Source organism: Rhincodon typus, chromosome 32 (assembly GCF_021869965.1).
Source record: "Rhincodon typus isolate 14 chromosome 32, sRhiTyp1.1, whole genome shotgun sequence".
Classification (NCBI taxonomy): Eukaryota; Metazoa; Chordata; class Chondrichthyes; order Orectolobiformes; family Rhincodontidae; genus Rhincodon; species Rhincodon typus.
In genome coordinates, this window is record NC_063363.1 from 5035845 (window position 1) to 5099452 (window position 63608).

At 40.7% G+C, this 63608-nt stretch overlaps 2 protein-coding genes across 3 annotated transcripts in view; both read left to right on the forward strand.

Annotated features, from left to right (window-relative positions):
• Positions 1-3337: 3337 nt before the first annotated feature.
• ube4a (ubiquitination factor E4A (UFD2 homolog, yeast)) lies at positions 3338-58096 on the forward strand. 2 transcript variants are annotated; one of them, XM_048615321.1, is made up of 20 exons: positions 3338-3546; positions 11855-12016; positions 14199-14381; positions 15265-15377; positions 22157-22309; positions 22455-22614; positions 23680-23882; positions 25726-25917; positions 27167-27500; positions 28773-28899; positions 29656-29963; positions 31424-31556; positions 38327-38532; positions 44054-44154; positions 46130-46243; positions 46932-47106; positions 51209-51389; positions 52303-52450; positions 53502-53659; positions 54030-58096. In XM_048615321.1, the coding sequence occupies exons 2-20, from the start codon at positions 11893-11895 to the stop codon at positions 54166-54168; spliced, it is 3252 nt and encodes a 1083-aa protein (XP_048471278.1). In that variant the 5' UTR covers positions 3338-3546; positions 11855-11892; the 3' UTR covers positions 54169-58096. The 2 variants fall into 2 exon arrangements, with proteins under 2 accessions (XP_048471278.1, XP_048471279.1); XM_048615322.1 differs by having other exon boundaries at positions 3339-3546; positions 38327-38511.
• Positions 58097-63293: 5197 nt separating this feature from the next.
• The window catches only part of LOC125486699 (ATP synthase subunit g, mitochondrial-like), a 14866-nt gene continuing 14551 nt past the window's right edge, over positions 63294-63608 (forward strand). Inside the window, exon 1 of the mRNA XM_048615353.1 lies at positions 63294-63537. Within this exon, the coding sequence (XP_048471310.1) occupies positions 63415-63537 (123 nt within the window). The 5' untranslated portion in view covers positions 63294-63414. The remainder of the gene's footprint in view (positions 63538-63608) is intronic.

A 63608-nucleotide genomic window follows, 5' to 3' on the forward strand; every position in this document is an offset into this window, starting at 1 on the left:
CTCTCATTATTTTATAAACTTCTGTCAGGCCGCCTCGCCACCTCCTACACTCCAGTGAAAAAAGTCCCAGCCTATCCAGCCTTTCCTTATATTTCAAACCTTCCGTACCCGGCAACAACCTGGTAAATGTCTTCTGAACCCTCTCCAGCTTGATAATATCTTTCCCATAACTGGGCGACCAGAACTTGACACAGTATTCCAGAAGAGGCCTCACCAATGTCCTGTACAACCTCAACATAACGTCCCAACTCCTATTAACAAAGGACTGAGCAATGAAGGCAAGCGTGCCAAATGCCTTTTTAACCTTGTCTATTGTGACACAAACTTTAAAGAATTATGTACCTGCACCCCTAGGTTCCTCTGTTCTACAATGCTACCTAAGGCCCTATCATTAAATGTATAAGCCCTACCCTTGTTTGTTGTACCAAAATGCAATACCTCGTATTTAACCAGATTGAACTTCATCTGCTGTTTTTCAGCCCATGGACCCATTTGATCAAGATCCCTTTATAATCTTAGAAAACTTTCTTCACTGTCTACAATACCACCAATTTTGGTGTCATCCGCAAACTTACGAACCATGCCTTCTATATTCTCTATATGCTAAACAACCAGAAGGCTGAAGATCATAAAAAAATGAGCAATGTTGGAGAAATACCAGCAGAAGTCTTTGCTTTTTTTGTGTTCGGTTGCTTTTATTGTACCTGAGGGACCTTAGTTTAAAATTCCATTCAAAAGATAATAAAGATATAAAAATAGAGCTAACATTTCAAATCCAATATGATACCAATTCTCCAGCACTTACTGTTTTTATTCCTGTTGAGCATTGCTTGTCCTTGATTTATTTCAAACTTTGACAGACTTGTAACTTGATCCTCTTGTTCTGAACATGTAAAATTGAGAATTAATGATATAACATTTTTTTTAAAATTCACTCATGGGAAATGGGTGTTGCTGGCTGGCCACCGTTTTATTGCCCGTCCCTAGTTGCCTTTGAGAAGGTGGTGGTGAGCTGCCTTCTGGAACTGCTGCAGTCCACATGCTGTAGGTTGACCCACAATACCCTTAGGTAGGGAATTCCAGGATTTTGACCCAGCGACAGTGAAGGAATGGAGATATTTTTCCAAGTCAGAATGGTGAGTGGCTTGGAGGGGAACTTGGAGGTGGTGCTGTTCCCATGTATTTGCTGCCCTTGTCCTTCTAGATGGAAGTGGTTGTAGATTTGGAAGGTGCTGTCTAAGGATTTTTGGTGAATTTCTGCAGTGCATCTTGTAGGTAGTACACACTGCTCTTATTGAGCATCAGTCGTGAAGAGAGTGGATGTTTCCGGATGTGGCACCAATAAAGCGGGCTGCTTTGTCCTGGATGGTATCAAGCTTCTTGAATGTTGTTGGAGCTGAGCTCATCCAGGCAAGTGGAGAGTATTCCATCACATTCCTGACCTGTGCCTTGTAGATGGTGGACAGGTTTTGGGGAGTCAGGAGGCAAGTTACACTCTGCAGTTTTCCTGGCTTCTAACCTGCTCTTTTAGTCACTGTGTTTATGTGATCAGTCCAGTTGAGTTTCTGGTCAATGGTAACCCCAAAGATGTTGATAGTGGGGGATTCAGTGATGGTAACACCATTGATTATCAAGGGGCAGCGGTTAGATTGTCTCTTATTAGAGATTGTCATAGCCTGGCATTTGTGTGGCATGAATGTTACTTGCCACTTGTCAACCTAAGCCTGGATATTGTCCAGATCTTGCTGCATTTGAATATGGACTGAATCAGTATCTGAGAAGTCACAAATGGTGCTGAACATTGTGCAATCTTTGGTGATCATTCCCACTTCTGACCTTATGACGGATGAAAGGTCATTGATGCAGCAGCTGAAGATGATTCAGCCTAGGACACTACCTTGAGAAACTCCTATAGAGATGTCCTGGAGCTGAGATGATTGACCTCCAACACCCCCAACCATCTTCCAATGTGCCAGGTATGTCTCCAATCAGTGGAGAGTTTTTTCCCCTGATACCCATTAATTCCAGTTTTGCTAGGGATCCTTTTTGCCACATTCGGTCAAATGAGGCTTCAATATCAAGTGCTGTCACTCTCACCTCACCTCTGGAGTTCAACTCTTTTGTCCATGTTTGAACCAAGGCTGTAATGAGGTCAGGAGTTGAGTTGCCCTGGTGGGACCCAAACTGGGTGTTGCTGAGCAGGTTCTGCTTGGGAGCACACTTGATGACACCTTCCATCACTTTTACTGATGATCTAGAATAGACTGACGGGCCGGTAATCGGGTGGATTGAATTTGTCCTACTTTTTGTGTACAGGACGTACCTGGGCAATTTTCAACCTTGTCAAGTAGATGCCAGTTTTGTAACTGTATTGGAGCAGCTTGGCTGCGGGAGTGGCAAGTTCTGGAGCACAGGTCTTCAGTACTATTGCCAGAATGTTGGCAGGGCCCGCAGCCTTTGCACTATCTAGTGCCTCCAATTGTTTCTTGATATCACGTGCAGTGAATCGAAATGGCTGAAGACTGGTATCTGTGATACTGGGGACAACTGGTGGAGGCTGAGATGGATCATCCACCACATTCTTCTGGTTGAAGTTTGCTGTGAATGCTTCATCCTTATCTTATAGACCACTGCATTATAGACCACTGGCTTTGACTGAAGTCATAGGTGTCTGATGAGGAAACAGAATTCAAATGTTTTTCTTTATCCCGTGTGAAATGAGGTAAAGATAGGAAACAAGCTAAGAGGTCACAGTCACTCTGTGAAGAATCTATGAATTTACACATAAGCCTGTTCATTCAGTCAGCCATGGAAAGCCATGGACATATTATGACAGCAGATCTCTTGGCAGGAGTCAGCTACAAGCAGGGATCAAATGCAGGGGAGGTTGGGGAAATACTCATGCAAGTTACTGACACAAAAACATAAAGTGCTAGAGAAAATGCATCTAGTCCAATATGACTCTTCCTCTTCATGGACATAGAACCATGGCCTTTCACAGCATGGAAAAAAGGCCTTTCAGCCCATTGGAACTGTACCAGTTGTCAAACACCCATCACACTGGCCCAATTTTCCAGCACTTGCAAATATTTTTAATCAACCTGCTTTCAAATACTCTCTCGAATAAGCCTTCTTAAATCTATTGAGCCCGGGAGAAAAGGGGGACACCTAGCTGAGCTGCCCCAGCACTAACTGTGATGATTTCAGTTCTCCAGCATCCTATAAGTTTTTGTTGTAAAGGTGATGGGCGGGGCCAAGGGAGGGCGGAGCCGAGTTGAGGCGAAGAGAGACAGCGCCTGCGTGAAGTCGTTCAGCAGAAGCGCTACCTGGGTGTCCAGGGAAGGGCACGCCGGCTGCCAGGGCGCGCACGCTGGGAGCCCGGGGAAGGGCACGCCGGCTGCTAGAGCGCGCACGCTGGGAGCCCGGGGAAGGGCACGCCGGCTGCCAGAGCGCGCGCGCGGGGAGCCAGGGGGCGCGCACGCTGGGAGCCCGGGCCTCCCTGACGGACGGACGGAGCCGCCACTTTCAGCAGCAGCGGATCCCCAGGTAAGGGCGGCTCGAGCGGGGACCGTTTCTCCCTTCCATTTCCCCTCAGCCACGGCCACTCGGTCCCCGTGAATGTTTATAAAACATTTAATTTGTCAGTAAAAATCCTTCCCTCAGTGACGGGGAAAATCCCCCACTGGCTTTCCACATCTGGGATCACTGGGCCTGCTCTCCTTCAGTTAGATTATTTATTTAATCACTTATTATTTCTATATGTACTCGTCCGACTTCCCAACTCTTCCCAATCCTCTGAGGTTAGAAACTGGCCCTGTGTTTTGTTCTTTTGATGGAATGTGGTAGCTCATTACTGTGAATATTTTAATATCTGGTATAAATGTTTAATTTTCAAAAAGATTCCCCTCTCTCTTACTCTCTCTGCCCTGTACTGTTTGTTGCTTTGCAGGCCCCTGGTTTCAGGCAGTTTTTACTTCTCTCTCTGAGCTAATTGTCCTGACTCAGGCTTTCTCCACTTGCTGAAAATTCGTTGTTTTTTTTGTATACTAGAAAGTAAAATACATTTTGCCTCAAGAGCTCTCTCTGATTTTCTCTTCACCCTTCTCTTTGTAAAGTTGTTTTCTCAGGTCTGCAGAGTAAGGGAGACCAGTTCACTGACCTCTCGCAGTTTGTTTGTGCTGCTGCCTGAATTAAAACCTATTAAGTTTTTATTGACATACATAACACAGTGTGCAGCTGGAGGAACACAGTAGGCCAGGCAGCATCAGAGGAGCAGGAAAGCTGACGTTTCGGGTCGGGACCCTTCTTCAGAAAATTTCTAGAGGGTCCCGACCTGAAACGTCAGCTTTCCCGTTCCTCTGATGCTGCCTGGCCTGCTGTGTTCCTCCAGCTCCACACTGTGTTATCTCTGACTCCAGCATCGGCAGTTCTTATTATCTCTCAGGATAACAATTAAGTTTGCTGGTTTCTGGAGGGAAGAAGTAGGAGATTCCCATAGCCAGTTCTTATTCTCTGAGTTTTTATTGACAGTTCTTTTAAGTTGGTTGGAAAACTTTTCACGGTCATTGGACTTTTACAACAGCATAAAGAGTTCTCCACCCTCAGCTTTATTAAATCGCTCAGAGTCAGAATATGTTGATCAGAATTATTATAGTTTCTATTCCAATTAGTAAAAGAGGGATGTTGGATTATAAGGTTCCATTGTATAGATTGAGAGGTGATTTGAAAACCGTTTTTAGGATTCTAAAGAGACTGGATAATGTACCTGATGAGCAGCTTTTCTTGTTCAGAAGAGCACAATTGAAAGATAGGGCTGGAGGTCGGAGAGATTAAACTCAGAGTTAATGTGGGGTAGCGTTTTATTTCACTGAGTAAGAAGTTCGCATATAGATTAGACTCCCTTGGAATTCAGCAGAGCAGTTGGTGCTAATTCATTCAGTTACTAATTAGGTAGAGTTCTGAAAATAATATTTTGGAATATAGTATGAGTAATTTGAGGCATGCATGGTAAATGTATTGTGGTTAGAGACAGCAGAAATAACTTTGGACTTCAGTGGGATAGTGAGCTTGTCTAAGTCAGAAGGTTTGTGTCCCTTTTCAGAGACTTAAAATTTAAGATGACAGTCCATTGCTGAGGGTGTACTGGATAGACTTTAGGATGTAACATAAAACTAAAACTTCATCTGCCCCTGCAGAAGGATGTAAAAGATCCTGCAGCGCTATTTGGAAGAAGAGCAAGGAAGTTCTTCCAGTGTTCTGGCCAATGTTTATTGTTTGACAAGCATCACAAAAACAGAATATCTGCGCAATTCACATTGCTGTTGTGGGAGTTTGTTGAGTGCAGATTTGCTGCTGCAGCGGGTTTTCTACATTGGAACTGTGACTCCATTGAAAGTATATCATTGGCTGTAAAGGCTTTGAGACATCCAGAAGTCATTAATAGTGCTTTATAAATGCAAGACTAAGTTTCAGTGCCTCCCATGACTCCCCTCACTTAGCATTATATCTAAATTAGTTATGGGTTGATTAATATCTGATAGTGTATTGGCATTATTGGTCAACCAACTCCATTATTGTAGCTTGAGATTACGAGAATCGTGGAAAGTGAATAAGGTGGAGTTTGGTGGTTTTCTTTGTCTAATAATCCTTACAATCCCATATCCCTATTAAGTGTCATGCACTTGATTTATTGCAAACTTTGAGAGACTTGTAACTCACTCCTTCTGTTCCTTCAAATACAATATTGAGAATTAGTGCTATACCATATGATAGACCACTGGCTTGAATGAGGGCATAGGTCTCACAGATTGGAGAATTTGAATGTTTTTCTCTGTCCTAGTCAAAATGAGATTAAGATGGGACAGGGAGTGGGTAAAGGAACTAAGCTCCATTCATCATCCTGGCACAATTACTTCATATTTCATTGCAGAGTGTTGGGTGGACAGAGAATGGGGTGCCACTCACTTGCCTATGATCTCTATAAGGATAGCACATAGCATGGCAGAATTGCAAATTGATATATGATGCTTCATCTGTGGTTATGAGGGATGTCAATTTTGACTGGGCCAACTATTTAAATCTGTGTAAAAATTGAGTTTCTCAGGCCAAATTTTTAGTCAAGTAGTACGAAGTCAACTTTTATACAAGTGACATGCAGGAGAGGTTAAAATCCCAACTTTCCTCACCGTCTCATTATCACAAAGCAAGGTTGATAACTGTTCATGCCAACCCTGATTGCAAGACTTGTGCAAAAGAACCAAAGCCTGTACAAGTACCATCGGCTGAACAGCCACCTTTGACAGTTTGCTATTTTATGATTCTATCAAGTAGGTTTGCACCATTCCGAATTTGCCTTCAGCGTTTGAGTTTTATGGCCAAAACACGCTTGATATTTACGCAAGGTCAACTGTTACTTGAGAATATAGGGTATTGAGGAATTTTTTAACAACGTCACCTGCCAGTTGAACCACCTCAGCAGAGCTGCTGGATATCCTTCACATCTAGCTCTGATACCTGATTGGATTGTCCCTGACTGTTGGTCAAACAATCTCTTTCCTGCCTCTAAATTTTTTATAAAAAACCAAAAGAACTGCGGATGCTGAAAATCAGGAACAAAAACAAAGTTGCTGGACAAGCTCGGCAGGTCTGGCAGCATCTATGAAGGAAAAAACAGAGTTAACGTTTCGGGTCTGGTGACCCTTCCTCAGAAATGAAATGTTTTATAGCTAATGTACAAATGTATTAGAGCAAAAGGAGGTTGGGCGAAATAACTACCATCTTTAATGTCTCCATGAATTTCTTTGATTCTCGGTTGCTCAGAGTGTGCGTGTGATTCACCTTTACTTCCTAGAACAGGGTTTCCCAAAGTGGGTGTTGGGGCCCCAGTTGATTCCTTGAGCTCCAAGGCAGCAATTGCCCCTATCAAGTTCTAGCAGAGTTGTAACAGTGGTGCTCCAATTCTAACAGGTCTCCACTTTGACAGTCTCACTTGTACTCTTGCAGGTCTCTTTCCTGTGGCACAGTACACGCTTAAGCTAATGGCAATTTTCAAGAATCAGTTGTGGTCACAATGGCAAAAAGTTTGAGAAACATTATCTAGAGGTTCTGTTTCGACTAGCATTCAGTGCCCATTCCCTAGTTACCCTTGACAAGGTAATGGTGAGTTGCCTTCTTGAACCTCTGAGGTCTGTATACTGTAGGTAGATCGGTAATGCCCTTAGGGAGGGATTTCCAGAGTTTTGATTCAGTGACAGTGAAAGAGTGGTGATATATTTCCAAGTCAGGATGGTGAGTGGCTTGGAAGGGAACTTGTGTGGTGTTCCCATGTATCTGCTGTCCTTGTCCTCCTAGATGAAATTGGTTGTGAGTTAGAAGTTGCTGTGTGAGGATCTTTGGTGAATTTCTGCAGTGCATCTTGTAGGTAGTTTTTTTAATTCATTCACAGGACAAGGGTGTTGCTGGCTAGCTTAGCACTTATTGCCCAACCCTAGTTGCCCAGGGGGCAGTTAAGAGTCAACTACATTGCTGTGGGTCTGCAGTCGCATGTAGGCCAGACCAGGTAAGGATAACAATTTTGTTCTCTAAAGGACATTAGTGAACCACATGGGCTTTTCTGACAATTGACAATGGATTCATGGTCATCATGAGACTCCCAAATCTTGCACCATGCTAGTTTTGTGCGAGCATCCTCAGCAATGCCCACATCCAGCGATCAGATAGAAACAAAATTACTAATGACTTCTCTTGTTCAGCATTAGGTGTGACGTGTGGGGACCTGTCATTGTTCGAATATTTATTTTAAGATGCTGAGAGATTGCCAACAACATGCATTATTTCTGCTTCCTGAATATGGGTTGTACACTTTCCCCATTGGGATCCACCTCTCACCTAAATCCAGAAAGCCTTGCTACACGTTGATAGAAAATAGATATAGGGAGCACATTGCTTCTGTTCTCTTGCCATAGCACTAATATGCACTATAACTGACTGTTTTCCCCCTACCTCCACTTTCAGGAATTTAAGGCACATGAGACCTGTTATTGATACAATAGCCTTTTTGTCTGTTTGCACAGATGTAATGTCTGTGTATCTAAATTATTGATGTTAGAAAGGTATAGAATCATCTTTCTGAAAAACAGTAACGTTTGAATTTGCAACACTGCTAAAGCAGCTAAGTAATCTTGGAACTCAATAGAACAAGTGGCGCTGTAGAAATGCAATTTGTTGATGACCAGACCTCAGGCCTACTGTAGCTCTTCACAATGAGACTGAAGTAAAGAATTTATATGACTTTGTCTTCTGCAGTGTCCAAACATAGGATGGGAAGTGGAGATTCAATCATGTTGACATAAATAAATTTGAATAATTGGAACATTGATTGCTGTGTCAGTCGTACACTGTGTAGTATTTGTTCCTGACCTCGCTTTGGTGTCTTGTATTACCACACAAGGTTACTTGTTCTCAGTTTATACCGCATGGTTTCTGTTCAAGCTGCTTTGTTCTGTCGTGCAGAAATACTGTTTGATTAGAGGTATTGCAATGCATAAACAAACTGTACACCGACTCAATTGTTTATTCTGGTTGTACTCCAAATTTGTACAGAAACTAAATTTGCCAAGAATGTGCTTCTAATGTAACATATTTCTTCTAATTCTGGCTATAAGTGTAGAACTTCCCAAAGTGGAGATCCGGACGCCAAATGAGTTCTCGAGTTGAAATGTTGCGGTCACAAGTTCCAAGGCAGTGATGGCTGACGACTCCTTACTTTTGATGTAATAGGTCTCTTCTCCTTCCCACTACTCACTGCTGGGTTGTAAATATTTTTAAACTTTGAAATAGGTTCTCAATGGCAAAATGTTTGGGAAGCACTGTATAAGTTAAATTAACGTGAATTTGTTTAAAACTTTCCTGATTTGAAATTTTAGAGTCTGTATCCAATTTGTCATGTTTCAATGTCCAGTAATCACAGTTAACAGCTTTGTTATTTTAACCTGTTCATGACAAACATGGATCTTTTTCTTTAAAGTAACTTTTTTTTTTATCACTCCAAAGAAGAAAAATCTACAGTGATCAAGGATTAATTTACTTGGTTAATTTGTATGCTGCCTGCTGAACCAGTGCAAACCGGCCAGTTAGCTGTCAGGTTCAATTCCTGGACTGACGTCTTTACTTAAAATGATGAAACTCAGCCAGAATTCTTTCTTGTGATCCATTATATAGTCACAGTTGCTAATAAAAGTATTAAAGTTAACGGACATCAGGAAGGTGATCTTGTCAGTGTCCTCGTGTTTGTTAGCAATCACAGTGGCAGAGATGAGAAAATTGGACTTTTTTTAACAATTCAGTGAATTATGAAATTCAGACTTTCCTGTCTCTAACCAATGTCTTGTGTCCTTCCAGTCTTTAGAATTTTTAATAAATAAATTGAAGCATTTCTCAAAGGTTGAGAAATGCAGTAGAGAATATCACCAACGGTGAGATTTTATGTGGGCACGAGAGATTGACAGATGGGAATGCTTTAACGGAGGTTCTTATTACATACTTTTGGATTTATATAACAATGGTATTTTAGATTTTTATTGGAAAGAAAGATTTGCATTTCTGTGGTGGCATCCATGACTTCAGATAGTTTCAAAGAATTTACAGGCAATTAACTGGTTTGATGTATAGAAATTGTTATTTGGAAAATAGTGTGATCTAGGATGTCAAAAGCTTATGTCCAGAACTGGATGTGCATTTTGTTAAGCTGTACCAGTACAACTACAACACTGACCTCTACCCAACAATGGAGAAAATTGCCAGGTGTGGTCTGTACACAAAATGTAGGTCAAATCCAATTTGGCCAATTACTATACCATCAGTCTACTCTGACATCACCAAAAGATAGAAGATGACAATAACAATTTAATCCAGTGGTACTTGATCATAACTTGCTCAGCAAAACTTAGTTTGAGTTCAGCCAGAACCACTCTGTTCCAATAGTGTTTTGTTTCAAAGATGGACAAGAAGATGATTTCAAAGAATGGGGTGAGAATGATTTTCCTTTACATCAGAGCAGTATTTGACCAAGAGTGACATCAAGGAACCATGATGAAATTAGAATTAGAAGGAAGACAATGAAAGGCTTACATTTATGTAGTACTTTATGCAACCATTAGGCATCCAGTGCTTTACTGCCAATGAAGTACTGTTTGAAATGTAGTCATTGTTGTTATGTAGGACATGTGGCAGCCAATATGCACACACAAACTCTGTCAAACAGCATTCTGTTTGATAACTTGTTTATTTGGTATTGGTTAAAGGATAAGTATTGGGATACTGGTGTCAACTCTCCTGCTGTTCTTTGAAATAGCACAGGGAAATTGCTTACATCTACTCAACCAGGCAGATGGGAACTTCAGTTTAATGTCTGAATTGAAATATTGCAACTCCAACAGTGCAATACTCTTTCAGTACTGCGTTAGAGTGTCAGCTTTGATTTTCGTACCCAAGCCCTATAGTGGGGCTCGAACCCAGCAGCTTGTTACTCAGAGCCACAGGAAATCATTGGATATCAGGGAAAATACTTTTCACAGACTGGAGTCATAACTTAGAACAAAAGAAGATAGTTGTGATTGTGGAAGCCAATAATCTCATTGACAAGATATTATGGCAGGAGGTCATCAGGATGTTGTCTTTTGACTCCACTATTGGACCAAGTTTGGTTACTCCATCAAAGACTTTTGCATTGAGGTCAGAAGTGATGATTTTTGCTTATTTTTACATAGTATTCACTTGTGGTCCCAGCTTTCAGAAGCTGAAGTAGTCTGTGCCCCATTTGTACAGGACCTGGACAGTGTTCAGATTTGGGCTGATAAATGGCAAGTACTAACATTCACTCCATACAATTGTTAAGGAATAACCATCTTCAACAAGAGAAAATTTAATTTACTGCTTCCTAAATGTTTTTCTACTATGACTCCGTTTCAAAGCTTGAAAACTGTTTTAACTCTTTCGAAAGTGATAGGGAAGGAGGAGGAGACTTATGAGAGTAGTTGGAAGGGTGGGGACTGTTTGGCCATTGCTATCTTGGAGCTCATGACCCCAAACGTTTCATCTTGCGACTCCACCTAATGTCCTGATCCCCACTTTGGGATGGCCCTGATTTAATTATCTTCCCTTGCATCTTTTAAAAACTTTCTTTTAAAATTTTCTTGAGAACTGTTTTGTGTAAGCTAATGTCAACAGTAAATGATATTGATACTTAGTCATTTTGAATTATTTAAACTTGGGTTGCTCACAAATGATGGTTCATATTGTATTGCATTTTTTGTGATAATTTATTTTATGTTCTATAACTTGAAATGAACCAAAGCATTATTGTTCAATAGATTGAGAAATATTTTTCGTGCAAAAATATTATAAAAGAATCAATTTCTAAACCTTTGCCCGAATGCACTGATTGGTGGCAGATTTTATGTTTGTATTAATAACCTTTTGGGGAGAAGGGCAAATAACACTTCAGGAAACAAGTGCAATTTTCAGCCAATTGCGGAATGCCTGTAAGTGCATTTTCTTGGCCAGAGTATTCTGTTTGGCTCCCTGTAGTCTGTAGGCAGAGGTGATTATGGATTAGCTGGTAGCAGGTTATTTCAGCAAAGACTTGTTTACTGAAAGCAGAGTAATGTGGATGATTGACTGTAATAGATTATTACTTAGTATTTGAATCTCTCTAGTGAAAGAACGCATTTGTCGAATCTAGAATATTATAGTGCAATTGTGTATACGTATTGTGACATGCTGAAATAGTTTTAAGTATTGGCACTCTCTAGCAGCGTGGGTGATTCATCTGTATTTTATATTGTCTTCCTGTCAGCCTGCTTTGGAGCTGAATGGAGTGGGCTTTGAAGAGAAATGACTGACCAAGAGAACAACAATAACATATCTAGCAACCCCTTTGCAGCTCTCTTCAGTTCTGTGGCTGATGCCAAGCAGTTTGCCTCTGTCCAGAAACAGCAGCTTCCTACAGGGCCACCAGGTAAGCATACTTAAGAGTTTCCAAGGTTGTCTGTTTCCCTTTAACTAAGAGATCATTGACAGCCAGTTTTGCAAACGCTAAATGTCTTCCCTGTGAACCATTGGGCGGCACGGTGGCTCAGTGGTTAGCACTGCTGCCTGTCAGCACCAGGGACCCAGGTTTGATTCCACCCTCAGGCAACTGTCTGTGTGGAGTTTGCACATTCGCTCCATGTCTTTCCGCCGGGTGCTCCGGTTTCCTTCCACAGTCCAAAAGTTTAGGTGGATTGGCTATGCTAAATTGCCCATAGTGTCCAGGGATGTGTAGGTTAGATGCTTTAGTCATGGAAAATGCAAGGTTACAGGGAAAGGGTAGGGGGATGAGTTTGGGTGGGATGCTGTTCAGAGGGTTGGTGTGGACTTGTTGGGCCTAATGGCCTGTTTCCACAGTATAGGCATTCTATAAAGAGAAATAGACTTAAAATATTCTGGAAGAGAACAGATTGCATTGTTTCCTTTTTCAGTTCAATATTGTGAAAATTTGTCTTGTAACTGTTTGCACCAGGTAAGGTTCCAACATGTTCTGAACAGGACTACAGAGTTCTTTTTGGTTTAAAGTTTGCTAATATGTATTTACCTCAAAATCCAAACACTTATTTTTCCCAATTGTGCTCTCTCTTATTGTTAACAATTTGCTTTCATAGAATCATAGACATGTACAAAACAGAACAAAGCTATTTGTTCGATTGATCTATGCTGGCATTTATAGGGAAGAATGCAGTTGGTCCCACTCCCTTCTTTTCCCCATGACTGTGCGGTTTTTTGTATGTTTTTCTATATTTTTGTTTGTGAACCAGAGTGGAAAAAGGACAGTTTTAAAAAACAATTGTGAAAAGGATTTCTGTACTTTTCTTTAATGCAAGCGGCTGGCACCTAGTGTAAGTGTTGCTTGTTCAACCAGTGGATAATATCTGGTTGCAAATGGAAAGTCGCTGGAGTGTGTACAAAAAGTGATTTGTCAAGCAACAAGTAGCTGATTGGTCTGTGGAGTGGTGACCAGTTGTCAATGACAATGGCCTTCTGACTCCAAGGTTATTGGGAATGTCCTTCCTTCATTTATACTGTCTAGTCTTAGTAGAATTTTATAGATTTCTATGAGATTCCCCCTTCATTCTTGTAAATATTACAGCTCTTTAATGAAGCATCATGTTTTGAACAATTAGGATGTATTCCCAATAATTTGTAATGTATAGGTGGAGAGCCTGTGCTTTAGATGGGCCAGAGTGAAATTCTAAATTTGTCTCTGTTTTATAACACTTTAACTCAGCCATTCAAAGCTAAAGTTTTGTTCAGTGGAGAAATCCAAACATTACTACTAGCTATTGACAGAATGAGGGTATTTGACAGTTTAGTAAGGTTGAAAGCTTGCATGCTGATGGTATGTCGAATTTTAAGTATTATTTGTAGATTCAAAGGAATTTAACATGTAGAGTGTGACCAGAGTGAAATGTATTTACACAACTGAGAAAGGGAGCGTGTCCCTGTTCCCTCTGATAAGGGTATTTGTAAATAATGTCCCCATGATTAATAGCAAGAAATATTTTACTACAAATTTAGTTTAATAGTATAAGAAAAGGTGACCCTGTTCCTTCAGAAATCGAAGAGAACCTAGACTTCAAACTTTCAGAAAGCAGCAGTTAAATGTTTGTGCTTCTGATTTTTTCATCATTGTGGAAAAGAAATTTTAATAGAAGGTGAAACTAATATTAAGGAAATCAATGGGTCTTATAGTCTCTCTTCTATCCTCTCCTCTCTCCCTCTCTTTCTCTCTACACCTCCCTTCCCTACAACCATCACCACCCCCCCCCCCCCCACCCCCCCCCCCCCCCCCCCCGCCAACTCCCGCTGCCCCCCCATTTAAAAACAAAACTGGGGTCTGACTTGTGATTACCAGTTATCTGCTGACTTGTTTTCTGGAAGGGGCCACTCAGCAAGAATCTGGCCGATTTTTCCCTCTACATTTCAGTGTGCCAAGAACAATTGTTATACCTAAAAGCCTGGCAAGATTAAAGTCAGCTAGTCAAACACAAAAAATAAACTTAGGGAAAATGTAAACTATTATTTTAATGCTGTACATTTATCTTGTAGTGAATATTGAGTATTTGTGTGATTGCATATAGTGTTGTTCATGTGTTCCTATCCAGAATGTCCATTATCTACAGAAGATGTTTACGACAGTGAAGATTCGGATGTCAGTAGTTTGGAGAGCGTTGACAATGATTCGATTACAGACCTCAGCCGTGCATTTCGCTCTCAAAAGGAAATATGTGAACAACTCAATATCAATCACATGCTTCAGCGCATCTTTCTTATTACACTTGACAACAGTGAGTATCTAGCATCTAGTGGATTTCATTTCCTGTGAATTTTATGGTCCCCAAGGTGAAGGACGTTAGTCCTGAGGAATGGAACAATTTCAATTTCATGCACTAGTGGAAATATCAAAGGTTAATTGGCTAGATATCTCTTGGGTTATGTGTAGAGTAAAGCTCTTCCACTAACCCCCAGCAATATGCCTCAGCTTCAGTCCTTATTATTGCATTGGTGTTATGTTTTCCATTTCTCACGTTTGCCATTTTGAGCACTTGCAGAATGAAACTCTGACTATAGTGCAGAGTTATGGACACTTCTGTGTTATTGTCTTGTCGGACTATTTGGGTGGACACAAATCGTGTTTTACCCAAAGAGGAGCATCCATTTCCTCTGGTGTCTTGACTATCTTGCTAGGTAAGTAAAGTTGCCATTGTTTTGCCAGGACATAGAGCTGCTGTCTCATTAGAGAATCATAGAGGTATGACTAGTGGTGTTTTAACTTGAAGGTCACCATGCCTCAGGTGAAGGGAGAGATTGGGAAGAAAATTCTTTCATGGTAACCTCAGCTGGTGCGGGAATTGAACCCATGCTGTTGGCGTCACACTGCACGGCAAACCAGCTGTTCAGCCAACTGAGCTAAACTGAGTCCAGAGCCTGGAGTAATTTGTTTTCTGCTGCACTTCAGCTACTTAATCCTGCTATTTTTCATTTATTGTATTTATGACAATGTTTTGCATTCTGTTACTGCAGCCCACTACTTTCTACTTTTCCTTGTTTTTACCCATTTTGCAATATGAGTGATGTTCTCCTCAGATGGTTATTTTAGGCCTGTAACTCTGCTTAGAATTCTGAAGAGTGATATTTGTATTAAAATATTTTGGATGGTGTGTGTTTTAGGTGATCCCAGTCTGAAGGGAGGGAATGGGATCCCACCACGCTGTGTCTATTTGGAGGATATGGCCACTGACCTGGATGGGCAAGATTGGCTTGACATGAACAATGTTGAACAGGTATGAATGTTTCCAAACAGTTAACATTCCTTCTGTTGCTCGGGAGGTATGTTTTTGATATCGGTGGTAAAGTTTTTCTCTGTCTACCAAAGTGCACTAAACAATTATTACGCTTTTTGATATGGTATTAAACAAGTTCAATCCAGAAAAGTTCATGTTTGTAGCACGTAAACATCTGTACCTAACTGACTGCTATGGTTGTAGGGAGATTGAAGAGTTTAATTATACTAGCCTGAGTATTGTGGTTCAGCACTGGCATGATTGATCAGCTGGCATTCCTGTCTGCCAATTTTATGTATCTGTATCTCAGTCAATCGAGCAGGAAAACTGCAATTTGCTTTTGTGTCCCTCGGCTAGAGGAGGAAATCAGGACTGTCTTACTCCTGTTGGTTACTTTGAAAGCTGAGCACAGGATCTCATTTAGGTTTAACATTTTCCATTAGCAGATAGCCTTTGAATATTTATTTGTGATAAATGACAGCTCACTAAGTGTCAAAATGTGTCCATTCCCCGTGGAATGCTACAAAATATAAATTTTGGAAGAAAACTGGATTTGAAAACCCCTTGAGTATCATTCTTCCATTATGTAAGTCTTTCAACTGAACAAAATATTGGCAACAAAGAACTGTTCATTATCACATATGTACTGATCCCTGTCTCATTATTTACTGGTCATGGAGGTGTGATGAAGATCAACACCACCTGGTGAATATGGCATCATCTGGGCAGATGCTTTCCTTGGCAAAGATAACAGCGAGCAGTAGGTTCCTAAGGAGCTTAAATGTTCTTCAATGCTCTGGACTAGAAGTGTGTGACACCATCTTGCATGAACTAATGTTAATATAATGACAATGGATAAAATAACAAGGGAACAGGTCCTTTCACGTTTTGGTTAGCATCCCACCTAAGAGAGGGAAACTCTGAATCCAAACTTATGGCTTGGAGACCTCCGTGTTACCTCTCTAGTTTGTTGGGCCAGGACAGATGAACATCAGGCTTAAAAAATGGCGGGATTAGTCATCATAAACTATTCTGCCTTAAAGCTCGATTCCACAGGCAGGAAAAAGAAAATGAGTCCACCCAACTGCAACTCAACAAATAAGTCCTAAAGCATTGGGAAAGGGATGAAAGTGGCAGGTGTAAGATGACATTGCAGCCCTGGTTCCAATACTGCTGAGGTGGCTGTTTATTTTGATGATGACTTAGGGACAACATATCAATAGCATTCTAAACAGCCAAGCAGTCTTTCTGAGGGACAACATTACTTGTTCTTGAATTGGAGAGGGGCCTAGAATGGGTGGCCTAAATAAATGCTCATCTGTCCACTAGCTAGTTGGCTTATTGTAATTAATGGAGATATTTTAATGCAGCCAAACTGCAACCCAAACTGGCCTGCTGGAATGTGAGACTCTGTTGATACTAGTCACTGCCAATGATGCTTCGCCTTGGTGGGCCATGAGCCACTCAGTCTAGATATCAATGTATCAGTCCTGAATGAGGGTTGCTTCTTGGAGCCAAGCAGCCTCACAGAGCACTTATTACTTGGGTCGACCTCAAAATGAACATGCCTCCTTACTGTCAGCCTCATGGTGAAAAAGACTATTGCCATTAAACTTACAAGCTCAAAAATAGGTCAACAATCAACAGCATTGACACTCCAACTCTGAAGATTGACAGAGTTGACTCCTACACCAATCTCCACAAACTCATCCAGCCTATCCCGTCCAAGTACAAAATTGTCGCCATTGGTTATTTTTAATGCCAGAGCTGGTCTTGATAGCCAGGCATGAAACGTATTGTTCAGAAACCAGGGAGTTGGAAGCTGCAATGGAAGTGGATGTCTACTCTTGGAACTCTGCAGACAACCAACAGCACCTTTCAACTCAAGACCACATGGATGCATTTCCACTCTGAATACTGGCACCTGGCAGACTATATATTAGTGCATCAATGATGCTACAGGACACCCTGTATGTTAGAATCATGCCTGGTGCTGACTGTCACACAGGCCACTGACTGTATTTCCATTTCGAGACCTAGAGGAAACCCATCAAAGAAATTGAGTCAGCAACTTGCTAACCTCATCTTGCAGGGCTAAGTATTGAGTATCCTTGCAGACCAGGTTGAAACATGGTGATTCCACTGCAATTTTCATTCAAGAGCAACTCTGGAGTCCCAACAAAGTTGTAGCATTGGATACTTCTGTCAAAGACATTGGACCCAGCAAAGAGGAGGAGGACAGGGATAGATTTAATAAAAATGACAAGGAAGTCTGCGATCATCCAACAGTAGAGGTCAGCTTATTGGGGTCACCTCACTTAGCTAGCCATCCATCAGAAAAAAGACAACCTGCTATCAAGTATGCAGCAACCTTCAATGTAAACTGAGGGGCACCCAAATCGATTGGTTGATTGCTTGTAGAAAGAAGTCAACTGCACACTGATACAGGTGGTATAAGTTTCAGTCTGTCAAGGACCAACACGTCAAACCCAAAACTCCCTGAGAAGCACCCATAACAAGACGCTGCACATTAACAAGGAGTCAGCCTGGATCTCAGGTTGGAGTGCTTGGGAAACATCTTCCAACACTAAGAGCGCAGGACGTGATACTGCAATCATCAGCATCAAACAACTGCCTGCCAAGGAAGAATTGGGTGAAAGCCCAACTTCCAACACAACAGCTGGAGGAAATCATGACCATCATCAACCAGATGAAGAGCAGCAAAGTCCCTTTGTCGAGTCATGAGAATGCCACCAGAAGCCTTGAATCATGGTAGGCATGTCCTTTGAAACATGCTCTGAGATTTGATGGTCTGCAGTGAATGGGGCAGGATGTCACAGGATATTGGCAATGCCACGATCGTCACCTTGTACAAAAACGAAGGAGAAAAGTAACACTGCCCCAACTTCCGTGGGATCACCCTCCTTTCCTATTGCTGGAAAGATCCTGACTAGAATGTTTCTAAGCAGGCTTGTGCATCACTGAAGAAAACTACCTAGAGGGCCAGTGCAGTTTCAGAGAAAGCAGAAACACTGTAAACATGGCATATTTACTAAGACAAACTCAAGGAAAATGATGACAGAAGAAAAGTTTGTGCATCACTTTTGTAGACGTCACCAAGGCATTTGAAACTATGAGCAGAGACAGATTTTGGAGACTCTTTGAAAAACATAGATGCCTATCCAGGTTCCTGGCTATGGTAAAGTAGTTTTAAGAAAATGAATATGGTCAGGTTGAGCACAACAGCTTGAGTCCCTTCTGAATCATCAGAGGCATGAAGCAAGGATGTGTCCTGACCCTGACCTTATTCACCAGCATGATGCTGCAGCAGGCAACAGATGACCTTCAGGGAATTTATGCTTGCTTCTGGGCCCCTGACCTCAGCAGTCTTCAAGCTCCCACAAAGACTGCTATTCTGGCCCCTAGTCCTTCAGATCTGCAAAATATAACAAGACACTTTTTCAAGGCGGCTGAACTTCTTGGGCTACAAATCCATTTAAAGAAAACTGAAGTCCGGCATCAGCCTGTACTTCAAGAAGAATATAGACAATCGAGCATTGTCATTTGAGGGAACCAAGCTGGATCCATCAAGCAATTTATCTATTTGGGGAGCATCAATTTGTTTTGATGCTGCTGTAAACGAAGACGTGGACAATAGGCTTTTAAAAGCAGGTATTTGGCACACTGTACAAACTTCAGTTTCCGAGTACAGGCTAAACTCAGTGTATAAAGCCATAGTCTCACAACCCATCTGCACAATGCTGGGTCATGGATCCTGTATGTCTTCTAAGTACTTTTGTCACTGCTACCTCTGCAGCATCCTAAAGATCTATTGGCAGGACTTCATTTCAGACATTGAAATCCTGGAAACCGCTCAACATCACCTACATCAAAATCATTCTCCTGCAAAGTCAATTGCGTCGGGCAGTTGCAAGCACAGATAGACAATATCCCTCTCTGTGTGCCACGTTGATCATTATCAGTGGGAAGCGCAGGCTACAGGTTGTGATGTCTGAAGTTGCCACACTACAGACACCTAGTGAGACTGAGTGTAGAGGCAGCATGAAAGAGAAAAGGAGGAGAAGGATAGATCCAGTTTCCCCCAGCAGTGACAACACCTTCACGTAGTCTTACTATGGAAGAATCTGCTGCTCATGGATAGGCCTAACTAGCCACCAGTGCGCCTGCAACAAATGAGTACAACCTTCCTAAAGTTCTTGTCCATGTAGAAATACCAAGAATTAAAATTGGAGATGATTTATTGCTATGCAGTATTACTGTTAGTAGAAATGTTTTTATATGGGAAAACGGTAAGGTAAGCATCCTGTTTCAGAAGGTTTACATGCATCATTTTGTAGATCTAACCTTAAAGAGACTGAGATAATTGCTTATTGCTAGGAGCATTCCATTAATAGGTAACGATTATTCCTGGGATTGAGGGATTCATTTGTAAAATGGGAAATCCCCATGTAAGCCAGATGGTGCAACATAGCAGTAAACCACAGAACAGTATTAGTATATTTTTAGTAACAGACCAGAAAGTGCCTAGTTCAGATCTTCACCTCTAATACATTAATTAACCTGACTTAGGGCAGCAATTATTTAAGAATCCTTATAATGTGGCAATGTGTTACAGAAATGCATTCACCCGCTTAACCTATCATTCCAGTAGTTTTCTTGCTGTGATTCTGGGGCTAATGCATTGTATTCCCTATAACAACAGGAGATCCTTCAGTATTTTGTAAAGCTTGATATTGTTTTGTAATTCATCATTTCTGCTGGTAACCTGTTCCACAGTTCTATTAACCTGTTAACAAAAAGGTTGGCTCTGTTTCCTATTTCGTTTTGATTGCCATATTTTTAAAGTCCATCAGCAAGTTCTTGTATTCTCTGGATGAGTTGATAAAATCAGACAAGACTTAAGAGATAAAGGTATTTAAATTCATAAGGGGTCTGGACACAATAGATGAGATTTGTTCCCATTGGCAGAAAAGTCAAGAATCAGAAGATACTGATATGAGGTGATTGGCAAAAAGAATAATGGCAACAAGAGGAAAAGCATTTTTATGCAGCAAGTGATTAGGATCTGGAATGCCCTGCCAGAGAATGTGGGTCAAGGTAGATTTAAATGGGGCCTTCAGACAACAGTTGGAAATCTATCGAAAGAGAAACGAGGAAAATGCAGGAATTAGAAATTGGTGGATCGGTGTAGAGAGCTGGCTTGGACACGATGGGTTGAATGACAACCTATGCTGTAACTATTCTCTGACTAAATATCCTTCTGAGTTTTGTTTCTCCTGAATAAAGACCGCTGAGTCTTGGTATGTCCCTTAAGTAGGAGCTCTCAGGCCAGATGTCATTCTGACCTTTTCACATGCATTGATCTCTTTTAATCAAGTATTGAACCCAAAAATGGACTTATACTCTTAAGTGCTGATGAGGTATGAAGACTTGTAAGCTATCAAGCTGAGCTAGATCTCACCTTGATCTCAGCAATAGACAGATTGTTATGTATTTGTAAACCAGTTTTTTAAAAAGTGTCGTCTCGTTGCTGGATAAACTACTTTTCTGTTGGCGTCTGGGAGACACCTGAAGCTGATTTTCTTCCTATCTTTTGCACAAGGTATTAAACCTTAGTTGATTGATCAATAGGGAATCAAGGTTTAGTGCCTCGACTGCTTGGCTGTTAGTATCAGGAGGTGCAGTTATCTCAGGACAATACTGTAATTTTCTTTCCAAACTAATGCCTTGCTTCTGCTTTAAGAACCTTTCTTTATGTCCTCATAATTCTGTCTTAGTCAAGATCGATAAGTTATGATAATGTGAATTTGCAGTTGCTATTTAAAGTTTCTGTGTGTTCTGTAACTCTGTTTTTCTAATTTATGTTTTCATATATGTAATTTAACAATTGGCAGCCATTCCATGTCTGTAGGTACCATGGTGCCTCTCAAAATTGAATTCCTGTTTGAAGAAACTGCTTGAAATGCACTTTTTGCTTTTATTGATTAAGTCTCAAAAACACATCTTAAATCTACAAATTCACAAAATTTCAATTTAAAGAAGAATGATTTCATACTCTGATTAGGATCTGATGCATAAAGGGGAAGCCAGTGATAATGTAAGTTCTGATTATTTTTCTTCCATTAGGTTTTCTTCCATTATAATTTGTTTCAGGAACCTAATGATCCATATGACCTAGGTTTTGCTGTGAAATTCTGAGAGGTGTAAGAAGGCACCATGTAAAAACAAATCATTTGTTTTAAAAACTTTTTTTTAAATTCACAGGGTATCAATATTCTTGGCAAGATGAGCATGATTTGCTTATCCCTAATGCCCTTGTGAAGCTGAAAGTGGAAGAACAAAGTTATGTTTTAAACTTGTTTTCAATTTATATTTTCCTTCTGTTTAATTGAAGTAGATGAATGGTTAACTAGGCCAATGGTGCAGAGACTTGCAAGTTTGCTGTTTTTCTTTAAGGCTACAACTTGTAGAATCCTTATTAAAGCATTAAATATTCTCTAGTTAGCAGTTAGTACAGTTCAGTTGTCTGTCTATTGCCAGCATGTTCTATAGTGATGGCACCTGTTCAAACTATATTTAACATGTTGGATATTGAGCAATGCCATGAGCTTGGATCAGCATTTTGTCTTCACTGGTGGATAGGCAATTCAAAACAATGGGAGTGAATGAGAAATGGTATTGGACTAAGAATTGTGTACTCAGATTAGTATCTGAATGATCCATGAAATCGATAATGATGAACATTGTCATCTTAATAGGCTTTGTTCACTCGGATGCTGCTTCCAGAACCAGGGACTCGCTTGATCTGTATGACATCAGGGAATGTTATTAATATGTCAGCTGATCGAGATGCTGGAGAGAAGGAAGTTATTAAGTACCTGTTTGCTTGTTTTCAAAGAGCGAAAGGAGAGGTATGTAATTCTGAGAACCTGCCATTGCCTGGATTAGTATTTTGGATGATTTTATTTTTGGGTGTCCATTTTCTCCTTTTGTCCTGTCTATGAGAGTTGGGCTTTCTCTTTCCAATGACTTTGAAAATATAAATTTTCTCAACAGATTACAAAGGTCCCAGAAAACCTGTTGACTTATGCTCTTCGTTGTAAGGCTCTGACTGTGTCCAACACCCGCACAGTCCTTCTCACACCTGAGATCTACATCAATCAGAATGTTTATGAACAAGTCGTTGACTTGCTTCTTGAAGGAGTAAGTGGACCACGTAAGTAAATAATTCTTCTATTTCTCTGAACTTGTGCATTGGAGTGCAAGATGCTGCATTGGCGTGAGTTATGTGTTCTGTCTCATGTTGGGGGGAAAAAAAAAAGTGTTTGTGTATTTAAAAAAAAATAAAATGAGAGCTTGCAATTAAATGTCTCTCTCAAACTTGGGGTGCTGTCTGAAGATATTTCACATTTAATTAAGTACTTTTGAAGTGACTAACGGTTAATAGTATCAATCTAGTGATTGAATGATGTACTTCAAATTGACCATTTTATTACTTGAATCATTATCGTCAGCAAATAAAAACCCTGTAGTACATTTCTTCATGCAGTATGTAGTTAGATAATGAAGTGCATTGCTACATTGAATGGTTTTATGAAGCAACATTTGAATCCTTTAAGGGAACATTACATAGTTGTTTAAAGCTGATGAAGTTATAGGGCTGTATGGAGAGAGCATAGGAGTGGTTTGGTTTTGGCCGTCTTTAAAAAGATGGAGCACGTGACTTCTTACACCACTTTAAGCTTCACTGATTCTAAGTTAGTGCATTTGGGAACCAGGCTTTAACAATAGTGATGTTTCATGAAATTAATCATGGGCGGAATTCTGACAAAACAATTCAAGTACTCAGTGAGTAGAACCCTCTTTACGTCCTATACTATCAATATAATGAAAATCTATCCAAAGTTACATTGGCAGTGTGGTAACATTTAAATATGACGAAGTAATAACATTTTAAAGGTCATGATAGATGTAGGTAGGGAAGGCTAACTTGGCTCATCCATTTAGAATTAAGTAGTAGTCTCTTCCCTCCTGCCCCCCTATCAATAGCAACTTCTAATCATTTTGCAAATAATTCCAGAACTTTTGCCTCTGGTACTATATCCCAGTTATTCCATATGCTAATCATTCTTTGTGTGAAGAAAACTTCTGCCTTCAGTGCCAAGAACGCCCTTTCCATTAAAATAGACCTGTGGTTAATATCCTATCGTTCCATGTTTACCATGTTCTTGATCGTTTACATGGTGAAATGTGCAGTGTGATCATTCTGTTACTTATACAGACTTTGAAGATGTTACAGAATTTATGGATGATGTGATAGCTACCTTAAAGTCAGATGAAGAGGTCCGGACATTCAATGAAGTCATGTTTCCGGTGTTGGACATCTTATTGCGGCGCATCAAGGAGTTGGACCTTTGCCACATAATGCTGTATGGTTACCTGGACATCCTTCTTTATGTTACGCGACAGCCTGAACTGGCACAAGTAAGAAATTTCTAAATTACTCTTGGTTTTATCTGGTTTGCTGCTCTTGATCGGCTTGGTACCTGCTGTGTATTGAGACCTATCCAAACCAAGCTACAGAGGAACTTGCAGAGTTTCTGTTGATGCAGTTGGATTGTGATGTGTGTGTGTCATTGTACGTGGCAAAGTCCATAAAGCTGACACAGGTTACCAAATTTGGAGATAGCTAAGTGTTAATATGTGTACTGCTTATCGTATAAGTATGCTATATGTATACAAAACCCTACCTTTATTAAAACAGCACATTTGTAAGCTTTTTAATCCATCCCCTTCCCATTTAAATATTCCTTGAAGAATTATCTGATTGTTATGTGATTGACCCTCATAGCAGATTTACTGTCTCAAATGCTGTGGCAGTTCCAGTTTATTTAACCAATCATCAACCATGCCCCGAGGAATAAGTGCCGGCTTGGATCAGGTATCAGAACAAGTCAGGATCAACTTGCTGTCAGTTTCCTGTCACATTGGAGACAGCTGGATTGCAAAGGAACCATCTTTTCACCTCCCTCCCTGCTGTAAAGGACAGTAACAAAACAACAGCAGGTGTACATTGTGATGTGAGGTCTTTGACTCTTACAGAAAATGCCTTAGTTACTTCTGCCAATGTATTGTGCTGCTTGTAGTGTATACACTACAACTTGGTTGTATAGGAAAAATGTTCTGAAATAAGAAGGCTGAAGTTAGCTGGATGACGTGGTTTCCCATTTAAACTCATTAGAAATCTGACCAAAGTGTGTCTGCTCTTGTGTCTTTAAATTATGTTTAATTTTGATAAGCTGTGAAACCTTGGGCTAGGAATTGCATTTCATTTTTGATAAGGGTAGAAAAAGTTCCTAGTATACTGTGTTCAGGAGTCAATAAATGATTTGTAATAGCTAATGTAAGGTATGATTTCATGTTATTGTTATCTGGTAACTGGGACTGCAGATCATAAAGCTGGACACAAGTTGTGCAGCGAACATTAGCTGTAATGAATGGAAAACTGTCTTCAGCATAAACCCAAATGTCTGATTTGCCACATTGCAGATACCCAAGCTTGTATTGTAAAGTTTGGAAATGACCCCATAGTGCATTAACCATTCACTAGTGCCTCCACTTAAAAACAAGAGCACCCTGTGGGGATGAGGACTGCTCTAGAAATGTACCTGAGCCGGCTTTCCCATTTGTTTTCTCTCTCTCTCCAACTCTCCTGAGCTGCTCGATTTCCGGCTGCCCTCTAATACTTTGGTCAGCTGACTTTAGACCATAGAACATAGAACATTACAGCGCAGTACAGGCCCTTCGGCCCTCGATGTTGCGCCGACCTGTGAAACCAATCTGAAGCCCATCTAACCTAAATTATTCCAATATCATCCATATGTTTATCCAATGACCATTTAAATGCCCTTAAAGTGGGCGAGTCTACTATTTTTGCAGGCAGGGCATTCCACGCCCTTACTACTCTCTGAGTAAAGAACCTACCTCTGACATCTGTCCTATATCTATCACCCCTCAATTTGTTTGTATGTCATATATGAAACTGCATACTAGGTGTGCATCACCACTGATCATAACCTTACCCTCACGCAGCATTTCCAAATGCAGCTTCCAGCAGGTCTACTGGATGGTAGTCGGAAGCCTGATTATTGAAAATAATTCTTCTATCTTAATATGATATAGGGATTAAGACCATTTACCTGTACTGTGCATTTAAGAATTCCTCCTGTTAATGTGTGTTTCTGTGAAGTTGCTAATTATCTTCAATGTACAAAAATAAAACTAGCATAATAAAGTTGAAATGATTGCAATTTATTTCCCTCAACAGGTTTTCTTGAAGCATATTGAGCCAAAGGATCCAAAGAACGGTAACCTATATCAGCAGACCCTGCTGGGGACTGTCTTAAACATATCTTGTTTGCTGAAAACTCCAGGACTGGTGGAGAATCACTTGTACTTTTTGAATCCTTCGAGATCTAGTCCTCAGGAGATCAAAGTTCAAGAATCAAACATTCACCAGGTGGATTATTTTGATGGGCTGTGGTGTTGTGCAGTTTTCCTCTCCATCCAACCTGTCTGGTCATGTGCTGTCTCATGCTCAGTGGATGGGCTTTACTCTGACTTCTGCCAATATCAATCTTGTTCCAGTTAGAAACAGGCTCTCAAAAATTATAATGCACGTGAGAGAATGTTCAGAGCTATCCCATCAGTAAAGGAATATTGCCTCCAGTTTCCCTCCTCTTATCTCCTTTTATCCTTTCCTCGACCAACCACAATTTGGCTGAAATTGTAGACCAGCAATTGGGTGTTGGATCGCGCAGAGTTTTGTGTTTCTTTCCACTCGTGACCCCACCCGGGGGATATATGGTACCTTGCATTGCTGTGCTAATTTTACCTTTTAGTTTTTTGTAGATTATATTTTATTTCCTCTTGCACTAGCTACCTCTTGGTTCCACCTGTACTGATGGATAGTCGCTGGTTATTCTGATGCATTTCACTGCATTTCAGTTGTGCTGTCCTGCCTGCTGAGAATTTCTGCAGCAGTTTCAATTGCTTAAAGTCCACTAATTTAGTGTTAACTTTCACTTGGATGTCAGCTGTGGCTGATTGGTAGTATTTTTACTTGCAAGTCAGGTATTTGTGGGTTCAAATCCACTATATACTTGAACTTATCTGTGCTGACACGTCAGTACAGAAGGACTGCTACATTGCTGAAGGTTAACTTGGGGCCTGTCCCTGTCCACCTGCTTAGGTAGATATGGGCATAATTTGAAGAGATGGCGCCCTCACAGTTTCCTAGTCAACATCATGCCTCTCGTTCATTCGTTCTTCGTGGGCTTCTGCTGTGTGCACTGCATAAACAATAACGCTTGCTTCTGGAACTGCAAAGAGTAAATCTCAGTTGTAAAGTTCTGTGGGACATCTCAAGGTGTATGATGCTGCTCAATATAAATAACATTCTTTATTGCAGTATGTTACCAAGAGCATGGAGTACATGATGCCTCAGTTTGTGGAATTTTACATATGTCAAGCTTGTTATCTACATGACTTAGATAGCTAAATGTATTTTTGTTCTTAAACTTTGATTCCAATACTTTTGTTGTCATCCCTTTTACACAAGAATTTGCAGTTAACTGAGTGCTAAAATTGAGCAGATGTAGCTTTCCCACCAATCATGTGTTAGCTTATCGGCAGATTACTTCATGTTTTTTGTAACACAGTCTCATGTTTGGTAAGGTTATTCAGAACATTCTTGCTTTTGTTTGCAGTTCATGGCGCAATTGCATGACAAAATTCATCAGATTCTACGGAACCTCATCCAGCTTTCCTCGGATACTAAGCATTGTATCCTTTCCTGGCTCGGAAACTGCCTCCATGCCAACTCAGGACGGACAAAAATCTGGGCCAATCAGATGCCTGAGCTCTTCTTCCAAATGTATGCATCAGATGCCTTCTTCCTGAACCTTGCTGCTGCTTTGCTAAAACTCTGTCAACCCTTCTGCAAACCAAAGTCTCCTAAACTGCTGACCTTCAACCCTACTTATTGTAGCTTGAAAGACTTGAATGAAGAGGAACGGAAAAGCAGAAATGTACATATCAAAGGTGTGGCTGAGCAGTAAATTGATTACTTTTGCTTTTAGTTATCCAGCAGTATTTCAGCGCAATGGGTAATATCAATATCTGTTATCTTGCACAAAATCTTGGTGCTAGGCACTGCTTTAGTTATTAACATATATCTGGCTGCAAAATTGAAATCAAACTTGCAACAGAAAGTATGGAAGGAAAACTAGACCCAATACTAGATCCTGGTGGAGTGGCATGGCCCCACTTGATACTCATAGCTCACAACGTGCTCTTTGCCAGAGGCATGTGTGAATTTTTATTTAAAACACAACCCTATATTTCTGTGGTTTTCAGACTTTTCCTAGTTTGGCGCATCCTCTATACATGTTGATATACTCACACCAATGCATTCCAAACTTTGGTACACTCCTCGGCTCTTCCAGTGAAGATTTCGTGGGCCACCCAAAAGAAAACCGTGCCAAAATCACAAGAAATTTGTTTTTATTTCTTCTATGTAGCAACAGAAATGAGGTTGGAGGTAATTCAGTGTACTCCAGCCTGATCGGAATTCTGGTTCCATGTGTGCTGGCTAAGATTCACCTTTTGACCAAAGTTATTAATAATATATTGGAACTATCCATTTATCTCATTTTGCAAGGTCTTAGTGTGCAAAATTGCTACTGTACTGGTGAGCGCAACTTTCCGCACTGACTCAAGAATGAAAGTGTGTGAGAGAAGTTAAGGGATTGATCGAAAGAGAGGAGGAGCAGAGGGTTAGGAAATTGATTGTGAGATTGGGGAGTGGCAAAAAAGAAACAGGTCAAGATGGTGATTTCCAGGGGGAGGTGGGTCAAGACAGTGAAGTGGCAAGTGCAGGACAGGTGATAGCCTGTGCTTTAATGTGGAGCAAAGAACCAAAGAGCACATCAGCCTACCTGGATCCACACCCATAAATAACAAACTCTGTTAAAGGCGGTTCAGTTGGGTAAAGGACAAATCAAAGAGATGGGAAGCCCTTTATTTGCATCCATTAACTCTTCGAGGTTTGGCTCCTAGACCTACGTTTTGACACCCATACCAATATAGCAAGCTAGGTCCTTTTTGCACAGAATGTACACGTAGGTTTTCTGCCATTTTGGACACTTTGCCAATTTTAATGTCTGTAACATGGGCATAGACTTACTGAATTCCTAAGCCATGATATGTTACCAGCAGAATATTTGTGTAAAAGCTGCAAACGGTAATGTTTTATTAGGATATTTTAAATGGGAAATTTTTTTGATGAAAATTTGTTTTGTTCCTTTACCTTAGGTTTGGACAAGGAGACCTGTTTGATCCCAATACCTCAGGGACTGGAACCATCTTTTGCTCAAACATACAACCTGGTCACAGAGAATTTAATCCTGACTCAGTTTGCCTTACACCTAGGTTTTCACAGGTACTGAGAGTGTATGTGCAATTCATTGCATAAGAAGAAATAATCAGAAAATGCATTAAAAGTGAAATTGGGTCATGTCTTTAACTGCTTAATTTTCCTTTCCTGGGGCTATAGGAAAAGGCTTTCCCAATGATCCGCTGGCTATGTACCAAGGAGAGGGTGTAAGGGCATGAACCTCATTGAGTGACTGATAATGGTCAAGGTAGAAGTGAAGGAAGCTTCTTCAATTTTTACCCTGACACACTCACTTCCCACTAAGTCACAGATCAACCATGATCTCATTGGATGGTGGAGGGAGTGCGAGGGGCTGAATGGCCTATATTTTAAATGAACATAGATGTTTAAGTAAATCTTCACATGCGTGTGAAGTTTCAGTCACCAGCTCATACAACATGTAGAAGTGCTGGTGCATTTTGTAAAATCTTGCTGTTAATGTTTTTCCTTCGTTGTCTTGAAGGAATTTTCTATCATCTTACTCTTGGAGACATCAATCCATTGGTTAATTCCTAACAGAAGATGTAAAGTACCTTTGAGAAAGCCAGATTAAGTTTAAAACAAAAAATGTTTTTTAAAATAAAAATGATGGGGAAGAGAATTGTTCATTTTTGATCCTTGGATAAATAGCTTTGCCTTCTTGAGCGGCCCTGCTGACACAGGGTCACCCTTGACATCTTGGTTTTGTGGAGTTCCTCTGTCAATGTCCTGCCTCTTGGAGTTAATCCTTTGATGAGAAAGCTGTATTCTTCACCTTCACAGGTTACACGATCAAATGATAAAGATGAACCAAAGCCTACACCGACTGCAAGTTGCCTGGAGAGAGGCACAGCAGTCTTCCAGTCCAGCTGCAGAAAACCTACGTGAGCAATTTGAACGGCTGATGACGGTTTATTTATCGACCAAAGCAGCTGCCACAGAGCCGCAGATGCTCCAGAACTGTATGAATTTGCAGATTTCCACCACAACAATACTGGTGCAATTCTCTCTGGGCAATCGAGGAACAGAATACATGGAGGTGACCTTCCCACTTCTGGACTTGGAATACTGCATGCTTTCTCATGTTCCAGGTATCTAGCATGCCTTCATGAAGTTTGGGAATCTTGAAGATGATGGCTTTAGATTCTGTGTCGATAGCATTTTTCAAGACAGATCCATTAGTTTTTGTTGGGTAATGCCATCGAGGAATATGGAACGAAGGCAGGTACATGGATTTCGGGTAGAGATTAGTATCCTGGTCAATATTTATTCTTCAAACAAGGATCCCTGAAAGAGATTATTTGGTGGTCATTAGATTTCTGTTTGTTGGACCTTGCTGTGAATGCACAACCTGACTGCAGCATTTTCTACATTACAACAATGACTATGATTCACAAGTGCTTGATTAGTTACAAAATGCTTTGGGGTGATTTGGCATTATAGAAATGCAAAACATTATTGCTGAGTTGAATGGTGGAACAGGCTTGAGGACAAATGAACTTGTTCTTTTCCTATGATTTAGAGGGTGTGTTGACCTTTGGAAAGTGCAATACAGTGGAAATATTTGTATTTTTGTTGCTTATCTTTATATTATTGTTAAATAATCTGTCAGTGTATGACTTACTAAAGGAAGTATCTGATCATCTATCTGTTAAGGTGTGGCATTGGTAAGGTTTCCACTTGCATTGTTCTGTTCTGTTATCATTTTTTTCCATTTTTGGCTATTTCTTCATATTTTTGCCCTCTTCCATCGAAACATTTTTGTTTTTTATTGTATCTTTTCCTCTTTAATGTTTCTAATCCCATTTCCTTACTTGTGAGCAATTTCACGACAAGTCAACTAAAAATGCTATTCTCATTTTATTTTACTACCAGAATGCTTCATCTGGTATTAAAAGTAGCTGTTGATCATTTAGCAGCCATTTGATACAGGTCCAGCATCTTGCAGCTGTGATAAAGGTTTAGTGCCTTGTGCTCATTATTCACCATGTCCTAGCAATCATCTGAGGTTACTTGTTCCTTTCAATTTCCTAATGTTGCCTTGAAGTACAGGCTCATGGTTGACACCTGTCCTGACTCCAGCGTTGAAATGTGTCTTGCCTGAGTTGCAGTGCACCCTATAACCTCTGTAGTTGCTTTTTTTTTTAAAAGTATATAGGTTCAGTTTCATTACAATGCATCTCTAAACAATGTGCTTCAGCAGGGCTGAGTTGGAGTTTGATGCTGAAGGAGCAACTGTTCACTGGGGTTTATTTCACTGTCTGGTGCAGTGGCTGCTGCAGTGATCTTTAGTGACAAGTTTAGTTTATACATTACAAATGGACAAGGTTTCTTGTCTTCTATGTGAGATGTTCCACTAAAATCCACATCCTCTTATGCTGGTGGGTGTTAACAATGTAATGGAATGCTTTAAAGGTTAGCATCTTGGAAGGGTGAGGTCTATTTGGCAGAAGGCTCTTCAACTCAGTCTAACTGACCGAATTGTAATCCATTTTCAAGCTATTACTGTGTACTGATCATTTTGATTCATTTCATTTCATTTCTTTGTCAGAGTTCTTTGCCGACAATCTTGGAGATTTTTTCATCTTTCTACGAAGATTTGCAGATGACATTCTGGAAACTGCAGGCGATTCCCTAGAGCAACCTCTACACTTTGTCACTGTGTTCATGGGTAACGTAGAGAGGTAATACTGGAAAAACTCCATGACAGAATTCGTTAGTGAATCTTGTATCACTCAGCACCCAGTGTTTGAGGTTGCTGCAGTTTTTATGTGAGTTATATTGGTCAAAGTTGAGGATGTTGCTGATGGTGTACTTGCTCATTTAGTAGTATCATAAACGAGCAGTTTCTGAGAATTTATAGCATGGGTAGACGCTGATCCCTCTACTCTGATGCAAAAATATACTTTCATCTTCAGAATAGCACTTTCCACGACATTACTTTGCCATTTTTATATTAGCTGCATCAGTCTGTTTGCAGACACATGTAGGTTTGCCATTGAGTTCTGCAATAGATCTCTTCGGCCAGTCAGACTTCAACTGAGGCTGCCCCAATTCATTTTACCTAAAACTGAAAAATCCACCAAATGTAAGACTTTCATTTGTTACAATCCTCATGCAGCGCACTAACTATTAAAAAGAGATTTGAATTTTCAGTGACCAAGGAGAAGAATCACATGAAAGACTTCATATGTTAACACTTTTACTGTAACAAACTAAAATCAACATTGACTAAATGTCACTTAGTAAGTGACTAAATCATCTGACTCAAGAAGAGATGACCCTCATGCCATGTCTGTTTATTACACTGCACTCAAGCCTCATATCCCTCCTGTGTTTCTACAGGTTCGCTTCTCATTACACCAGTGCAAGTCTTCCATTGTCTTTTTGAAAGTCGCTTCATTCAAATGTTCTGAGTATAATCAAATAGACTTTGAACAACATGGCATTGACTAACAGCTTGTTGATCTCTGAGTTTCCGCACTGGAAGAGGCCCAGGATGGGACATATCATTCAGGGAGTGGGAGGTGGAGTTGAAGTGGTTCATGACTGGGAGGTGTTGTCGTTTGTCGCGAACCGAGTGTAGGTGCTCTGTGAAGCGGTCTCCGAGCCTCCGCTTGGTCTCAACAATGTAGAGGAGGCCACATCGGGAACAGCGGATACAATAGACCACATTAGCAGATATGCAGGTGAACATCTGTTTGTCCCTTCAAATGGAGAATCAGGTCTCTCTAGCATCCTGTTTGCATAACCATTGTTTCCTTAATAACACCGTGTGGAGCTGGAGGAACACAGCAGGCCAGGCAGCATTAGAGGAGCAGGAAAGCTGACGTTTCGGGTTGGGACCCCTGTTCAGAAATGGGGGAGGGGAAAGGGGCTCAAATAAATAGAGGGGGGGCGGGGGACGGTGATAGCAGGCAGATAGTGGAGCGGATAGGTGGGAGAGAAGACAGACAGGTCAAGGAGGTGGGGATGAAGCTAGTAAAGGTGAGTGTAGCTAGGTGGTGGGGATTGATCAGTGAGGTGGGAGGAGCGGATAGGTGGGAGAGAAGATGGACAGGTCAATGAGGTGGGGTTGAGGCCGGGTGGGGAAATTTTGAAGCTAGTAAAGTCCATATTGGGACCATTGGGTTGTAGGCTTCCAAGGCAGAATATGAGGTGCTGTTCTTCCAGTTTCCAGGTGGCGTTGTTGTGACACTGGAAGAGGCCCAGGATGGGACATATCATTCAGGGAGTGGGAGGTGGAGTTGAAGTGGTTCACGACTGGGAGGTGTTGTCGTTTGTCGCGAACCGAGTGTAGGTGCTCTGTGAAGCGGTCTCCGAGCCTCCGCTTGGTCTCAACGATGTAGAGGAGGCCACATCGGGAACAGCGGATACAATAGACCACATTAGCAGATATGCAGGTGAACATCTGTTTGATGTGGTAGGTTTTTTTGGGGCTTGGGATGAAAGTGAGGGGGGAGGTGTAGGGGCAGGTGTAGTACCTCCTGCGGTTGCAGGGAAAGGTGCTGGGGGTGGTGAGGTTTGTGGAGAGTGTGGAGCAGACGAGGGAGTCACGGAGAGCGCGGTCCCTCTGGAAGGCAGATAAGAGTGGGGAGGGAAATATATCCTTCGTAGTGGGGTCCGATTGCAGGTGGTGGGAGTGATGGAGAATGATGCGTTGAATCTGGAGGTTGATGGGGTGATACATGAGGATTACAGGAATACTGTCTTTGTTTTTATTGCGGGGAGGGGTATGAGGGCTCAGGTGCGGGAAACGCAAGAGATGCGGTCGAGGGCGTTTTCGACCGCTGAGGCGGGGATGTTGCGGCCCTTGAAATACGAGGACATCTGGGATGTTCAGGAGTGGAGCGCCTCATCTTAGGAGCAGATGCGGCGGAGGCAGAGGAATTGGTAGTAGGGGGATCGCATTCTTGCAGGAGGGTGGGTGAGAGGAGGTATAGTCCAAGTAGCTGTGGGATTCAGTGGGCTTGAAATAGATACCAGTTTCGAGATGAAGACAGAGAGGTCCAAGAAGGAGTGAGAGGTCTCAGAGATGGTCCAGGTGAACTTGAGGTTGGAGTGGAAGGTTTTAGTAAAGTTGTTGAACTGTTTGAGCACCTCGTGGGAGCATGAGGTGGCGCCAATACAGTCATCGATGTAGCGGAGGAAGAGTTGGGGGATAGTGCCAGTGAAGTGGCGGAATAGTTTCCTTGTTCTTTTCACACCCAGCAATATCTCTCTCACTCTTCACTATACTTGGGTTTCAATAAGACTTGGCCCAGCCCACCAAATCCCACAGTAACCAGATGGTTGTTGGTTGCACTCAACTTTTTATTGCTCAATTTTATCTTGAATTAAAGATACAGTTCAAGCCTTAAACATGGGAAGTGATGGTATTAATGTTAGACTGTGAGCTAAGAGAGTTAGGTAATGTTCTGGGACCCAGGTTTGAATCCCACCAAGGAAAGATGATGGAACTTGAACTCAATAAAAACCTGAAATTAAGCATCTAATGATGACCATGAAACTGTTGTCAATTGATGGAAAAACTGATGTGATTTGCTAATGTCCTTCAGGAAAGGAAATCTGCCAGTCTTGCCTGTCTGTGATTCCAGACCTGCAGCAATTAGGTTGACTCTTAATTACCCTCTGGGCAATTAGGGATGGTCAATAATTGGCCAGTGATATCCACATTCCATAAATTAATTAATTGAAAATCCCATTGATCTAGGTTGGATTCAGATCTAGGTTTTGATTGAAAGGTTGATGTTGTAACTTATCTGTTCCTTTTGAGCAAAGTTAATTACTAAAATAGCTGCTTTGCTATAGATGATAATTTTGAATCCCGAGGTCAGTTCTCAATCTAGATTCTTGCTCAAGCTTTCCCCAAGTTGTCAAATTTGCGTTATTTAGATATATCGTCGAGACTTCAATGGAAACCTTTTAGAGCCTGTATTGCTCGATTGTACCTCCTTGAATATCAGTTAAGAAATACTGCTGATGCAGTTATGTGTGAGACATGTTTACGATTTTTCTGTACTGTCTGGGGAAAGGGCAAGGGATTGGGACTAACCATAGAACTTCACCACATTAGCAGCCCTAGCTCAATTTGGCAAATGATCACCTCCTTTGCTGTTTCATTCTGTGATTCTTTGAAAGGGATGGTTGGGAAGTGGCAGGCTTTTAAGAATGAGATAACAAGAGTTGAGAGACAGTATGTTTCTGTTAGTGTGAAGGCCAAGGCTGGTAGGTGTAGGGAATGCTGGATGATTAGAGAAATTGAAGCTCTGGCCAAGAAAGTGAAGGAGGCATGTGTCAGATATAGATAGCTGGGAGTGAGTGAATCCCTAGAAGAGCATAAGGGCAATAGGAGTATACTTAAGAGGGAAATTAGGAGGGTAAAAAGGGGACATGAGATAACTTTGGCAAAAAGAGTTAAGAAGAATTCAAAGAGGTTCTTCAAAAATATTAAGGATAAAAGAGGAACTAGGGAGAGAATAGGACCCCTTAAAAATCAATGTGGCCATTTATATGTGGAATCACAGGAAATGGGTGAGATGCTAAATGAATATTTTGCATCAGTATTTACTCTGGAGAAGGACTTGGAAGTCAAGGAACTTGGGGGGAAATAAGTATTGATGTCTTGAAATGAGTTCATAGCACTGAAGAGGAGATGCTGGAGGTCTTAAAATGCATAAAGGTAGGTAAATTCCTGGGACCTGATCAGGTGTTTCCCAGAACTTTGTGGGAATCTCGGGAAAAGATTGCTGGACTCCTTGCTGAGATATTTGTATCATCAACAGTGAGGTATTGGATAACTGGAGGTTGGATAATATGGTATCATTATTTAAGAAAGGCTGTAAGGAAAAGCCAGAGAATTATAGGCTGGTGAGCCTTACGCCAGTGGTGGCTAAGTTGTTGGAGAGGATTTTGAGGGACAGTATTTACATGCATTTGGAAAGGCAAGGAATGATTAGGGGTAGTCATCGTGGCTTTATGCGTGGGAAATCATGTCTCACTAACCTGATTGAGTTTTTTTTTAAGAAGTGACAAGGAAGTTTAATGAAGGCAGAACGGTAGATGGCTGTATGGGTTTTCCCGCCTGGAGGCCTCTGACCAGTGGTGTGCCACAAGGATCAGTGCTGCGTCCACTGCTTTTTGTCATTTATTTAAATGATTTAGATGTGAATATGGGTTAGTAAGTTTGCAGATGACACCAAAGTAGGTGGTATATTGGACGGTGAAGAAGATTATCTCGGATTATGATTGGATCTTCATCAGATGGACCGAGGGGTGGCAGATGGAGTTTAATTTAGATAAATGTGAGGTGTTCCATTTTGGTAAGGCAAACCAGGGCAGCATGTATACACTTAATGGTAGGATCCCAGGGAGTGTTGGCAAACAAAGATATCGAGGGGTTCAAGTGCATTGTTCCTTGCAAGTGGAGTTGCAGGAAGACAGGGTGGTGAAGGAGGTGTTTGGCATGCTTGCCTTCATTGGCCATAACATTGAGTATAGAAATTGGAATGTCCATGTTGTGGCTGTACAGGACATTGGTGCGGCCACTTTTGGAAAACTGCGTACAATTCTGGTCGCCCTTCTATAGCAAGGATGTTGTTCAACTTGAAAGGTATAGAAAAGATTTACAAGAATCTTGCCAGTACTGGAGGGTTTGAGCTATAGGAAGAGGTTGAATAGGCTGGGTTTTTTTTTTCCCTGGAGCGTCTGAGGCTGAGGGATGACCTTATAGAGGTTTATAAAATCATGAGGGGGATAGATAAGGTGCATGGCTAATATCTTTTTTCCTAGGGTGGGGGAGTCCAAAAACTAGACAGCGTAGATTTAAGATGAGAGGGGAAAGATTTTAAAAAGGACCAGAGGGGCAGCTTTTCCATGCAGAAGGTGGTGCGTGTATGGAATGAGTTTCCAGCAGAAATGGTGGAGGCTGGTACAAATACAATATTTAAAAGGCATCAGGATTGGTATATGAAATAGGAAGGCTTTAGAGGGATATGGGCCAAATGCAGGCAAATGGGACTAGGTCAGATTAGGATGTCTGGTCGGTGCGGATGAGTTAGACTGGAGGATCTGTTTCCGTGCTATGACTCCATAACTAAGATTCAGTATGCAGTATAAATTAAGTTGCAGGATCTGATCCTTTCCACTAGAGGAAGCTGTAGTTTTCCACTCATGAGATTCAGCAGTAAAGCTGTCTCTGTTTTGTTACATTCTTGTAACAGAAACTTAAAGACAATGAGAGATTGGGGGTGGAAGAAAACTGTGCCCTGAATTATGGAAAAGTGAACACCCATTTGTTTGAAGTAATGGTTTATATTTCTGCTGTAAATTCCATGAACTCACTTAAGTTTTGACTTTATGTTGTTGTTATGAGAACTCTAATCTTATCTGCTATACTTGATTTTATTTAAAAGAGGACTATTTTGCGTTTAAATGTTCTGTTGTTGTGAAATAATTAGCCTAAAATAGGTGCAGATTTTCCTTTCCTTAATCCAGTGTCTTTGGCTGAGCACATACCACTCTCCAAAGGCATTCTTGTAAATATGTTTCTGCAGCTATAACTCCTGTTGCTATGTGTATTTGTTTGCGACAGTTACACCAAATGAGATAGTTACCAACCCCCATCTCCACACGTCAACCCCAGGATGGCACTTCACTTTCAGTATTCACTTTTCACTTGATTTGTAATGCCAGTGTCCTCTAGCGCCTCAGAGAGAAACAGCACTGATCTGCTGAGACCAGTGTTGTTTCTCTCTGAGGCGCTAGAGGACACTGGTATTACAAATCAAGTCATTGAACTGGAATTCTGTGCACAGGCATGATCTTCTGGGTTACATAAACATCAATTTGAAATAATTGGTAAAAGTCTCACTGAATTCAAGAAGCCAGCATAAATTTTGGTGCTAATTATATCTGTACAAATAATATCAATGCATATTGACTGCTTTAAGTGAGGAGAATAATCAAAAAATGGATTTTAATGCTCCATCTAGGCCCATGTTCCTAAAAAAAATAGCAAAAACAGCGTACAAGAAAAGCTGTTCTCCGCAGTAAAATTTAGAGCAATGGGAGTTACACAAAGATCTTTTAATCTACAGTATTGCTTCACATTGTCGCTAGATTTTCTGTTAAGTGTAAGGTTGCACTTTTGAAGTTGGGAGAAAGGTGTAAAACAAGTATTACAAGCCTTTGGGATTTTAACAGCTTAAACTGAGTTGAACATATTATACCAAGGCACATGAGACAACTGAATTAAAATATTTTTCAGTTTATTGTATTCAGTGTATTGAAGGCACAACATTAAATAAACCCTCTGACAAGTCTAATTGAATATTTTGTGTGATTTTGTTCAATTTAGTTTGTCTGTGCAGTCTGTCTGAATAACTGGATATGTTTGTGGCCCGATGAGAGAGGCTTTTTTTAAAATTTCTTCCCTCCTTGTGTTCTCTCTTAGGATGAAGAATCCTCATTTGCGAGCGAAGCTGGCTGAGGTTCTTGAGGCTGTGATGCCTCACATGGAGCAAGTGCAGAACCCAATGATCAGCATGTTCCATCGGCAGCGAGTCTTCAGCTCATACCAGCATGCACACTATCTTGCTGAAGCACTTATCAAAGTTTTTGTGGACATTGAATTTACTGGTAGATTTGAAAGCGAGCAGAGTAAATGCCCGAGAATTGTAATGTTTACTAGACTACTAAAGTTCTTCATTGGCTGCAAAGCACATTTGGAATGTCCTGACTTTGAGAGAGGCACAATATAAGCAAAACCCTTCCATTTTTTAAGAGAGTACACTTCTACTTTCCGACAAAGCTGTTGGAATTAAGTTATATTTCCATCAATTGTGTTGATTTCCCAGACAGGATGAAATTTGATTTTTATGCACACAAACTAGTTTACGTGCCGGTCACTGTGGCATTTAGACCCAGAACAACACGCCAGGATAAGGAGAATGCAGGACAAGAACTACAGTAGTCATGTACAAAGCGAGCGTTCAGGCAGGGATCAATGCTAAGGTGTTCAGAATGTAGGTAGCAGAGTACACTGGGTTATAAGACTTGAATAAATGAGTATGCAGAGTAAGCTGGAGTACTACAGTTTGCAGAGTACAGCTCTTTAAGATTTGCTTTAGTTCTACAAGATAGTCAGAACTTTTCTCTCTACCATGCATCTCTACCTTTATCCTGACCAACAAGGAAAAAGTAGATCATCATGGCACAAGAGCCTTACGTTGTCAAGTTTAAATCTGGTATAGATGAGAAATATTTAGAAGACATTTAAAAAAAAAGACAAATGACTTAATTATTTTGATATGATTGCATAATGTTACAAATCCAGATGTGCTCCACATGGCTCATACTTGTACTTTCAGATCTTTAGTAGAGGAGTTCTGGGGTTGTGCTAATGGTCTATGAATAGAGATTACTTCAAGACAGTAACCGTACTAAAGTTAAGTTTAGTTAAAGTTAACTAAAGAAGCTTTTGCTTCTGTCTATCAATACTGTTTTTAAAATAAAGGAACCTCACAAAGACCACATTCAGAGCCTGTTCTGTGCTGTGAGAGTTGTTCTCAGTTGAGAAAGCACAAAGGGAATTAAAATTAACACACCACCCGGATTCAATAGGGGATAAAATCAGACAGAACTGCTCCAGGAAATATTTATGCAGATCTTGATTGAGAACAGGATTGGGCAAGATTGCGATGCTGGCCATAACGGGAAGGTGGTGGAGTAGTGGTAATCCAGATCCTTAGGCTAATGTTCTGGGGAGATGGATTTGAATCCTTCCATGGAAGATGGGGAAATTTGAATTCAATAAAATCTAGAATTGCAAAAGCTAGTCGAATAGACTATTTTCTCTTACTATTAGAAAAATCCATCTGGTTCACTAATGCCCTCCTGGGAAAGAAATCTGTCTTCCTAAGTAGTTGTGAGAATAGAAAGGCAGATGAGGATGGTTCTGAATTTAAAAAAGAGCAAGTTAATTAGAAAAGGCAGGCAAGAGCAAATCGTGGAACGCTGTAACTCTGAAGAATTAGACCCCATGCTTTGAAATAAATGTAGTTTTGCAGGTAAGGCAGATGAACTCAGGGCTTGTATGGGAACGTGGGACTGGGATGTGAGAGCTATTACAGAAACATGGCTGAGGTAGGGACAAGACTGGCAGCTAATGTTTCAGGGTTTAGATGCTATAGGAAGGATAGAAAGGGAGATAAGAAAGGAGGAGGAGGAGGAGTGGCATTTTTAATTAAGGAAAACATTACAACTGTACTTTGGATTTTTTTGAGGGGTTATCCAATGAAGTTATATGTGTGGAACTCAGAAATAAGAAGGGGATGATCCACCTTGATGGGATGGTACAATAGCCAATTTTATATCCAATTAGCTCACTCCTCCCGGATTCCATCTGATCTAACCAAACTTCCATGCGGGACCTTATTGAATGCCTTGCTGAAGTCCATATAGACAACATCTATCATTCTGCTTTCATCAAACTTCTTTGTCACTTCTTCAAAAAACTTGCTTGTTAGTAAGGCATGATTTCCCACTCACAAAGCCAAGTTGACTATCCCTAATCAGTCCTTGCCTTTCCAAGTGAATGTAAATTCTATCCCTCAGAATCCTGTCCAACAACTTGCCCACCACTGATGTCAGGCTCACTGGTCTATAGTTCCTTGGTTTTTCCATACCACCGTTCTTAAATAATGGTACCAAATTAGCCTACCTCTAGTTTTTCTGCACCTCACCCATGGCTATACATGATACAAGTATCTGTACAAGCGCTCAGCCATCTCTTCCCTAACTGGTAGTTTTGTCAAACAGAGAGACCTAGGGGTTCAGTTACGTATTTCTTTGAAAGTTGCATCATAGATAATCAGTGGTTAAGCTGGCATTTAGCATGATTGCCTTCATTGCTCAGACCATTGGGTATAGGAGTTGAGATGTCATGTTGACGTTATACAGTACGTTGGTGAGGCCACATTTGGAGTGCTGTGTACAGTTCTGGTTGCCCTCCGATAAGAAGGATATTATTAAATTGGAGATGGTTCAGAAAAGATTTACCAGGATGTAGCTAGGAACTGGAGAGGTTGAGTTATAAGGATAGGCCAGGACGACGTTTTGCTGGAGTATAGGAAGTGAGGGGTGATCTTATAGAGGTTTATAAAATCATGAAGGACATAGATAAGATGAAATGCAAAGGCCATTGCCCTAGGCTGGAGGAGTTCAAAATATGGAGGCATAATTTTAAGATGACTGGGGAAGGATTTAAAAGGAACCTGAGGAGCAACTTTTTTACACAGAGGGTGGTTTGTATGTGGAATGAATTGCCAGAGGAAGTGGTAGATGCAGGTACAGTTACAACATTTAAAACACCTTTGAATAAGTACACGAATAGGAAACGTTTAGAGGCATATGGGCCAAAGGTGGGCAAGTGGGACTAGTTTAGTTTTGGAATCTTGTTTGGCATCGATGAATAGGACCAAGGTTCTGCTTCCATGCCCTGTGACTCTTAAATCTTGGCAGATCTGTTGATCCTGAACTCCATTTTCCTTCCTTTTCTCTATTACCATTGATTAAAAATCTGTATATCTCAGGCTTGAATATACTTAACAGCCTTACTGTTATGGACCAGATCAAACCCCCTTCAAATATATCCAGGAGATAGCCTAGACCCTAACTTTTATCTTATTTAAAGGCAAGTGTAGGATGCTGTGTTCTAGATGTAATTGGTTTGGTCACATTACTTGACTTTAAGCAAACACACTTTATTCTTACCCCCAATTAAAGTACAAACAAGAAAGAATTGATGTAACTTTAATGCTGTTGGAAAACTTAACAGAATAATAAATTATTTAACTACTAAACAGTAACTAACAATTAACTAACTAAACAGAGATGTATGGCAGCTTGCACAACCAACTTCAAAACACCAGCAATTGAAATCTATACTAAAACCCTGATTCTGCACGAACCAGACTCCACCCTTTCATGCTGTTTTTATTAATCTAACTTAAAAAAGACCCAGGGCCCCTCAAGCTGTTTACTTTATTGTCTTGGAAGTGTCAACTTGGCACCTCTATTGTAAAACCTCTCCAAAAATAACACCACAAAATATACTTCTTAAAGCTGTAGTATTGTCACAATACTTAATACTCAACAGTCCTTGCTGGTAAAGAATTCCACAGATTTACTACCCCCTGAGAGAATAAATCCCTCCTCAGCCCTGTGTTAGATGGGCGCCCCTTTATTCTGGGATTGTGCTGTCTGTTCCTAGACTGGGGAGCATAACATTTCTGCATTCATCCTATCAAGTTTCCTAAGAACTTTGTCTTTTCAATAAGGTTGCTTCTCATTCTTCTCAATTCTAAAGGTTACACAGGCCTTCATCTTATAAGACATGTTCCCCATTACCTGGTATCAGCCTGGTAAACCTCTGGACTCTCCAACGGCAGTATGCCTTTCTTTACATAAGGTACCCAAAACTACTGTCAGTATTCCAGCTGAGGTCTGACTAGTGCTTTGTGTAGTTTTAGCAAAATTTCCTTACTTTTATATTCTATTCCCTTTGAAAAAGAGACCAACATTCTCTTTGCCTTCCCTATTCCCTGCTGAACTTGGATGCTAGCTTTTTGTGATTCATGGACAAGGATTCCCGGACCCCTCTGTTCTGTAGCTTTCTGCCATGTTTCCCCATTTAAGTAACGTACAGTTCCTCTATTCTTTCTGCTAAAGTGTATAACCTCATTTCCCAATGTTATATTCCATCTGTCAAGATTTTTCCCTGTCACTTAATCGTTTTTTTTTCCCTGAGCAGACTCTGTGTGCCATTGTCACCACTTGCCTTCCTGCATATTTTTGGGTCATCTGCAAACTTGGCTATAGTACATTCACACTCCTAATTTAATGCCTGACCTTCTCTATGTCCTAAATTGTGACTGGGAAATTACTGAGCAAGAGCAAAGTATTTCCAAGCAAGATAATTGGAGGGGGGAATGAGTGACCTTTCTGTGGCTTCGGCTGGTGAATAGTATTGGATCACCAGAAATGCAGAGTGGCAGGCAGATTATATTAAAAGTGTTAATAGAACCAAGGACAACTTTGTTCAGATCCTCTCATGAAGGCACAGAGCAATTAAGACCAAGAGCAGAGTCAAGCCTGCAAGACTGAGTCATAGAGATGTACAGCATGGAAACAGACCGTGCAGTCCAATTTATCCATGCTGACTAGATATCCTAAATTAATCTAGTCCCATTTGCCAGCATTTGGCCTATATCTCTCTTAAACCCTTCTTATTCGTATTTAAAAGGCATCTGGATGGGTGTATTGTAGTTCTACCAGCCTCCCATCATTTCCTCTGGCAGTTCATGCCATACCCGCACCACCATCTATGTGAAAAAGTTGTCCCTTAGGTCCCTTTTTAAATCTTTCCCCTCTCACTTTAAATCTATGTTCTCTAGTTTTGGACTCACCTAACCTGGGGTAAAGACCTTGGCTATTCACCCTATCTGTCCCCTCATGACCTTACAAAGTTTTATAAGTTCACCCTTCAGCCTCTGACGCTCCAGAGAAAATAGCCCCAATCTATTCAACCTTTCCCTATCTGAGAATTGAGTAACAAAGAAAGATTAGAGGAAAGTTGGTTGTCAGGAGTGATACAGAATAACAGAAAAAAGATCACATCTTCATAAAATAGACAAGGGTATAGAGAAGGCAAATCCAGAGTGCCATATAAACTCTACGATAGCAATAGGAGATATGGTTGCATGGTCACGATGTGGAAAGGTAAGGGAGGAATGAAGTTTGAATTCTTCATGAGTGTTTGCAGTTTTGAATACCTTAGGTATCAAAGAAAAGCCCAGGATTAGAAAAGTTGGATACTCTGGTCTGCAGAACGGATGAAGGTTGGTTCTGGATAATGAGAAGAGATGGGCAGAATCTCATCTCTGTCTGAAATTTCAGTAAGTAGGCAGCAGCATGAGCATCACATTACCAGTGCTGCAGGTGCCAACACTGATTGATGGTCTGATGGTGTTCCAAAGATCTGCCTTTTCCATCGTATCATATCCTTTATGAGTCAAGTTCCCACTCTGGCAACTTCACCTGAAGTCAGCTAACTCCTTAACAATGAGAGACCAGTTTTAATTCTGAAACTTATCACTGTTTATGTTTTATCTGCTTCTAGGTGACCCACATCAGTTTGAACAGAAGTTTAACTACAGGCGGCCCATGTATCCTATCCTGAAATATATGTGGGGATATGATCACTACAGGCAAAGCATCAAGGTCTGTTTATTTTAATTGAGTATGTTTAAATGTATTTTCTTAGCCCATCACATTATGTACTAAGTATGCTTCTTTAATTCAATCTATTTGAACTAATTTAGACATAATACCCTAGGTTTTAGGAACTACTTTACTTTTGGATATTTTAGTCACCTTTGAGGTATGTTATGATACACCTCTGGTGCAAATTTGACCTGAACCTGTTTCAGAGGCAGGGATACTGACTCTGCACCACAAGCGCTACTTTGATTTTATTCCACTGTCAAGGTTGAAATGAGGTGCAGCTATATATTTTTTACCCAGAACACTAAATAATTGAGTTAATGATATTCAGCTTTCCCAACACAGGCTATATCACCTTTGCTCACATTTTGTAGTCCAGTCATAGCGAACAATAAAAAAAAAGTCAGTGGAAGAAGAGAGAATGAAGACCGTGTGGAAATTACATGCATTGTTTCTAGCAGGGGATCTTCTGATTGGCTTCTTGGATCATAATCTGCACATTCAAGTGTGTGTAGCAATTTTTAAAGCACAATACTATTGCAAAACACCTGTCGAGTCATTTGCAGTCGTTGTTATATATGGATAATACACAGAAAACTACCTGTCAAGTTTGATTTGAATTTAGAATTTGGTTTGGCTCATTGTCTAACTAGTTTGAAATTTGACCTGATGCTCTTGGTTTAGTATCCAAGTGTGAGACTATATGGCTAGTGTGGGAAATTGATTTAATGTCACATTCATGCAGCAGGTGATTCTTTCTAATCATGGGATGCAAGGCCAATGTTGGATTGAGTATGATGAACATAATTAATTTGTTATGTTGTTGCTTCTTTTGGAGTGCCAAAAGCAGCTGAGCCATGTCTGTCCTGGATAATGCATTCTCCAACACCAATTTCGCTCATCTTGAAAAAGACATAAGTTCACCTTCCACAGGGACCATTCCCTCCAGGACACCCTAGTGCACTCTTCCTTCACCCCCAACAGCACATGCCCACTGCACCTTCCCCTGCAACCGGCCCATTTACCACCTCCCTCTACACTATCCAAGGGCCCAAAAATACCTTCCAGGTGAAGCAACACTTCACCTGCACTTCCCAGAATCTAGTCTACTGCATTTCCTGCTCACAATGTGGTCTCCTCTACACTGGGGAAACAAGTGTAGACTGGGTGACCGTTTCACAGAACATCTGCGTTCTGCTCACAAAAGGGACCCTGAGCTACCTGTTGCCTGTCGCTTTAAAACACTACCCTGTTCCCTGGCCAACATCTCTGTCTCTGGCTCGCTGCAGCGTTCCAGTGAAGCTCAATGCAAGCTGGAAGAACAACACCTCATTTTCCGCATGGGGATCCTGCAGCCCTCTGGCCTCAATATCGAGTTCAATAATTTTAGGGTCTAAACCTTCCCATGTCCTAGCCCCCTACCCCACACACCAGGCCTTGTTATTACACACTACCTATTGTTAGTCACTAACAACTATTCACTCTCCTAGCCAGGTCGTTATCAACTCCTTTGCCTATCCAACTGCTGTTCTCTCTGTTCGGGCTCTATCCTTTCTCTTATTGTTTACTCTCTACGCAACGCCGCCCCCCCCCACCCCCCGCCCTTATTTTCTGCAATAAACCAACGGTTTCCCAGCTACCATCAGTCCTGAGGAAGAGTCACTGGACCCAAAATGTTAACTCTGATTTTTTTCTTCACAGATGCTGCCAGAACTGTTGAGCTTTTCCAACAACTTCTGTTTTTGTTCCTGATTTACACCATCTGCAGTTCTTTTGGTTTTTATTCATTTAAATTTAATGAATAGGTGCATTAACCTTGATGTGGTAGTGAAGGTCCTCCTAGAAGTTCAGATCTACAATCTCAGCATTTTTTAACATGCAATTCTCTCAACAACTTTAGTAATGCAATGGCCTAAGTTGTTATCAGACTTGCAACTTTGAATTATTTGTCCTGTTTGTGTTTACCTTACAGACTTTAGCTGACTATGCATTTGACAATTTGGAAGCAATGAACCCTCCTCTTTTTCTCCGATTTCTCAATTTGCTCATCAATGATGCCATCTTTCTGTTGGATGAAGCTATCCAGGTAGATTAGTGCTTTTATTCCTGTTTTAACATCAGTCTGGTGCACACTTGTCTCTCCTCACATTAAGAAAACATAGTGAAGACACAGAATTAGGAATGTAGTAACATTGTATTATTTTCCATTTTTCTTCCCTCCTCTCCTCGACTCGTTATTGGGATACAATTTCCCAAGGATCCCCTCTAAAATAGCGATTCTTAATTTGAGTGGCACCAGACAATTGGATTGTTGAGAGCATCATAGTTGAGCCTAGTCACACATCTGGATTTATCAGCTAAAATTCCCAAATGATTCGGGCAGGTTGACTTTGTTCTTCTCTTTCTTCCTTGGTCTTGATACGTTGGGGGTGGTGACAGTGCCTGGAGACGTGCCTTAGTTGAAATTGTCTGACAGCATAAATTATGGATTTGCAGGTGTTGCTTTCGCCTTTGTAAAGTGTGGCACAGCACCACATGGTGTATTTCTCCAGTAAACCAGTGGGGCAACTGAAGTGGCGATAAACAGTTGCATATCTGATTGGTCTTAAGAATCATTAGCAAGTAAGATAATTGCAGCAAACTGGCAAGTGGTATTACAGACTGAAGGTTAATAGTGTTTTGATTCTGTCTCCATGAGCATTTTAAATTTGAAAATTGTGTCATGAGCGAGTGCAGTTTGTTATTTGAAGGCTTTTTTTTGTTAAACTTTGCAGTATTTAAGCAAGATTAAAATCCAACAGATTGAGAAGGACAGAGGTGACTGGGATAACTTGCCCCCCGAAGCTCGGAGGGAAAAGGAGGGCAACCTTCAGATGTTTGGACAGCTGGCTCGTTTTCATAACATTATGTCTAATGAAACGATCGGTACTTTGGCATTCCTTACTTCAGGTCAGTACATTTGCAATGAAGGGAAAACAAATGGAGTGGAGCTTTGGGATTTGACATGAGCTTGAAAGGTTATGGCATTTGGGTTTTTGTAAACACCAGGCAGATTTGGATCTCCTGTTGTTTACTGGCTGAGTGCTTGATAAATCTGTAGGGGCTGTAAAATATAGCTTGTGTTTTTAAGCAATTGACAAGATTAAAATTTGATGTAATGAAGCTGAATTCACCAACAACTTGCAAATTGCTGCAGTCTAGAAGGCATGTTCTGAAAGAACAGTGGTAGCAGATTCAATAGTAACATTCAAAAGGCGATTTGATAAATGCATGAAATGGGGGCAAGAAAATGTAGGTTTTCTGGTGAAAGAATGGGAGACAAGGATTAACCAGATTGTTCTTTCACAGAACTAGCACGGGCAAGGTGAGCCGAATTCTCTCCTCCTATAGGTTAAGACTCTACGAAATTTAAAGGCAAATTAACAAATTAACTTTAAAATATATAATAAAAACTGAACAAAAACTGCAGATGTTGGAAATCAGAAACAAAAACAGAAATTACTGTAAAAGGTCCGCAGATCTGGCAGCATCTGTGGAGAGAAATCAGAGTTAACGTTTCGGGTCCGGTGACTGAGTTCTGAGGAGGGGCCGTGGACCTGAAACGTTAACTCTGATTTCTCTCAGTTTAACTTAGATAAATGTGAGGTGCTGCATTTTGGAAAGCCAAATCAGGGCAGAACTTATACACTTAAGATCCGGGAGTGTTGCTGAACAAAGAGACCTTTGAGTGCAGGTTCACAGTTCCTTGAAAGTGGAGTTGCAGGTGGACAGGATAGTGAAGAAGGCTTTTGGGATGTTTGCCTTTATTGGTCAGCGTGTAGAGTATAGGAGGTGGGAGATTGTGCTGTGGCTGTACAGGATGTTGGTGAGGCCACTTTTGGAATAAAGTGTTCAATTCTGGTGTCCCAGCTATAGGAAGGATATTGTGAAACTTGAGGATTCAGAAAAAATTTACAAGGATGTTGCCAGGGTTGGAGGAGTTGATCTCTAGAGAGAGGCTGAATCGGCTGGGTCTGTTTTCCCTGGAGCGTCGGAGGCTGAGGGGTGGTTAGGGTGAATAGCCAAGGTATTTTACCTAGTGTAACGGAGTACAAAGCTAGAGGGCAAAGGTTTAAGGTGAGAGGGGAATGATTTGAAAAGGACCCAAGGGCAACTTTTTCACGGAGAGGGTGGTGCGTGAGTGGAATGAGCTGCCAGAGGAAGTGGTGGAGGCTGATACCATTCCAACATTTAAAAGGCATCTGGATGAGTACATGAATAGGAGGTGTTTAGAGGAATGTGGGCCAAATGCTGGCAAATGGGTCCAGATTGATTTTGGATATCTGGTTGGCATGGATGAGTTGGACTGAAGGGTCTGTTTCTGACTCTGGGATGCTGCCAGACCCACTGAGCTTTTCCAGCAATTTCTGTTTTTGTTTTTAAAATATATAAGTCTATTTAGCTGGGGAAAAAAATGGCTGAAATACTGATCTGAGTACAAGTCAAGTATTTTAACATCGAAATTTAGCATGGCTGAGAAGCCCCCAGGGAACTGCGCAATTTTAAATTACAATCCATTCACTCATGCCATCATCCATCCTTCCAAGAGCTGAAGTTGTGATGCTTCCCAAAAGCTGTAGGAACGTGTTTGGTGTAGCATGACCACTAGTTGAAACATGCATCTGCCCATCCTTTTCTGCAAGTCTCAGGCTATAAAAAAATATAAAGGGCATAAATAGGTAAATGTGGGAAAGTTATCTGTTTTCCTTTCGGAGGAAACACGGTTCATATTCGTGCCCACAACAAGAATCTGTAACTGGATGGATTTCAAGCCTCTCGAGATCAGAGCAGGTTATTTGAAGCTGCGATCCCAGTATGATACCTTGCTCAATAGGAGCATAAGTCTGAGATTGATGTGCTCCTGAAGAACCAATATCATCTCTACATGCATGCACCTCAGCCCCCAACCCACCCACACCCACCCCAAGTGCTGCCTTGCTGAATTTTCCCCATTAAGTCTGAATATAAAAGCAGGGATGTACTCCTGAGGCTTTATAAGGCTCTTGTCAGGCCACATTTGGAGTATTGCGTGCAGTTTTGGGCCCCATGTCTCAGGAAGGATGTACTGGCCCTGGAGTGGGTTCAGAGAAGGTTCGCGAGAATGGTCCCAGGAATGAAAAGCTTAACATATGAGGAACGTTTGAGGACTCTGGGACTATACTCATTGGAGTTTAGAAGGATGAGGGGGGAATCTAATGAAAACTTACAGAATACTGAATGGCCTGGACAGAGTGGATGTTGGGAAGATGCTTCCATTGGTAGGAGAGACTAGGATCCGAGGGCACAGCCTTAGAGTAAAGGGAAGACCTTTTAGAATGGAGATAAGGAGAAACTTCTTCAGCCAGAGAATGGTGAATCTATGGAATTCACTGCCACAGAAGGCTGTGGAGGCCAGGTCATTGAGTACATTTAAGACTGAGATAGATAGGTTCTTGATTATCAAGGGGATCAAGGGTTACGGGGAGAAAGCGGGAGAATGGGGTTGAGGAGCTTATCAGCCATGATTGAATGGCGGAGTAGACTCGATGGACCGAATGGCTTAATTTCTGCTCCTATGTCTTATGGTCATATGGTCTTAATTCTCCATCTGTATGGCTGTTTTTTGATGCCCTAAATGGTGTGTCCTAATTTTCAGTAAACAATCAGTTCTGTTGACAATTCCAAGAATGTTCCACCTTGTGGGAGAAACTAGAACCAGAGCATAGCTGTTTAAAACTCCAGGGTCTCATTTAAGATGGAGATTAGAGAGAAATGTTTTCTCTGACTGGATCTGTGAAATTCTGCTCCCCTGAGCATGGAGGAGGGACAGTCATGAATATTTTTAAGTCAGCATAGATTGATTCTCTTGTTAATCAAGAATTGAAGGTTGTAGGAGTAGGCAGCAAAATAAAGTTGAGGCCACAATCAGCTCAGCCATGATCTTGTTGAATGATGGAGCACGCTGGAGGAGCCAATAGCCAAAACCTGCTTCTAATTTGATGTTCATAAAGCTGATCCTTACTCTTGCTGTCTGATTCCCACTGAATACAGTGGAAAGCAGAAAGGCAAAAGGATTAGAGTGCTTGCTATGAAACATTATTCTGTAGTAGAGAAGCATTGCAAAGATGTTCTGCCAGGAAAGCAGTGAACATAAAGGCTGCTCCAGAATTAAAGACAGCAAATAATTTTTCCACATGAATGCTTAATAATAACCTTAATCCTGCAGTATATTAACCAAGTTGTAAAGTGGGATTGTAGGTAACGGTCTCCTGAAGAATATTCACTGCTTTTGCCCAGAGTGTACTGTGAATTTATTCCATTTTTTGAAGTAGCTGCCGCTCAGGCAAGTTCGTGTTCCCATTTTGGGATCGCTCATGATCTGGCTCACTACTAATTTGCTACATATTACTGCTGTGCCACTTTAGTAGTTAGAACCACATTTGTGCAATCTTAAACTACTGTTTATGCCCTACTAGACAATCAATTATCAGTAAGAGGTCATTCAGCCCTTTGAAACTTGCTTTGTCTTTCAGTTTGGTTGTGGCTAATCTATACCTCAACTCTATTTACTCCCATAACTCCATATCCCTAGTTACTCCTACCCAACAAAAATAAGTCCACAAACTAGAGAGTCCAAAATGTGATTGTTAGACTGTGCTGATTTAGCTGAATTCAGCATGGCAGCAGTTGGGATGTTGCTGCTGGCCTATGTGCCATGGGTTGGAATGGGGAAATTCTGATACATCTTTTTGTTCCAAGCCACTGTTCATTGACCCTGGGCATTGAATGAAGACAGATCTGAGCTCAGTTGTGACTTTGTCACGAGTTAAGCCATGTGCCAGCAATTGGGCAAAAGGATGAATAATAGCCCATATGGGAATTGTTCTGGTGCATTATCACTGTACCTTGAAAATCTACTCTAGCAAGAATTGGCATGAACAGGAGAGGAGGGAAATTTGGAGGAAATATGTTTGTATATGAAAGCTAGCAAAGGACTAATATTTTAATTATCCATCATGATTCCCTCTAACAGAAATCAAGGCATTGTGTGTGCACCCCATCCTTGCTGAGCGGATCATCTCAATGCTGAACTACTTTCTCCAGCACTTAGTTGGACCTAAAATGGGTGCCCTCAAGGTGAAGGATTTCAGTGAGTTTGACTTTAAGCCACAACAGTTGGTGTCTGACATTTGCACCATCTATTTGAACCTGGGGTAAGTGACAACAGTTCAACAAAATACAAATTCCAACTTTTAACAAATTGCTAGACCCTGCTCTGGCTTGGAATATGGCAAGTTAATGCCTAATTACAAAAGACTGTAAGGAGGATTCTGAGAGCTGAGAATGCTGCAAAAGATATAACCTGTGGTCTGGCACTTTATCCTTGGAAATGTTTACTCTACATCAGAGTTATTACTGCAATTAAGAGTTGCGATAGTAGAAAATACAACAAAATAATTTCCTCCCTTCTCTCACCTCAAATCCTTTCAATCTCTGCGTATATTCCCTCTCAATTGTTAGGTTGGTTTGCATGCCATTTTAACATGCTTTTAAATCATCACAGTAGTGATTACTTTAAATTGGATAAACAAGGGTTTCTATTCATGTGAATATCCAGTGCATATGAAAATAATGTAGAGGAAATTAAAAGTCAAGCTACTGATGGTCTTTGAAGTTTCCTACCTCTATGTGACCAGCTAGTAAAAGATATGTGAGAACAGAGCCAAATGAGTATCATTAAACAACAATATTAGAATATAAACAAAATACACAGGATGCTGTAAATCTGAAGTAAAAACAGAGAAGGTACTGGAATACTGAGCAGATCTTGCAGTGGAGAGAAATATTGTTGATATCTCAAGTTGAATGCAATTCGTCTGAACTGAAGTAGAGTATCCTTCAACGTTTTGATCCTGTGTTGGGATTGCCGTTGTTTAAATGCACAAACTTGCAAAGCATAACATTCCATATCTGAATTTTGTTTTTAGTTACTGGGCAAGAATGCAAATGCACATAAACTTACTCACCCTGTCCTTGATATTTAAGATTGAAGCCAAGTAAAATATTTAGAAATAATCAGCTGCCTCCACTATTAATTCTAAACTCCTCCCTGTGTTCCTATATCAGAGTGAAAGAGAGTTTCTGTGCCACTGTGCCAAAGGATGGACGCTCCTATTCCCCAATGTTGTTTGCACAGACTGTGAGGGTGCTGAAGAAGATCAACAAGCCAGGCGACATGATCATGGCATTCAGTGACCTGGCTGATAAAGTAAAGGTATGTCATGACAATGTTGTAAGTGATAATCCCTTTAAGAAGGAATCAGGACATCCTGCAGAAATAATAGAACAGCTGGATGCTTATTGGATGCATATATCTAAGGGCTGATTTTAGAGCTGTTGTGACACAGTGCTGGTGTCCCTACCTCTGAGCCAGGAGATTCAGGTTCAAATCCTGCCTGCTCCTGAAGTGTGTAACACCATATCTGAACAGGGTTGATTAGAAAATATTTAAGGGCTGGTTTTAGGGCTGCTGTGGCACAGTGGTAGTGTTGTTACCTCTGAGTTAGGAGACCTGGGTTCAAGTCCTGCCTGCTCTAGAGATGTGTACTAACATCTCTGAGCCAGTTGATTAGAAAATATCTCGGGGCTGATTTTCTGTAATAAGGGAAGTTGATTAGGAAGGGGAGAGAACAGGCTGGTGGTTGTGTTGAAATGAGCAATGTAAATAAACAGTTGTGGAAAACAGACTGACTCCTACTTTCCTGCCTTGGTAAATTGATAACTAGCACTATGTCATGGGTAATTCCTTGGCTTTACTGTCACTGAGCAACAGTGGCACAGAAACGTCAGGAGGGCACAATATCTGGTGAATGACTTGGCCTTCTACAGGGTTCATTGACATTAGTTTGGAAAAACTGTATTACCAGCCACAACATGCTATACTTGCATCAGGAGTCAGCTTCAATTTTTTACCCCACAAATTAATGTCTTACTTATCAGTACTTTATAACTGGATACAAGGGATCAATAGGCAATATAAGCTGTGTTGTGAAGAAATGGGGGTGTTTAAGATGTACCACTCTTTGTGTCAAGTGCTAATGGCATTTCAAAACAGCAGCCCCTCATGCTTGATTCACTTTAGTTGGGATTTTTCGAGGTGTCAAAGTTGACATGTACATCAATATTTGTAGTAAGTCTTTCCTTTGTGTCTCTGAGTCGGAGCTCCAAATGAGGTTGTCTTTGAGCAGAGCCTTAGTTCATGACTATTGCCTACTGTTTATGATGCTGTTCTTGACCACAGGTAACACTGATGCTCTGTCAATCAGTCTTTTGCAGACCTGCAACAGCAGGAAGAGGAAACATTTGTCGATGCACCAGATGAATTCCTTGATCCAATAATGAGCACAGTGATGACTGATCCAGTTATACTGCCCTCTTCCCGGGTGACAGTTGACAGGTCAACCATTGCTAGGCATCTCCTCAGGTAAGGAATTTGGGTGCAAGGGGAAAAGTAAATTCCAGCACAGACGATCTACAATTTATGTACGTATGACTTACGGACACTCATTCTTACGAATGAGCCCCCTACAGGAATGTATAAATATTAATTTTAAAGATCAGACGTCTGAATGTTTCCTAGTACTTATGAACAGCTACTTTGTACTGTATTGTGTTCCGACTTGTACAGACCAACTTACGAAAGTATTCAAGAGTGGAACCTGTTTGCAACCCAGATGGGTTTATCATCGATGGCGGTATTTGAAGGCAGTGAATTTCATTTGCATTGTTTACTGTCTTCGTATTTTAAATCCCCCCAAAGCACTAATTCTGATTTCTGTTCTGTTTTGCTTCAGTGATCAGACTGACCCATTCAATCGTAGTCCACTCACGATGGATCAGATCAAAGCAAACTCAGAAATGCGAGAGAAAATTCAGCAGTGGTTGGCAGAAAGGAAACGACAGAAGGATCAAAATGGGCAGACCTTCGAGTGAAAAACAGCAACGGCAAACAGAGAATATATGGGACATTCACTGCTGTCTCTATGTACCTACTGTAGCAGACTATCCAGGGACTGTACCTTGATGGCATATCTTAATTCATCACTGCAACCCTTGTTCATTACCGAACAAAGTAATAGAATGCTATTGTCGTAACTGTGCGGGAGGTTGGTCCAGCACAGTCCCATTTTTGCTCTTAAGAAGCCAGCTGCCAACTTTAGCACCTTTAATTCAGTACATTCTTATTAATGTAGCTGATTGACAGTCTGAAATGAGAAGACCTGTTAAAATAAGTCTACTGAGTGAGGGATTCACAACCAACTACATGCTTATTTTAAGGATGGTAAATATTTAGTGGTTTTGAAATTGTGTTGTGCGGTATAAAACGCAAGCACTTCATGTGTTTGGGCAAAATTCCGTTTTGCTGCTGTTCTAGCGGACGCCTTAATGTGCTTAATTTAAATGGCTTAAAAACTCCACTTAAATGGCGGATAAAAAAAATTGGTACGCTACTATAGCACAGCATAATTCCCCAAGCCTGGGGTTTTTGTTCTAAAACTCATCAGAACCACCTTTTTGGAGGTACTGACTGGACAGTATTGCTGATTTAGCTATCTGGCTAGAATGACTTTAAAGAATCTGTGTAAAATCAGAAACAGCTAATGGTAATGCAGATGTGTTGGTGCGCAGAGTCTCTGTAATTATTATGCATGCACCAAGACCAGTACCTTTATGTTATTGCAGTGACATTACTCTGCGAAGAGCACTAAACAGAAGAAGGGTAACTTTTGTTGTACCTCTAATTCTGTATTGAATCTTGCATGCCAGAAGCTTGCATTATGAAGCAATGTCTGGTCCATTAAGATTTCCGTAGGTGCTATTCATGACGCCAGTTGTGTGAGGGAGCCCTGCAAATGCTAATGTGTTCCAAGACATCTGCAAGTATTGCCACACCCTTAGGAACCAAGATCCCTTCTCTCATGTCTGTTAGTCTCATAAAGGAAATTAGAATATTAGAGAAGAGTCTTTATTTTAGTTTTACTTAATAACAATTGAACTGATGTACAAGTCAGTCCAAAAACAGGTGTATAGAATACAGAATAGCATTCTTAGCAACAGCAACAAAAGCTGTTCTCCCAACCTCTCACAACTCAGTGATTTTTACAGAGCCCCTAGAATCTTGGATATCTAATGTGCTGAAACAGAAAACCTTAAACAATTTGTGTTGGCTGTAGTTGCCTTACAAAATGTGTTATAATTTTTTTTCTTGAATTCCCAAAGACTGCACTACAAAGGAAAAAGGCTTACAGAACTTCAACCCAGTCTTATAGAAAGCACAGTCCATGTGCAGCAGTGTGATATTGAAGATCTTTCCTTTTTCTCTATCTTTCTCCTCCAACATAGTATAATCTGTTAGGTCAGTATCAGTCAGTACCTATCTGTATTTCTGAACCTTAGGTTCACTGGCAGCCTGCCTTTCCTGATGCAGATATTAGATGAGCATTGTGTAAGTTTGAACTGGGTGATCAAACAGTACCTAAGTTGTACAGGCTTGATGCAAAGTATGATGGCAGGGATATGGACACCCAGGTTTATGGAAATTAGTAGCCATTTGATAATACAAAACTTGCTTAAAAAGGACACATTTGTCAAAGTTTTTCTCTTGTACTCATTAGGACAATTTGCAAGATATTCCGAAGTAAAGGGAAAACAACAATTATACTGTATAATCAGAGAATGTTGATTGGTTGGAAAGTGAATTCTGATTTGTTGGGGTGTTGCTATGAAGAATACAGCTGTTAATGATTGACATTTAATTGCTGTGCTTTGTTTAAGTTTTATACAAGGCAGTTTAATTCTGATTGACTCAAGAAATGAACCAGAGAATGACTGTCACATATTTTATTGTATTGAAACAGGTGCAGTGTATGTTTGTGCACCTTCTTTCAGTCTAAAAGAATTGGCTTCTCTGAATTACCAATTGCAGGTTTTGGAATATGAAACTAGCCATACTGTGAGCCCAAATAGCCCAGTTCTTTACAGGTGAAAAGAACATCTACCCACACTGCTTCTGTTTCAAAGCAACAAAGTATGCGACTGCCATTCTTTGGTTCATTTCTCAAGGCAATGCCTTACCAATCAGAGTCAACATGCCTTGTTTAAAATTTAAATAAAACTTAGTTGGTAAAGAAGTGTCAGTCATCGTTATCTAGTACATTCTCCATGGTAATGCCTCAACCAGAGTCTACTCGCCAACCAATCAGCACTTTTCTCCCATACAGTATAGATGTTTCCTGTTTCCTTTGGTATTTCTTGCCAATTGTCTTGATGAGTGCAAGATGAAAAGCTTTAACAAAATATCTTTCTTTTCAGCAGTACTCAAGTTTATGGAAACTAGTAAATGGTAGCAGTTAGAAAGTATTTTAAAGCTGTGAGGATGCGCTGTTGCATTTATTTTTTCAAGTGGCAGCAACTCAGTGAATACTCCATGAGCAGTGAATCTAAAGGAGTGGTGATGGTCGTTTCATGTATTCAGTGTTCTTCTGTCTTCCAAGATGTGCTGTAGTTTTATAACTTGGTGAGAGTGCCACCAAATAGTAGCACTTGCAACGAAACGTTTCTTCTAATAAAATAAGTTTTTGAATAAACTGGTACTTGACTGGTGTCTAGTACAGTTTGAGGCAGAGTAACATTTCCGATTTTTGGCAGGTTTCAATAACCTTTGGCCTGTCTTGCTCATTGAGCTTTCAAGTGAGACCATTTGTATTAAGTTTAAGTTTGATTCCTTTGGAAACTGCCCATTTCTTGAACAATCTTGTGTTGGCACGTTTAAATCCAGTGCCTTGGTAATCGACCTCCGGTCCCATTTAGTTGGAACACACCACTCTCCAAATCTCAGGACCATTTAAGGAAAGTTATTGGGGATTTTCTTTCAGCTCTTTCTTTTTGTCTATCAAAAGGTTTATGGGTTTTGACTCTTGATTTTTCTACAGGTATTTTACAGGAGAGATGCTAATTGTTAGAAATGGAAGAGGAATAGAAATTAATTGTTTAATTTATTGCTATTTTCAGCTGCAGAGGAACTTAATGGTGGATTAAGAGATGACCTTTACTATTTCGTCAAAGTGAACAGTCACATTTCACTCTTTCCTAACTGGAACAGCACTGCTGTAATATTGAAGCAATGTAGTTCAAATTAGCACTGACAACTTAATCAAAAAGCTAACTAGAAATGAAACCCTTTTTTTCCATCTGCTGTTTAAACCTTTGTGCTGTGTACTTCCATGGTATCACACTGTGACAGTGGATGTTAAGCATTTTTTTTAAATGATCCATGAACATTGTATTGACTTCTTTGATTTGTACTGAAATGTTTGTGATTTCTCCTTGTTTGGAGCTGCAAGGCTTGAACAATTGTAAAGAAGTTTTAGAGGAAGTTTATTCACAAATTATAATAAGTTACTTGTTTTGAAGATCTGAAATACATGGAGTTTGAGCTAAACACTTTCAGCTCTTCCCTTTGTTAGCCATCCCGGCTGTCCTAGGGAGTGTGGCACCCCTATAGCCTTGACATTGTGCTGAGTGGCATGCATTTGAGAGGATTAAAACACCAAAGTGTGACTTCAATTTACTTGGCTACATTGGTGTCAAAGTTTTGCTATCATATCTCTCCCATAAAGGCTGACAGAACAGGTTGTGTACAGGGGGCTAGTAGGTGCCACCTTTTATTATTCACAAGAGAAAGAGCTATTGATTCAGCACCTCAGTAAATCTTAACAGTCTTGGTTCCTTTGCGAATGTTGGGACGCATGCAAGATGATGTTTATATTTTGCTTCTGTACTTAGAAATAATCCATAAATTGAAGCCAGTGTACATTTAAAAAAAAAAAAAATTCAAGATTAAAAATATGGAGGAGATCAATATTCTTTTTTATATATAAAAAAAACTGGTTTTCTTTGTGCTTCTTTATTGAATCTTCTGCTCCTCACCCCAAGCACCACTCATCCCTATCACCAGTAAGATTGAGTAGGAGCATGGCATTGCTTTTGCTGGTATTGAAATTGTCCTCTATTTTGTTACATTTCTACACAGTGTTCCTCCTCAATTGGGGAAGCCATTCCACAAGCAGATTGTTGAAACCTACAACAGCTGAGAGAGCTTCAAGCAGTTGAAATATAGTGTGCTTTCTGCCACATCTGATTTCCTGGGGGAATATGACATTGGCTGTAGAGTGACCTACCTACATGCTGTACTAAGTTTCATTTCTTTTAACTTGTGTTCATTAACAAGCTTCAGGTTCACCAGGAACCCACCATCATTTATTGGATTTTTAAAAGTCTTTTCAGTAGCTAGGTCCAACGTGGAGCTGTTCAAAATTCTTCGAAGTTCAAATTTCTTCAACAGTTCCTCAACCTTCAAGCAAGGTAAAACTTAGGATAGCTAGTTATTTATAACTGCATTTGTTGCTTTGCATTTCATTGTTATTTTATGTTAAACACACTGATGATACTACAGTGGTTGATCTTCAGGAAGAATACTTAACTACTTCTAAAAAAAGATTTTTGCAAAGTGAAGAAATAACCTCATGCAAAGGGTGATCAGAATTCCTGACACATGGACATGCTGCAGCTAAAAAATGGCCAAATACGTTATTGACTAGTGTGAGAAACTGGATGTACGGCAACAGAATGCCTGTAGCTGATTCAGTTGGGGGCTGTGACTGTGACTGAACTCATCCTGGTGTAGTTTAATCAATTACAAGTGAGGTTGTAGACATGCTCGCCCAGCTGGTGGGTTTGGTTGTAAACGTTTCATCATCCGGCTAGGTAACATCGTGAGTGCACTTCCAGTGAAGCGTTGGTGCTCTGTCCCACTTGATATTTATATGCCTCAGTCTTCTCAGCAAGCATGTCTACAACCTCATCCAGAACCTGAGCTACAGATCTTCTCAAACTTTAATTACAGGTGACCTCAACCTTGGCAGCATTAGGCATTCACAAACTGCACAAGCTTCTCGAAGTCAATAGGAGGCTTTTTTGTATATTTGCTTCTTTCTCATCTCTGCCCCCTTTCCATAAAAGTGGGAATAGTGTAGCTGATTGAATGTCCCAACACCCCAACCCCCACAAATACACACCTCCATACAGAGAGCTTGAGGTCAGTTCACTCTGAACTTGTGGGGATTGAGAACAGGAGTGCCAATTTATCTGTGGTCACTTGTTTAAAATGTTGGACTAGGTGCATGTTGTCATTTTCTTCTCCAATCTCATTTCTGTTGTATTAAAATTGGGTGAGGTGCATTGGTCAACTTGTCAATACTGTACATTTTACAAAATTGAAATATTATTTCTAGACTATTCAAGCTGACTGAGCTGTCCTAAATAGTGCAATTATTTTTTTACCTGAACCTCCCCAGGGAACAAGATAGGGTTTGTTGCTTAAAACAGATGGAGATGTGTTAACAAGTAGGGAGTGATAGCCCTCAACTGCTTTAAGCTGGTGTAAAATTGCAGAGAAGCAGCATGTGGGCTCTGTTACTTCAGTTTATCATAATTTAGTTGTTTCTGAAGCTACTCTTAAACTTTGATGCTTTGCGCATGTAGTCCTATGCAACTCAAAGCACTATACCCCCTGCTGTGCCAAGTCCTGTTGACAGTGAGACCAGAGAAAGTAATTGTTTGGAATTCCTTGCCTGCAAGTTCCTCTGGCAGAGTGCAGGAATACCCAAATGGTAAAACTGGGAAATTGAAGGGGCAGATGAAGTTTCAGCGGAAACAGGTTCTACACAGAAAAAATATTCTGTAATATTCCATATTAAGAGGTATTACAAGTGTGTTATCCGTAGATGAAATTCTGCTAAATTGTGTTGCTGCCTGTTGTAGCATAGACTAAGGATTCTCCCAAAAATTGAGGACAAGCCAACTTGAGATCACTTGCATCTTTAGGTAAATGCGTTGAAGTTGTTTGCTTCCTATACATAAAAATCTCCCCAAGGTACTTTGCCTCAAATGTCAGCTTATGACTGCAAAGTAACAATTTTCCTTCCTTGCATTCTCTCATCTCTTAATCCTCCAATACCTGGAATCAACCATGATGTTCTTGGTTTGGCACTGAACTCATTCCTTTTATTTAATGAGCCGGCAAGGCATGATACTATTGTATCTGAAGATAGTCCTGATGTTTATCAGGATCTGCAAGAGAGGAGACCTTAACAGAAAGCTGTTTTTGCCTTAGTTTTAATAGTTATTTACTTATTCTGCAATGGTCATGTTTGGATGATTAATGGTATGAGTGTAAAAAGGATTTTTTCTGCAGATGTACGAGACCAAGAAAACAGAAATGGAATACAAAATTGCAAATACCATTAGCATTCCATGTAGATTTCTAAGGTTTCATCTATTTCACAATCTGATATAACACCCCTGAAGCACAGATAATCAATCTAGGCTTTGATGTTTATTAAACTGTATTAAAGAATAAATAAATACTGTATTAAGCTCAAAAGTCTGATGTGTTTCTTAGATGTGGAGCTATGGATCTATCATTTTGATCTTGAAAGGCCAATCATACCTTCTACAGAAGGCAGTGCTGGTGTGTATTTTAACTAGTGCCCTGTTAGCAGCTCATTTTGAATGTGTATTTGGAACTACAGATCATAGAATCCCTATAGTGTGGGAACAGGCCCTTTGGCCCAACAAGTCCATACCGAACCTCAGTGCATCCCACCCAGACCCATCCCCCTATAACCCACCTAAGCTGCACAGCCCTGAACACTACAGGCAATTTAGCATGGCCAATCCACCTAAGGTGCACACCTTTGGACTGTGGGAGGAAACTGGAGCAAACCCACACAGACAGGGGGAGAATGTGCAAACTCCACACAGTCGCCCAAGGCTGGAATTGAACCTGGGTCCCTGGTGCTGTGAGGCAGCAGTGCTAACCACCGTGCCACCGTGCCACAATCATGCAGTATTTCTCTGTGAATTATACTTGTCCACCAGACTCCATCATAACTAACTGCTAACATCAATAGAAGATGAATTGTTTGTTGAGTGACCTGTTTTGATGCCTGATTTACGAAACCTTGTATGATTATACAAAATAATTTTCCACGGCTAAATTATTAGTTCACTGGTTTATGAGAAGAAAATATTTGTTTTACCTACACTACTCTGAGACAGTGCACAATGCATTAGTTATACTAGTTATACTTGTTGACAGTAATCTGTTTACAGTAGAAAATAAATATGTTAAAAATACAAACTATTAAAATAGCTGTTCTGCATTTTTATGCCTGTCGATTGGATATTGGACAAAAATGGGTGGTGCTACACATCCCTGAGATTTATACATTCCCCTGTCCCAGTGTATAGGGAGGGGTGACTATTCACCCGCATAAAATTATTTTAAATATTACTGCATTGGGTGTAAATTCAACTCTCCAAAGGTTTGAGCATATAGTTGGGACTGACACATTGATGCAGTACTGACGAGGTGCCTTCTTTCCGGTGGATATTAAAGATTCAACGGCACGATTGACAAAAGGGGCAGGATTTATCCAGTATTGAAATGTCATTCAAATGCTATTCGTAGTAACACCAATATATAGCACACAGCATAGGAAACAAATTTTATTTCAGATTTCTCCCAATCGCTCCTGACTTCAGTCAATACATTATTGGTTGCCTGCAGGATTTCCAGATGTGATGAGAATTGCTGAATAAATGCAGGTTCTATCTTCAGCTCGTGAAATATGGATCAATTTGTGTTTGACAGCTGTAGAGTATCTTGTGCAATGATCTTCCTTCATGTGAGCTTAAAAATGTTTGTAATATAGAACTGATCCATTTGACCCAACTGGTCCATGCTGATGTCTTGTCCAAGTCATGCCTCCTCATTCCTTCTAACCCCACGCATATTCTTCAATCCCAGAAAACTTAATCCTGGACGTGTGCCTATAGCTGCACGTTTCACATTGAAAGATGCATTAGATGGACAAATGTGTCTTAATTTATCAGATGCTTGACAGTCTGATTATGCAACCCCCAGTTAATTCAATCCTATACCAGCAAATGTATTGCCATGGCAACTTGGCAGCCAATGGGGGACTCCTCCAATGGTTTGACATCAACACAAGTTGGAAGTATTGTAGCTGGGGCTGATCCTGCTGATCTATACACCTTTCCAACAAGAGTGGGTGGGTAGTGGCTAGGAGCAAGAATCCAAAGACACTAACGAACTCCTGCAATAGTATCTTAGATGACTGATCTCCAAATAACAGAACCATATTCCTATGTGCTATGTATGCCTTCAACTGGCAGAGAGTTTTCCTCCTGATTCTCATTGACTCTAGAGATAGAGAAGCTAAGCATAAGTAAGCCATTTGGCCCTTGAAATCTGCTCTGTCAGCCTCTAGCTTTGTAAGGGCTTCTTGATGTCGAGGCCAACACTCTCACCTTGCCTCTGTAATTCATCTCTTTTGTCCATTTTTGAACCAAGGCTGTAATGAGGTTGGGAGCTGAGTGGCCCTGGCAGAATTCAAACTGGGCTTCAGTGAGCGGGTTATTGCTAAACAGTACTGCATGATGGCACTGTTGATGATGCCTTCCACCACTTTACTGATGATTGAAAGTGGGTCAATGGGGCAGTAACTGGCTGTGTTGGATTTGTCCTGCTTTTTTGTATAAATAACAGTTTTGTAGCTGTATTGGGACTGTTTGGCCAGGAATATGGCAAGCTCTGGAGTATATGTCTTCAGTACTATTACTGGAATGTTATCAGAACCCATAACGTGCAATATCCAGTGCTTCCACCCATTTCTTGATATCACATTGTAAATTAATTAATTAATTTATTTGCATTTAAAGCAGATTGGAATTGTAATTTTTAGAATTGCATTTAAAGTCATTTAAATTTAGAAACCTCCATATAATTTAAATGAATTTATCTAGTTGTAAAGGAATTTACATTTATTTTAATTATATTAAAGTTTTGAACTATATTTGGAGTTGTATGTCAAAATTTTGAATCGTGTTTTAAGTGACATTTAGCTGTTTAAATAGATTCACTGGGAATTGTATCGAGTTGGAAGTTGGACTGCGCTGGATGGGATAGCTGTCTATGAAAGGGCCTGTTCAGTTATACGCGGAGGACCCCGAGTGGATATTGTGGAGTCAGGCAGTGAGCTGGGTTGCTGTAGCGGGGGTCCTGGTAGTTGTCCGGACGGTGACATTGCGAATATGGCGGACGCGGCTCGGAGGCTGATGCAGAACCTGGTGACCCGGGGCCCGAAACTCGCCCTCGGTAACTGCCTAGAGGCCCGCCCGCCCGCTCGCTCGCTCGCTCACTCACTCACTCACCTGGCGAGCGGGTAGCGACACCACCGAGCGCGGGGAGAGGGGAATCATAATCGCAGCAACCGCCTGGCCTCCCT

What these genes read in the sequence shown, in the direction of transcription:
- ube4a (XM_048615321.1), top strand. Translation starts at nt 11,893, where the DNA reads ATGACTGACCAAGAGAACAACAATAACATATCTAGCAACCCCTTTGCA. An exon ending in TAGATTTGAAAGCGAGCAGA is followed by an intron (nt 38,533 to 44,053) that starts GTAAATGCCCGA and finishes ATCTGCTTCTAG; the next exon opens with GTGACCCACATCAGTTTGAA. An exon ending in ACCTGGCTGATAAAGTAAAG is followed by an intron (nt 52,451 to 53,501) that starts GTATGTCATGAC and finishes TCTGTCAATCAG; the next exon opens with TCTTTTGCAGACCTGCAACA.